This window comes from Mytilus californianus, unplaced genomic scaffold, assembly GCF_021869535.1.
Source record: "Mytilus californianus isolate M0D057914Y unplaced genomic scaffold, xbMytCali1.0.p SCAF_11, whole genome shotgun sequence".
In the NCBI taxonomy this organism is placed as follows: domain Eukaryota; kingdom Metazoa; phylum Mollusca; class Bivalvia; order Mytilida; family Mytilidae; genus Mytilus; species Mytilus californianus.
The window spans coordinates 58,150,784-58,222,872 of NW_026262593.1; the positions used below are offsets into that span (position 1 = coordinate 58,150,784).

The 72,089-nt window shown below is 32.5% G+C and overlaps 2 protein-coding genes across 3 annotated transcripts; both read right to left on the reverse strand.

The window, feature by feature from the left end:
* Window positions 1–4,566: 4,566 nt before the first annotated feature.
* On the reverse strand, window positions 4,567–8,314 carry LOC127720409 (uncharacterized). Its single transcript, XM_052226983.1, has 2 exons — window positions 8,271–8,314; window positions 4,567–6,410 (listed from the first exon to the last, which is right to left on the reverse strand). Exon 2 carries the CDS (start codon window positions 6,339–6,341, stop codon window positions 4,650–4,652), a length of 1,692 nt encoding a protein of 563 aa, XP_052082943.1. The 5' UTR covers window positions 6,342–6,410; window positions 8,271–8,314; the 3' UTR covers window positions 4,567–4,649.
* Window positions 8,315–26,490: 18,176 nt separating this feature from the next.
* Window positions 26,491–29,664, reverse strand: LOC127720410 (uncharacterized). Of its 2 annotated transcripts, none has more exons than XM_052226984.1 (2): window positions 29,572–29,664; window positions 26,491–28,341 (listed from the first exon to the last, which is right to left on the reverse strand). In XM_052226984.1, exon 2 carries the CDS (start codon window positions 27,699–27,701, stop codon window positions 26,568–26,570), a length of 1,134 nt encoding a protein of 377 aa, XP_052082944.1. In that variant the 5' UTR covers window positions 27,702–28,341; window positions 29,572–29,664; the 3' UTR covers window positions 26,491–26,567. The 2 variants fall into 2 exon arrangements, with proteins under 2 accessions (XP_052082944.1, XP_052082946.1); XM_052226986.1 differs by having other exon boundaries at window positions 28,579–29,658.
* Between the last annotated feature and the right edge of the window lie 42,425 nt (window positions 29,665–72,089).

The window sequence follows — 72,089 nt, forward strand, 5'->3', positions numbered from 1 at the left end:
GCTCCGGAAGGGTAAGCAGGTCCTGTTTCTTGCAAGACATCCGTAGTGTTTCTCACGAAGGTCATTTTCAAATCAAATCAGAGGTTTCTACGACAACGGCAGAAGGTAATTTGGTACACAGATACCCCAGGTGAATTAATAGTCTTTTGAACGAACGGACAATGGGAATACGAAATCGAACGGCCACTTTTAAGTCTTGACTTATAAGTAGAGGATATAAATCTAAGATGTTTTCAAGGTGATTGTATTAACCTATATTATCAAATGTTAATACTGCATGTAAGACTTAAAGTCAGGATAGTTTATATCCAAAGTCCACATATCTATTTTTTTCCAAAGCAAATGATCGCAGAACTCTCTCGGTGAGTCTGTCCTGTACCATGGTTGAACGGAGATAAGTTTTCAGTCGCCGTAATGCACTAAATAACCGTTCAGTAGTTGATATAGTTACTGGCATTGTAACTAGGAATTGAGAAGATTGCGAATATTGAAGGATATAGTTCCTTATATTATTCACTGCTAAAGACGACATCCGATATTTGTTACAAGTACAAACACCGCCCGACACGATAATCCGTAAAGACTAAAGACTTTTTAAAATTTATTTTTGTTGAATTTCTACACAATAACGCAGTCATCATCAACATATCGATAAAAAATATCGATGCTGTAGATCATCTCTATAACCCTGTACACCACAACGTACACTATTCCGTGACTTGTAGCTAACTAGCGAACAAATTAAAGATTGTTACATGGTATCAACGCTTGTACAGGACCACATCTTTCTAGAAGTAAAATTACATTGGTTGACTGCTGTCTTATTGTCGTTTATTTTTTCTTTAAATTTGTAGTAATAAAATTTGAAAATAGTTTTAAACTTATGAATGTATTTCTTCATTCAGTTGATAGTACTAAAGAATTATTACATATATGGAAATTGTACCTTGGAAGTACAATACAATTGTAGTACAAAACCGGTACTTTAAAATATAAGAACAAATCCAGTATTATAAAATTATGGTACTTAATTCATGTGGACAACATTATGGAAGAACTACATTATGCAACATTAGCTAGGTACATTTAAGTACCTTCAAGTTATTATACCGAAAAACCACACAATCAACTGTGTTTACAGGTAAACTCATGTAAACTCGTGTAATACTTGTGTATTTAACTATCATTTTCGAGCAGGATAAGTCTGTTTTATTTTGCACAATTACTTAGTATTGGAAATGTATACAGATGAAAATATAAAAATATAGCAAATCTAAAGATTAAAAGTAGTATGTAGTACGCCTGGATTCTGTTGACGGTAATGATGCTCAAAGAGAAAATAGGGAATCTGGTGAAAAACCTTTGCAATTATACTGAAGCGTATTAGGGACAAGAAAAAAAAATATCATTGAACTTTTTTTCAAAGTCAAGTCATAAAAGACCGAACCTTAAAATCCGTTACGAAACAGCGGTTCATTTTAAGGACATATTTCACGTTAATTTACCACGTCGTACGTCAGTCTTTTTTTACTGCTATTTTAGTGAATTCTATTCGAAAAGTAAACATACATTATTGAAGTTGAATGCTTTTTAAAATCAATTGATATGTCATTGGTTTAAGTATACATTAATAAATGTCATTATGTTAAAGATGGTCACGCGTGGACATAAAATGTACCACGGATCTATTCATCTTTACGTTGTTGACACGTGGCATGTTTTTACATGATATCATCTTTTCAATATATAGTTTTACCTATTTACGTTCAAAAATTCATTGACAAAGTCTTTTTCTTATACGAAAGAAATCATTTATCCATACAAGACTGAAACGAACATTTTAATTGGTCGTAGTTTTTTAATGCTTCAAAAATGATAATATCTGATACTTTGGTTTTGTTATGATATTTTGTTTGCTCTATGGATAGTTTTGTGTCGGGCGAAAAAAAGAAAAAAATGAACCCTACGAAATGTTGGTTTTTATCCTTTTTAGTATATGCTTGATAATATATTTGTTTTAGGAGATCAAGTAAAACCCCTAGCCGTTGGGGTTTGATTCTGTCCTACTTATAAGGATTTGTTTTGTTTTGTTTTTGTATTTTTATTTTTGTAATTTTTTGTTGTTGTTGTTGTTGTTTGTATTATAATCGTATTTGGCATTGGTATATGTGTTCTATCTTTATGGAAAATGTTTACAACTAAACTTTAGAAAATTCAACAAAAACTTGCGCAGAAGATATTTTTGATACAACGGTGTATTACTATTGCGTGCATTACCATTACATTTGCGCGCATTACCATTACATTTGCGCGCATTACCATTACATTTGCGCGGAAAAATCATTACGTTTGCGCACAACTTTTGATTAAATATGCGCGCATTTGTTTACAGGTAAACTCATGTAAACTCGTGTAATACTTGTTTAGTTAACTATCATTTTCGAGCAGGATAAGTCTGTTTTATTTTGCACAGTTACTTAGTATTTGAAATGTATACAGATGAAAATATAAAATATAGCAAATCTAAAGATTAAAAGTAGTCTGTAGTACGCCTGGCTTCTGTTGACGGTAATGATGCTCAAAGAGAAAATAGGGAATCTGGTAAAAAAACCTTTGCAATTATTTACGGTGCATCGCCAACTTAGGTGTTCTGTCGATACGGAAAGTAAATCCATCGTACGCTAATGTTTGTTCTCCCTATTTGTTTCTGACAAATGAAACTCCATGTTTGTGTCTTGATGCAACATTACAAACTGACTTACATTATTTTTTAAAGCGATCACTTTTCGATAAAATTAAGATAGAGAAAAAGAGAATAATATTTACTCTGAAATATTCAAAATTAAGTTACATATTAAAGAAAAGATGTGGTATGATTGCCCATGAGACAACTCACCACAAGAGACAAAATGACACAGAAATTAACCACTATAGGTCACCGTACGGCCTTCATCAATGAGCAAACCCCATACCGCATAGTCAGCTTTAAAAGACATGTATGTCTTAAGCTATTACGGGATTTCTCATGATCATTTTACTTTTTTAGGAATTCAAATTGAAAATATATAATTTAAATTTACAAATATTTTCAAAATTCATAATAACTATAGTCATGTTTATTATGCGTTTTTCATTATTTTTACCTGCATTACCTGTGATGGAATGTGCGCAAAAGTCACCAAAAGCTGCGCGCCAATGTAAAATAATTTAATCACAAAATCCCAAAATGCGCGCAAATGTAATGCCCATTGAAATTGAAGTTGGATTTTTTAAGACATATAATTCATCATGGTATAGTGATAGGAACGTGACGAGATTTCTTTTTATCAATATATGTATATATACTGAATATATGTATATATATATTGTATTCAGTTTATATATACAGAAAGATATATGATAAGAATATCTCGTCTCTTACCTGTGATAACAGTGTGGGATATTTCGTATACGAATTACTATGAAAGATACTTAGTAACTCTAAGCATGATCTTTCGGAAAAATGCCATTACTATTTATACGAACTGCTCAACATAAAGCCTTTAGATTAAAAGGAATAAATAAACAATTCTTAAGGTCACTATATATATATATATATATATAATAATTTAATAAAGTAAGAGTATCCAACTGAACTGCTTCACCCTTCCGGAGCACCTGAGATCAGTACACTGTTTGGAGGAGTACGTGTTGCTCAGTATTTGGTTTTCTATGTTGTATTTTGAATACTGTTGTTTGTCTTATGGTCATTTTTTTTTTTGCCACGGCATTGTCAGTTCCATTAACTAATAAGCTTGAATGTCCTCTTTGTATCTTTCGCATCTTTCTTTCATATATACACTCGATGCCGCAAAATCGGATTGGATTACTTCGATGTATAATATTCAATATAATGATTGCTAACTTTTTAATTACCAGAGGAGTCCTAATAGAATGGCTATCACGAATTAAGCACTTTTGTGAGTTGTAACGTATAATACTTAAATGTGGAAAGTCGTGGGTTCGGTATACGGATTTTTTTAGTGTTAGGGCTTACAAGGAAACTATTAGACCAAAGTTTCTCACTCACAAAGTTAAAGTCCTCCCTTAGAATGTTTTACGAACAGTATCATTATTTGGTGATTAATGCAGGCTATATAGGATATATATGGTGGTTGACTGTTATGGAATATCAGGATCACAGATCACCATGATTTTTTTTTGTTTTTGTAGCCACAATCTTGTTCTTTTCTGGTTTACGGCATTACCAAATTTGATTTTTCACAGGATTTTGATAGTTAAGAGCAGCAGAGCAGGACACGCGAAACATCGGAACAGTAGTCATTAGTTTTCTTTCTTGTGTTTTCTGGACTAAATTGCAGTCATTATGTTTTGGCTAAAGTTTTGTCTGTAGGTATATCTTAATCTTTTCATTATGGTTGCCAACAGGGATTACCATTGACATGATGGTTTCTAGAAATTGAGACAAATTATCTTCATGAGAACCCTTCCATGAATTATCGCTTTGTACACATTACTTATTAGTGTATCTTCTATATCATATTTATTATTTACTTGAATCAAATCAATAGTTCATGATAATTTATTTTCATTGTAAGATGTTTGAATCCTTTAATAAGTGTTACAATCCAATTGAAAGATAGTCTTGTTTAGTGTGAAATGTCAAATAAGAAAGCTTTTGCTTCTTCGTTTGCCACCAGAAGACGATTTTTTCTTTTGTTGCATTGTATGGCCCTTGGTCTTTTTAAGCCATTTGATTCAGAGAGGAGCTGCCTACTGTTAAGTCCATCTGGAGAAATAACTATAACATTATTGAGGTCTTTGTTTGTAACATACACGTTTCCCATGCCATCGACTGCTATGCCACTAGGCTTCTTTATGACAGTATCATCTTTAAAAGACCAGATTGTACTGCCTTCCATATCACAGCAGCTGATAGTATTTGTTGAGGGGTCACAAAAATAAAGTTTAGATTCAAATGACGTAAGTGATGTGTATTTTGATAAATTGATTTTGATTGTTGACAATATTTTGCCACTTTTGGTATCGATAGTTTGTATGTTCCGGTTCAAAGAATTAGATAACAATTTGCCATCACTAAATGTAATACTATAATAATAACATTCCGTTTTGATTTGTGTAACTTCCTTACTGTGTATATTTATGGACATGATGCTACATTCGCCACACTTTGGAGAAGTTACGACAACAGTTTCTTCATCCAAAGTTACTACATCAAATGCATAATTCGGTTTAAGTGATATGTTGTCAAAAGGTATGCCATTCGAAGTAAATACTGCTATAAAATCAGCAGTCCCACTGGGCGAGTAGTTACTAAAAACCATATTGCCATCTGGTAAAAAATCGCATCCAGATATTGAATTTGCTTTTGTATTTATGGTATTTAAAAGTTGGACAACAAGGTTATTAATTGATTTTGTATTTCCTGTGGTCTGTGCCTGTTTACCCTTTTGACTTTCAAGACAGAAATTTCCCGGAATCTTTTGCAGCTGAACCGATCCAAATTTACTGATAACATTAGAAAAACTAGTAATATTCTCATCCAACTCAAATGCAATTTCAACTTCATCCAAACTTCCATTTTCAACTAAAGACCGGAGGAAAGATTCATCTGCGATAATGTCAGAGGATAAATGCCTCAATCCTAGAAATGTTTGTAGATCAGATGCGTACTTTGTTATGTCTTCCATCTGTTTCTGTTTTCTGCCATTCTGTAACTTCTTCTCTTCTAAATATTTGAGTGTCAGCTGCACATCATTTTTAGTTTTATTTTCAAGTTTAGAAAGTTCCCCTTTCAGTTGTATCTCCAAAGTATCCAGGTGTTTGTTGACCTTTTCTCGAATCTCGCAAATGCGTTGTATAATGACACTACAGCAGTCTTCTGTACTGTTCTGATTAGATTTAATTTCTGCTATCATTTTATTAATGTTGGTGTCTAGATCTTCCAAAGACATGCGTACTTCATTGAATGATTCGGAAGTTTTAATGTTTTTCGCGATCTTATTTATTGATTTGATATCTTTACATTCGGAATGATCTTCAATGCAGATCAGACAAAGAGGTTTGTTATGATGTTGACAATACAGTTCGTACTTCTCTCTATGGTCCTCACATATGTTACCAATAGATAGAATCGTTGTCCGGAGTTCATCTAAGCTAGCAATCGGTATGGTCATATGATCCTCAGTTGTAGTCATTAAACTATGGCATTCCTTGCATTCTGTACAGAAGGCTTGGTTACATTCAGAACACCATTCTATACTCGGTTTTGAAATGTGCCGTTTGCTACAAACGGAACATAACTTGTGGTTGGAATCCATTATAACAAGCGCTACCAATTGCAGGAATGTCGTTGTTCATGGGTAGATCAACAATATACCATTTGAGATCTGGAAAATAAACCAAAGAAGTTACTTCGTATAATAATACAAGAATAAATTAGATATGAAAAATATGTTATCAACTTTTTTTCTAAGCGTTTCTGATGAAGGTAAATCTAGTATAGCACTTCGGAAGCGACACATTTTTAAAGTTTATGTTTATTTCTGGTATAGACCTATAAATCACTCATGAAAATTTTACAGAATATAATTGTCACCTACAATCGTCTGTACTATTTTAAATAAACAACTTGTTATCATTTAACTAATCAATCAGTTAAGATATATAAAGACCGGAGTAACACGTAAAGTTTTATTATGTTTAATTCTGAAATAATTTTTTTTAGAGCAATCTACAGAGTCCCGATAGGGACCTATACAGAGAAGTGCGACACTTGGTCAAGAAATTATGTACCAATCTAGTAAAATATATATCATCATAGATATTTCAACTGCCAGCATAAATCATCAATCGAAACTTCTAGTCTTGTCCACACTGTTACTTTACAAAGAATGGAAGGTTCCAAGGATGGCAAAAAAAATGATTTTTCACTACAGAAACAACATATGGATCATAGCTGGCTAGTTTAATGTAGTTAATTCTGTAGTTTTGACCAACACTTAGTCTTGTTAAGAAGGGATTTTTATGCATGGATTGTTTTCATTTTACTTTATCTGTTCTTGAAATGTAATTAAAAATGTAGTAGCTTTTAACTTTGACTTCCACTGGCGGTTCTTTTCAATTTCCCATCAGCATCAAAGGAACAAAACTTCCAGACCTAGGGGACATTCAAAATTCATAAGGTTAAAAGAAACTGACAACAATGCAAAAAACGAAAAAGGACGAAAAGACAAACACGTCCAGAAAACATTACATAGAAAACTGAAGACAGAGCAACAAAAACCCCAACAAAACCCGAGAGTGATCTCAGGTGCCCCTGAAGGGTAAACAGATCCTGCTAGACTTAGAAAAGGTTATGATATAGACAGTTTATGATCCATGTTTAAAAAGATATCATCAGATAAAATTCCACCCATACATTTATGGCTGTTCAAGTTATTCCCTTTTAGTTTTCGTGCACCAAAAGATATTTATAGTTTGAGAATTTTAAAATGTTTGGTCAGGAACAAACCTCAGGAATAAAACACATTAGCTACGCAAGGAATTTATATCATTTGGTTTTCATATGGGATATAAAGTTGATCAAACGTTTTTTTGATTTTATGAAAATCAGTATGCATTATTTAAAATGGCATATTTTGTTTGTTAGTTTCCTCAACATGCACAAGTTATTCATATTATATATTACAGTATATAATCTTTAAAACGTGAAAGCCCACATTTCTCTTTTGTGTACATGTTATATCTGTATATATATATGTATTCTACTTTCGATTTCTATAAATAAATACGTGATTGATATTTGTTCGGACTGACACAGTTTGAGAAGGTTTAAATAAGTAAATCGTCGATATAAAAATAAGAAGATGCAGTATGATTTCCAAAGAAACAACTAGGGACCAAAATGACGAAGAAGTTCAAAACTATAGTTCACCGTATGGCATTCAACAATGAGCAAAACCCATGCCTTATAGTAAGTCATAAAAGGCCCCGAAATGCAAATCTTCAGTTTAATAGCGGTTTTTGTGTTCGTGTTGCTCAATCTGTATTTTAAAAATATTGGATAGCATTGCAGTGTGGTTTTTTGTTTGTTTTTTTGTCTTTTTGGAAACGGTGCATGTTGTCCTTCTTTTCCTTATTCATCTCATAGTTTGTATCGTTTCCTATTAATATTTCTGTTTTTCATATATAAAAAGCAAATTTGCAGTGTTTGTCACATACTTACAATGCACTAGGTAATTAATTACCTTATTCAAAATAACTATCCAAAACAACCGGAAATAAAATCCTCACATGACAGCATATCTTAAAAACAGGGTTTAGCTTTCTAAAAAGCTTGTCTGACTTTAGCATCTCTTTTTAATTGCGAAGAGCAGTGCGTTGTTAGTTGTAAGTTCTTTTTTTTTTAAATGGAGCGTGCAGCAGAGAAGCAGCAAAACAATTACAAGTCTGATTTGATCGGGCCAGGAATCAAACTCAAAGGGCACGACCTCGAACTCTCGCAACCTATAGACAGATAGGAAAATCAGAAAACCTACTTATTAGTTCCAAATTTATACAAAAAGTAAAATGTAGGTTATTCGGAATTTTTTGGCCTTGCAAAAGTTTCTTTAACTCATTGCCCCAAAATGGATAATATTAGGTCTCAAAATTTGTAGTTTCCTTTTCTGTAATGCATGTCAAAAACAGTTTTGTATGTAATCAGCTTTGACACGACAAGCTGTTAAAGAAGTTGCTAACCTTACAATTACCACGATACAAATTGAATATACCGTAATGCAACGCAATGGAATCAACGAATCTAACGGTCTGACGCCTTGACATAACCTTTTGAAAAGTTTTTCTCATTTTAATCATACTTACAAATATGGTTTAAAAGGTATGGCTTGAATTAAAGAATTCACAACTTATTAAGTTATTTAATTGTGCAAAGAAGGTAAAACATTGAATATTCAAGGATTTCACAAAAAGGTGTTGTTGGGAGATAAAAAAATTACTTCTATTTTTTTGAAAGAACATTAGTATATATTCCAATTTGTCCCACCTAAATGTTTTCCCTTTGTGAAAATTCCAAAATTGGGAACAAAGACATTCATTGGAAAATGGAATGTTATGATCAGGAAAGAATTGAAATCGGAAATATTTCTTGATAGAGTATTGTAGGTATCAATTAAACGTTTTCTTTGATTTTTAAAATATCAAAAATTCAATTCTTACTATATCATTTTCAACAGAATCTTCAGGTGAGACTTCATCTAGGTATCAATCCCTTGTATTATACGTCTATGGTACAGACAACACTGTAACGAAAAGAAAAATTCGAAAAGACACAAGTTAACAGTCTTGTCTTGTCTATTTCATTTAGCGTCGGTATTCACCATATCAACACTATGTGTAATAATCTTTTTTTAAAAATGTAATTTTATTTTGGAAGGCATTTTATTAAACATAGAGTTGCAAGTGACCCACAAGTATAAACCGACATTTTATATCCACATAACAGCGCTGTCAAATAGCGGTATACACAACTACTAATTTCTTTTCTTTTTTTCCTTTTAGCGTCTACATTAAGTCCATCCTTTTAATGATAATTCAATACTTGTTTACAATATAAATATAAGAAGATGTGGTATGATTGCCAACTCTCCACCAGAGACTAAATGACGTATAAGTCATTCGGTTATGGTCATCTTATCTTTTAATGACATTTAATATAAATTCTGCTCTACATAATCTTTAAAAAGTTAAGTAAAATACCTTCTTTTGTTTTGTTTCCGTTCATACAAATCTCAACAAAACTTTGGATGAACTCAGTTGTTCCAGAAGGCGGCTGGTTAAGATAACAGTTCGTGTTCCACTTACGACACCCGTCGCGATACTCATAAATCTGGTACGTGTAAGAAGTCGTTGTTGATAAGATTTCATACTATAGCAAGTTGGAATATTTCTCTCGTCTGACCCTTAGCATTATCAACGTTTTCACTCGTTTGCTTCGTAATAAAGGACGATAGAACGTTAGGTTTGCTTTACAGTCCCGCATATGCATGAACTGGCTTGTTTGTTTTCCATTACTATAACGTTGGAATGTGAATGCTCTTTACCGGTTTTTATCCTTAAGTTCTGATTCCAGTATATTTGATGTCCCTTGTGTTGACATACAAAGAGGTAAGAAGATACCAAAGGGGGATAACATATATATATATATTGAGAAAAAATACCTGATCCGACAATATCTATAATTAAAAGGAGGTAAAGACAAACAACAATATACATAATACTACACAGAAAAATTAAGAAGGAGCAAATTAATCCCCCCCCCCCCCCCCCCCGCCAAAAAAAAATAAAAATAAAAACAAACAAAAAACAAAACAAACAAACAACACAACACAACACAACAACATAGAGACCATCATAGTTCTAACCGACTTCTTTGTCTTATCATGAAACCCATTTCACTCGTGCACGATACAAAAATATAAATTGTTTGCATGACGAAGATACATCTTTTATATTATTAAGATAATTCAGGACCAAATAAATTGCACTGAAAAACTTATCTAAAGACAAAGTAGAAGTATATGTCAACACATCTTTTGACAAGAGGACCTTTTTGGTTGCTACAGTAAGTTGTATACATACGTTAAAATTGTCCAAAAAGTTTGACTGTCACTTTGTAAAGTATAATATTTTGGTCAGAGGTAAATATTAGGTTTGCAACAGGTCACCAATTGTCTTGTGTTGCAAACTCTTCAAACTCGAGGCATCGGACAGAACTGATCTCTACTTTGTCATGTCTGAATAAACTCACAATAGATACCAGACTTTTTGTACGCTAGACGAGCGTTTCGTCTACAAAAGACTCCTTATTGACGCTCGAAACAAAAAAGTTTAAAAAAAAAGGCCAAATAAAGTACGAAAGGACATTTTTACCTATTTGAATAACTGTCACTGTCAAATGAACATCCCTTCAGTAAGGATTTACTCACCGAAAAATAGGAGTGGAGGTAACTATGTTCTACATACTATATATTTTTTTACTTACAACCTCTTGTAATGAGAAAAAAAATATGTCTTTTTGAGACTTGTAGTTTTGTGGAATAACCTTCAAATTCCAAAAATTACTTAGAATTAGTTCGTACTGAATTTCAGATAAGTACATAATTAGAATTCCTTTAAGCAATGTTCATGACAACTCTTCATCGATTGAGCGTTTTAAAACCCGATTGAAATACATGTATAAAATCATTAAACGAAAACATGAAGTCCCTGATAAATATATACATGTTTGATGCATCAAATATTCAAAAAAATGAGGCTTCAAGTTGTTAAAACAAACAAATCATTGCATAATCTGTATGTAGCCATACCCCTCATGTAATGTTTACCTGTGTATGTAAATTGTTAAGCAGCTTAGCACATTTATACAATTTGTCAAGTATTTTTGGCAACATACACTCTCAATAAGTGTTAGTTGCTGGCTAAAAATGTGAATATTGCCACTTCAACACTGAAAGTGATATATTTAGATGAATTATTATGTAAAAAGCCTTTAGCAAAATACAGATAAATACTTCAATTATTGATATGTTTGTAATTTCGTTGTATCTGTATGACAATTTATCACGTGATTATATAGACTTTTTCATTTAATATAATTCCGCAGGAAGAGAAGTCATCCTACATTTGACGCATTCTTCTGTGCCCGAGACAACCAGTTTTTGTTACTTCTACTTGACATGTGCTTAGCGGAGAAGCAGCAAAATCAATTTTCAGGCCTTAAACATTATACCTGCCTACGGATCGAACCAACGACCTCCCCACACTTGAGGTAATCACTTATCACGCGACCACTAGGGCGGTTTAATTATGGATTTAATTTAATTTTCAAACAACAATGCCAGTTATATATAAAAGGCATTGACAAAATTTCTAAAATTTACTTTGAAAAAATAAGAATTCGGTTATGCAATACCGAAACAAAATTCAAAAATGTTTTCAAGTTTAAGTATTGAACCTGAACATCTTGTGATAGTCAAACGTGTTTAGGTTTTAGTAGTACTCAACTTTTGAACTAAAGTTTAGATTTTCCAGCAGAACGGAATTTAAAAGATATAAGTAATTCATTAAATTCTGTTATTATCTCCTCTTACTTCTTTAAAATAATGTTCCCAAATCTTGTTTTTGTCCAAACATTTCACATGGCAGTCATTCAAATCTTAATATGTCTCTGTCGTCCATGATGTCATCTTTGTGTGACTGGTCCTGTTATGGAATATTGACAGAAATTGGCTCTAAAGTGTTGATGTATTTCAGTTGATACGCTATGCTAGAGTAGTATTTTACGAATGAAGGTGAATTACCATTTAGGTAATGAGGGACAATTGAGGTAAATGTGTTATTCGATTAATGTCATTACCAAAGATGAATAATAAGGACATACCATATATACTATAAAAATACAAAAACAGCTCAATGTCCGAACGTAGGAAGAGATAATCAAAAACAATTAATAAACAACAAACAACAAACATTAAACAAACACACAATTTTGTTTAAAATTATTATTTAATTGAAGTCCTCTTATTAACATCAATTTTATGAAACAAAAACCTGATTTCCATGACACGTGTTTGTGTTTACATCTAACGAAACTGTCAATTTGTATTTACAATGATTAACATGATTGGCATTAAAGCAAGTATCAACAGAAATTAAGAAATTTTAAGTAAATATTTTCAAATAGATGATGGCCAAACTGTTTAATTAGCTTAAGAGTCCTATGATGAACAATGCCAATCGTGATCTAGCTGTCTTGGTGAGTGGTAGTGTACATTACTCGAATGTGAAAAGTCATTGGTTCGATCCCTGCATTTGTTTATTAGTATTGCTAAGAAGGAAGTTATTAAACCAATGCTTCTTATTCAAGTTGAAGTCTTCCTTTCAAAGGCTCCAATAAGGCCATCATTATTTGGTCTGTAACGCAGGAGATATGTTATGGAATAACAGGATCACACATCACCATGGATTCGTGCTGGAAATTAAAGCAATATTTCTGCTCTCTCCTCGTTTCTGTTATCACCAAATTCAACTTTTCAGATTGTTGCAAGAACAGCACGATATGTGTCTCAATGGAGCAGAAAATACTGACCCTTCTCCGGTGTTCATCGCCTGTTTTCGGTAGGGTTTGTGTTTGTTTAGTTACAAGTTTTAAGATGTCTGTTGTATTTTTTGACTTGTGTCTTTTTTTTTTATTTTCCGGCTTAGGTTTTCTCTGTTTTTCTTCGATGTATGGTTTTGATTACCCCGTTGGTATCTATCTCAACATTTTTAATAAGGACTATACTTGACATGGTGGTTGGTAGGAAATGTAGACAAGTTATCTTCGTTGTGTTATAGAATATTTGTTTCACAGATGACGACAGATATGTTCCAATTGTCGTTATCACAATCCAGTCCTCTTTTCCTCGAATGTGATCTACCGACTTTTGACTTATCATCGGATTTCTACGTACACGAGCAACACAACGGGTGCCTCATATGAAGGAGGATCGGCTTACATTCCGGAAAACCTGACATCACCTGGTTTGTGTTGTTTAGTTTTTAGATATCTGATATGTTGTGTTTTGTGTTCTAATATTTGTCTTTTCGTCGTTTAACATTTTTGCAATGGCATTGTCAGTTTGGTTTCGACTTTACCCATGTTTATTATTATTTTCATGAAATCAATGATTTATTCCGAATAACTTGATTTTATTTCAAAGTTTCTAAATGTATTACAATTCAAAGCTCGTTTTGTTTTAGTGTGAAATGTCAAATAAGAAAGCTTTCTCTAATTTGTTTGCCACCAGCAGACGATTTCTTTTTCTGTCGTATTGTATTGCCCTTGGCTCATTCAGCCCGTCTGATTTAGAGAGGAGTTGCTTGCTTTGATTTCCATCAGGAGAAATAACTATGACATTATTGAGGTCTTGGTTTGTTATGTACACGTTTCCCATACCATCGACGGCTATGCCACTAGGTTTCGTTATGACAGTATCATCTTTAAAAGTCCATATTGAATTACCGTCCATTTCACAGCAGCTGATAGTATTTTTATCTGGGTCACATAAATAAAACTTTGATTCAAATGATGTGAGCAATGTGTAATGTGGTAACTCTTTTTCAATTGTTGACAAAATGTTTCCATTTTTTGCGTCGATGGATAGTAGGCCCAGCTCAGGTGAAATAGATAGAAGTTTACCATCACTAACTGTAATAGTACGACACTCAAATTTCGTTTTAATTCTGGTCACTTCTTTACTGTATATATCTATAAACATAATGCAGAAGTCGTTGCTTTTTGGAGATGTAACAGCAACTTTGTTTTGATCCAAAGCTACTACATCAAATGCATAATTCGGGATTACTGATATTTTGGACAAATGTGAGCAATTCGAGTCAAATATAAATATGCAATTAGAGTCTTGAAATGTCAATGAGTAGTTAGTAAAAACCATTTTGCCGTCTGGTAAGAAATCACATCCAAAGATTGAATCACCTGTTGTATTTATAGTATTAACAAATTTGACAACGATGTTATCAATATTTCGCTCTTCTGTAGTCTGTGCCTGTTTGTGCTTTTGACTTTCAAAACAGAAATGTCCAGGAATTTTCTGCAATTGAACTGAACCAAATTTGTTGATACTATTACAAAAACTAGTAATATTTTCATTCAACTCAAACGCAATTTCAGCTTTATCCAAACTTCCATTTTCTAGTAAAGACCGAAGGAAAGATTCATCTGTGATAACGTCAGAAGATAAATGCCTCAATCCTAGAAACGTTTGTAGATCTGACGCGTACTTTGTAAAGTCTACCATCTGTTTCTGTTTTCTTGTATTCAGTAACTTCTTTTCTTCTAGATGTTTAAGTGTCAGCTGCATATCATTTTCAGCTTTTTTTTCAAGTTTAGAAAGTTCTTCTTTTAGTCGTATCTCTAAAGTATCTAAGTGCTTGTTTAGTTTTTCTCGAATCTCGTATATATGTTATAAAATGACCCTAGGGCAATCTTTTGTACTGGTATGATTTGATTGAACTTCTAATATCATGTTCTTAATGTTTGTGTCCATATCTTCTAAAGACATGCGTACTTCATTGAATGATTCGGAAGTCTTTATGTTTTTCGCGATCTTATTTATTGATTTGATATCTTTACACTCGGAATGATCTTCAATGCACGTGTGACAAAGGAGTTTGTCATGAGTTTGACAATAAAGGTGGTACTTCTCTCTGTGGTCCTCACACATGTTACTAATAGATAGAATCGATGTCCGGAGTTCATCATAGCTTGTAATCGGTATCGTCATATGATTCTCAGTTGTACTCATTAAACTATGGCATTCCTTGCATTCTGCACAGAAGGCTTGATTCACATTTTCTGAAACAGAAACAATTACAAGGGTATAAATTGAATTGCCGAAAAATTCCATATAAAAATAAGGAGATGCTGTATGATTGCTAATGAGACAACTATCCACCAAAGTTCAAATGAATTGGATGTAGACATTGCTGTTTACATGAAGGAAGAACAAACCATATTTAAGAATACTTTTTAACTTCTATAGTATTTCAGAGAGCTAAAAGGTAGATGAACACCAAAAACAAATAAGCTTGAGGTGTTGACGTGATTATTTATCACACCAGTAAATCATTATAGATATTTCAGCTGCCATGGTTTTGTCCACACTATTACCATGTAAAGATCGAATTGAAGGCCCTAAGAATGGCAAAAAAATGGCTTTTCACCAAAGAAACAACATATAGATCATATCCGGCGAGTGATATGATATGAGTATGTATTGTTTTGTTTTGTTTGTTTTACTTGATCATCTTCTCATGAAAAGAAAAGAAATATGTAGTAGCCTTCAGAGTTTTAATGTAAACTTTAACCGCCGTTGGCAGCCGTTTTGAATATCCAATCAGCATGAAAAGAACAACAATTTTAGACCTAAGTGACATTCAAAATGCACAAATTGAATAGAAACTAACAATAGCAAAAAACAAAAACCGACAAAAATACAATCCCGTTCACGCAACATATTATATGGAAAATTGAAGATTGAGAAACGCAAACTCCATCGAGAACAAAGAGCGATCTCATGTGCTCAGGAAGGGTCAGCAGATTTTAACAAAATGCGATAAAGTTTGATATAGACAGTTTTTATGATCAATCTGAACATTTTATTTTTAAAACTTGTCCTACAGAATCTAAGGAATATTTTCGACTTTTGCTAACGTACGCCGAGATATAAGGTTGCCAACACAGTAATTTTATCAAAATCAGTATTCATTTTTTAAGACACATTTTTGTTTGTTAGTTTCCTCATCATACTCATGATATATAAAATGTGAAAGCCCACTTTTCTCTTTCGTGTGCATGTTAAATATATATATTTTCTACTTTCGATTTCTTTAAATAAATATATACGTTATTGTTATTTGTTCGCACTTAGACAACAATATGTTAAGTTAACGGTTGTAACTATGTCTGGGTTCATTGTCTGTGTTCTTGTTGCTCAATCAGTGATTATTGATTGCATAATGTCTGTGGTTTTATATTTGTTTGTTTTTCTTCTTTTTTGAAACGGTTCTTCTTCTTTCCTTATTTGACACGTGATTGTTATTATGCATATTCTAGTTTTTATATATAAAAAGCAAATTGGCAATGTTTTCTTTTTACTTACTATGCACTAGCTATTCAAAGAATTCAGCTTTTTTTCAAGATAACTGTCCAAAACAACCGGAAATATAATCCTCACATGACTGCATATCTTAACAACAATTCAAGGGAGATAATTGAAATATTAAATTTCGTTTGATAACCTTATAAACCTGCTACAAATATAATTGTAAATCACAGCAGTCGATTCATAACTTATTAACTACGCTTTTAGAAACCTTTGATTATACTCTTTAACAATGAACATTACATGTCTGAAGTAGCAATTAATAGAGAAATACATGATATCATCGAATGCATCAAAACTCATCCTAGAGGCCTAAATTGACACGATTATATCTAGTAGAATAGGACGGTACGATGCGCATAAAACAACTAGCATACACAATATTAGACACCAAGCACCGATATAAGAGTACTCGCAGTTACTAAAAGCTAGTTCAAGTCATTTACAATCAATAAATGAATATTGGTCTTCCATACTAAAGTATCAATCAGTACACAGTCAACGGATATAGTGATAGTGTAAAGACGTAACTAGTCTGAGAAACACCTGACTCTGTACATGTGCGATGCATGTCAATACTAGTCTGTCAGATGTATCTTTATTGAATCTTTTTTTCTAAAAAATTATCTTGAATTAAAAAAAAATGATCTGTATCTTTTTATTGATTTCTTTTAACCTAAATATTTAACTTGAAGTGACAAGAAAATTTCCAAACTGACCATACATATGCTATGGTACAAATGTACATGTAGGTGTTTCTTTACCTGTATACCACTTCTATATATTAGAGGTGTATTGATGGTAACGTTAACGAACGTGACACTCTTCAAACACGATTAAAATACACCTGTGACGTAAATCTTTTGTTCAAACTCTCCATTATTTTTCAGGAATGGAGAGTTATTTTCTTTTGTTCATCTTCATTCATCCGGACGTTTGCCCATTTGGTTATTTCCATGGGCACTTTCTCAAAAAGTGTTCAACCATGGAAATAATTCTAAAGGACGTAATGCGATATTGAAAGAAGATGAAAACTTACTAAAACGGCTGATACTGGAGTTTTTTTTTTAAATTGGGATTTTAATAATACAATGAACACTAAATATCTCATTATTAATAAACAGCTTTTATCTGCGAGTCGTAATTCCATCGTATAGCACATATTATCGTTTTCACTAAATTTCCACAACATTGTCCACAATGTGTTTTACGATGCAAATCTTGGCTGAATTTCTGTCACGGATAGTATCCAAGCGGGTACAAACGAATATTTCCATTGAGTTCCATTCCTTTTCTGAGCATCTATAAAATATTAAATGTGTTAACTCAGTTGAATTCGTTTGTAATATTGAACACGTTAACATTATTCAATAAGGAAAATTAGAGAAAAATATATTTCACTTACAGATTTTATTTTATTTTTCCCGTTTAAGACATGTAAGATATCATTTGCTTGATATTTAAAGTGTTGTATTTTGATTTTGTACAGCAAAAACCGTTTGTTCCATTTTAAAATGTACATTGTAAAAAGAAATATTACTCGGACAGTTTCTGCAATATTATTGTGGTGAAACAGAATAAATAGTTAACATTATTCAATAAGGAAAATTAGAGAAATAAAGGCAACAGAAGTATACCGCTGTTCGAAACTCATAAATCGATAGAGATAAAAACAAATCCGGGTTACAAACTAAAACTGAGGGAAACGCATCAAATATAAGAGGAGAACAACGACACAACAAAAACACTACATTAAAATGTAACACACACAGAAACGAACTATAATATAACAATGGCCATTTTCCTGACTTGGTACAGGACATTTTAAGAAAAAAATGGTGGGTTGAACCTGGTTTTGTGGCATGCCAAACCTCCCGCTTTTATGGCAACGTCAAACACAAGACCAAAACGACAACATCACATGACAGGACCACAATAAAAATAAAAGGGAGAACATATAGGACAAAGAAACACACGAATAATAGCTAACAAAAGGTACTAGGCTTAAAATTCAATACGCCAGACGTGCGTCTCGTCCACACAAGACCATCCAGTGACGCTCAGATGAAAAAAGCTTGAAAGCCAAAACAAGTACAAAGCCGAAGAGCACCGATGACCAAAACTTCCAAAAAGTTGCGCCTAACACGGCCAGGGTTTTCTGCCTGGGACAAGAACATCTTTATTATTTAGAATGATTTATAATTTTTCAAACAGTAAATTTTATAAAATGACTATATAATAGATATACATGATAAAACCGAAGTGGGGACTAACTACAGAAAACAAACGGATACATTACATAAAACAACCTAATCCAACATATAAAAATACACAGCCGAGTTAGCCAAAGCATCAACACACAAAGTGACGTCACATTTGAAATTCTAAAAAAACACACAAAGTGACGTCACATTTGAATTTGTAAAAATATTTCCCAAAAATAAGATAGGATTAGGATTGATTCAAGATTAGATTTGTAATACTGACATTACATTTATTAATAACAATGAAAATTACAATACTTATTAATATCAAATTGTAATAGTAATTAGATAATTAATTATATTATCTAGCTATGTCGGTGTTTCTTCTGAATCAAACTGTAAACCAAATATATCGTATAAATTTCGTTGAACCAAACTAAAATCTAATAAATGAAGGGGGTGATTAATTATCTTTACCATAACACACGAATATAACAGTAAAGACGTAAAGACATTTGACAAAATCCGACGAGAATAACAAATATAACATCAAAATTAAATACATGAATTTGGGATAGAAAGGTACTGTGACACGTCTTATAGCAATGCGGTTTCACACTCAGCAAAACAGTCACAATCGGGAATAAGTCACGTTCGGTAATTAAAAGATCAGACGACGTAATGTTAGTTAGTTTGGACAAAGACACATCGTATGGACTAACCAATTCGTGATGGTGTCCGTAAACTTTACGGAGTGTCATTTTTAATCTGTCCTCCTCATAACTTTGTTGGAGCAGTTTCTGTGTAAGGAGCACACTCCTGTATATGAAGTCCGTATAGTGTGAACAAGCACGAGAATAACGTATCAATTGAGATATGTAAACACCATACCAAGGGGCAGAGGGTATGTTACTGCTGAGAAATGGGAAAGTGATAATTGGGAAGTTGAAATCGTCCCGTTTATCATAGATTTTCGTGTGAAGTCGTCCATCTGTGTCAATATTGGGGAAAAGATCAAGGTATGAAGCAGTCCTTCTAGTATCAGTAGTATCCTTAATTTCAAGTTCACTGGGATATATGAGATGTAAGTATTGGCTGAAATATGGGTTATTCAATGATAGAACATCATCAATATATCGGAAAGTAAAATTAAAGAATTTCGCAAGGTGCTTTTTCTTTTTGTCTTTTAGAAGGTTCTGAATGAATTCTGCTTCATACGAGTACAACAAAATATATTTCACTTACAGATTTGATTTTATTTTTCCCGTTTAAGATATCATTTGCTTGAAATTTTAAGTGTTGTATTTTGATTTTGTACAGCAAAAATCGTTTGTTCCATTTTAATATGTACATTAAAAAATGAAATATTACTCGGAAAGTTTCTACAATAATATTGTGGTTAAATAGAATAAATAGTTCAAGAAACGGAAATAGTCAAAATGGCGTATTCGGTATATCATTTGATTTTTCGTTGTTATACTTTGAATATAGTATTAATAAATAGAATTTGAGGGGTATGTATAACATTTGAATAAGGCTTAAGTTAAATATTGGGTGGGATTTTTATTCAATTTTCAACAAAAATGCGTAACATAACTGTTGTTGTATGTCCAGTGACAAATATAACAGTTATATCGGCAGTGCAAATGACGGCGTTAATCTTGAAATGTTTAGATGAAATCAAAAAGTAGTTTTCCACTTAAGGTAAAGACATACAAAATGCAATCTAGAAATGTTTTTAGTCACGCGGGTTTTTTTTCTAAAACTTTTTGCCTCCTTTCTGGTAATAAGGAAGAATGAAAAATATGTTCAGTTTGTTTGCAATGCTATTTAAGACTCATCTAAAACATGCATTACCTTTTTTTTCGTTGTTATGAGCAAAGGGAAAGAAAAAATGTTTGGTTATGCATGAAACATGAAACACTGTTTTCTTGTTGAATTTTATTTGATCTAATAGAATGGTTTGAAATATAGAATCATATTTTGTTTCAGATATGACTTATAATCCAGCACAACTTTATTAGTTAAATAACCTATACTAGAGTGTTACATACCTGGAAATTTATTCTAGTTGTTCCATGTCATTTTTATCAGACGATTCTACATCCAAGATTTATGAAACGAAAAACACACATAGTCCATTAACATATATGCATAAATACTAGTTTTTGCTCTCTCCCGAAATACCACTTAAAGAAACAAATAAATATCCTTTCAATCCCACTACAAGAAAGCCGTGCGTATCCAACGAATTGAAACATAAATCTGGATGAACTTTATTCAAGATCTTTTAATAGTAATAATTCTACTGTTCATAAATACTTAAATTTTGCATGTGGATTATTGGGTACAACACGGGGGAAATGAAAAGAAACCCATTACAAAATGAAATAAAATTCTTTAAAAGGTTATAATCTGAAGATTCGTTCTTAATTTTTAAGGTGTATTTTAAGTTAGCGAAAGTCCAAATAACTGTCCATTCCTTGGAAATGATGGGCGTCGGCCCTACGGGCCTCCGCTCCATTATTTCCCAGGAATGGACAGTTATTTGGACTTTCTCTATAACGTCATCGGATAGAAAGGATCTCTATTTTGCCATTTCTAAAGGGGATTGTTACCTATTCATTTAACTGTCACAGCTTACTAGACACCCTTTCAGCAAACATTTAACAACCGAAAAGAGGATGCTTTGTAACCATGTTTATTTTTTCTTGATATAAACCTTTTTCTGGTTCAATCATAATCCGAAAGATCTTTTACTGGTACCAGTATATACTAGTATTGGGTACCTTGTGTTGAAATAGAACAGATGAAAAGACATTAAAAGAGAAATAAAAAAAAAAAACTGAAATCAAAAAAAATTTGACAAATTCATGACCAAAAGATTGACGAGGAACAATTATACAGCAGTTTGTTGGAACAGTTCGTTTTGATTATTTTCTATTGCATCATATCGCCAAAAAATATGTTTTCCGTTTAGATCAAGATCTTGAATCTATAATTACATATATAAAAATTCTTATTTTTTTCTTTTGTATTGTATTTTTATTACCTTTACTTTGTAGATAACTAACAAAAAATTATTTTCTCTCAATTAACATTTTTATAGAATTTTAAATGTAATTTCATTAGAAACCGTTTTATATGATAAAAAAATTGATAAGTTTATTGAAAAGATTTAGAATAATATGATCCATATGTCATCTTTTGCACAATTGGCACGTGGCATGTCGCCACAGGTTACTCGTGTGTATATTTATTTCTTTATCTAAACTCACAAAACCTTTACTGATTTCTGTATTTTGTTATAATATATATTAAATCAAAGTTTATTTATGTTTGATTTAAATTGTAAACTGATTTCAAATACGTCTGGTTGAATAGGTCATTCAAGGATCTCAAACTACTTTTGAAAGTAGGTGTTAGTGAAAAACACTATTCATAGAAATAGAAGAGATAAGGAAAAGAAAGTACTTTGATTTGTGAAAAGTGCAAATTTTTTGTTAACGAATTACGAATAACCTCTCTCTCTCTATCAACAGAAAAACAATGCAAATGGTTATAGTATCAAAGATAATAAGTTGGCTGCAATTTAATTGACGGAAGACCAAAAGATTAAGAATGATGTCGCCTTAAGAAATATCCAAAGAGGAAGAAAACAGTTATACAAAAAATTGCATGGGGTCCGAATAACATGTATTGTCACTAACTGCAAATGTAAAAAAAAATCGGAATAATTTATAAAACTTTACTTTCATCTAATATTTTTTTTTAACCTTCTACCCGTAAAATTTCAAAACAGAAATTTTACACCATTTGTGACGGACGGACGTTAATATTCAGAGGACACATTCTTTTATAACAGATAATGAACATTCTTATGACAAAACTTAATAAAAATAAATTCAAACGTATTACATATTTATACACAACATTTTAAACAATATGTCTTATTTTCGACATGGATGCGATCAAGCTTTCAGAAGAGCATTTTAAAATGAATATATGAAACAAATAGTTAAATTACTCATTTGTTACCATAGAATAAATAGATATCAAACATTGGAATTGTAGCTATTCATGCGACCTAACATAATTCGATAAAACTTTATTGACTGCTATGTGATAAAGCTAAAATATTTAATCATAACAGTATATAATTTCAAACTCATAACTGAAGTTGAAAACAATTTTAAGCAACTATTCAAATGTATTATAATAAGTCGATAAAACCAGTTTTACATAAAGTACGTTTGAAATAACATGCATTTGCACAATTATCAAAAACGTGAAAACATTGAGAAAATACAAATTAAATCCATACGTCAAAAGCAGATAACTCCATGGCCATAAGAAACGAACCGAACAAACAAGAGCCACCATAACACACCAAAGACAACCAAAGTTTAGATAACACGTGACAAACCAAATGCCGGGGATGGCATTGAATTTGTGTGATGCGATAACCTTGAAATTACTTAAAGTACTAAAAATTAGCTCGCACTAAATTTCAGAAAATTACATATTTAAAATTATTTTAATCTCTACATTAGGAAAACGTTTTAGTCAGGAATATGACAGTTGTTATCCATTCGTTTGATGTGTTTGAGCTTTTGATTTTGCCATTTGTTTATGGACATTCCGTTTTGAATTTTCCTCGGAGTTCACTATTTATGTTATTTTACTTTGTAAAGGCCAAATGAAATACATGTATTAAATCATTCAACGAAAACGTGAAGTATCCGATAAATATAGACATGTTTGATGCATCAAATATTCAGAAAATTGAGCTTCAAGTTGTTAAAACTAACAAACCATTACATAATCTATATATTTACCAAAGTATGTATCCATACCCCTCATGTAATGTTTCTTGTGTATTAAATTGTTAAGCAGCCTAGCACAGCTGTACAATTTGTCAAGTATTTCTGGCAATATATATTCTCAATAAGCGTTTGTTGGCCGAAAATGTGAATATTGCCTCTTAAACACTGAAAGTGATATATTTAGATGAATTGTTATGTAAAACATCTTTAGAAAAATACAGATAAATACGTATTATATACGTAATTTAGTAGTATCATTGTGGGAATTGATTACGTGATTCAATGACCTTTTCGTTTTATATAATGTGATTACACCCTAACAAAACTTATATTTATTTGAGTTAAGCATTGTAACAAGTCATCGTTATCAATCAGTAACCACGCCGTTGGTTGTGCACGCTCTGTAGGATTTTTAAACTTGCTAGTTCTCAAGAAGATAGTCCACAGGAAGAGACAGCACCCTACCCTAGACGTATTATTCTGTAATCCGAGTCTACCAGTCTTTGCTCTAATGTCTTATTGAGATGTGCTTTGCGAAGCAGAAAAATCAGTTTTCATGTGTCAAACATTTTACCCGCATGAGGATTTAACCAACGGCCTCCCCACACTTAAGGCAATCAGTTATCACGCGACCACTAGGGTGGTTACATTTTAAATTTAAGTTAATTTTCAAACGACAATGCATGTTATATCCAATAGGCGTTGACAACATTTCTAAAATTTACTTTTGAAAATTTAGCATTCGGCTATGCAATACCGAAGCAAAAATAAAAAAAAAAATGTGTTCAATGTTTGGAATTGAATCTAAACATGTTATGAGATTCAAACATGTTTAATCAGCTTTTTAATTAAAGTTAAAGTCATATGAATCGAGTTTCTTGAAATTTTAATGTTATCGAAATTATTGAACCAATGCATGCATATATACTAAACTAAGTCTTGTATGCACGTTTTTTTTTTAATATTTATTACGAATCTATAACGTATTATCGGCAAATAATATTTCAATCAGTGATTGTTGATTAACTTTCGAGTTAGTTGCCGTAGTTTACCGTATCGTGATATTAATCAACAATAAACACAGAGCACGTAGAAAACGTAACAAATAAGTGAATTGAAAGAGACATGACATTTTTTTATATTAACCATGCGTTCCCATTTGCTAGTTAAACTGTTCCTTAACAGTTGTTCAATGATTTGTTGTATTAAATTTGTTCTGTAAGAATCTGTTATTACTATTTACCCTCCAGAGCACGTGTGTTTACATTCTTTAATCACGGGTTTCTCCTCGCATTTGCGCTCTGCGGTGGCCGAAGTTATAACGAGAGGTCTCGTAGATAAGGTCACTACATACGGGAAAATATCGACGAATTAGTGTCTGGGAGGAGAATAATTCAATATCGGTACATTAATGAATATTATGATAATTTAAAAGATTTTTAAAAGAAAGTTCACGTTCTCTTGTTTTATAGTAAAACTTAGCTATTCAAGTATATAAAACATATTTCACTTTTTTTTTAATTTGAGGTTTCATATGACTTTAAGACTTTCCTGCAGAACGGATTTTAAAAAGATATAAGTAATCCATTTAATTTTGTTTCTATCTCCTCCTTTTTCTTTTCTATAATTTTCCTGATTTTTGCTTTTTCCAGACATGTCACCTTGGTAGTCAATTTAAATTTTAATCTGTCTCTTTTGTCCATTATGATATCTTTGTTTGACCTGGTATCCTTATGGAATATTGATAACCAAATGGCTCACGTACATGTACTTCAGATGTTACGCTATGCTAGAGTAGTATTTAACGGAAGAAGGGGAATTGTCATTTAGACAATGAGGTTTATTTGTTATTCGACTAATGTCCTTACCGCAGATGATTACTAAGGACATACCATATAGACTTTAACAATACAAGAAAGTTTAATGTCCAAACGTGGAAAGAGAAATCAAAAACAAGGTACTGACAACAAATATTAAACCATTTTTTTTTCTTTGCTATCATTTAATTGAAGCCCTCTTATAAACAGCCTTTTTTTTTAAACAAAAAAAAACCGGATTTCCATGAATGTATGTGACAAGTAGTTGGTTCGATCTCCGCATTTGTTTGATAATAATGATTCAAAGAAGTTATTGATTCAACGCTTTCTATCCGTGAAGTTGAAGTCCTCCTTTCAAAGGCTTCAAAAAGCGTATCATTATTTGGTAAATAATAAAGGAGATATTTCATTAAATATCAGGATTACAGATCACCATGGATTTGCGCTGGCAATTGAAGTCAGAACTCTCCTGTCCCCTTGTGTATGTTATCACAAAATGCAACTTTCCAGATTGCTACTAGTCAAGGGCAGCACGATATGTGCCTCAATGGGGTATACTATACCGACCCTTCTCCGGTGTTCATTCCCGGATTTCGGCCAGGTTTGTGTTTGTTCAGTTTTTAGTATTATGATGTCTGTAGTATCTTTTTTGAACTGGTGTTTAGTCTTTTTTTTTCGGTTAAGGTTTTGTTTGTCTTTCTTTAACATATTGTTTTGATTGCTCCGTAATACCTATCTCAACCGTTGCAATAGTGTTGACAACAAGTACTACGATTGATATGGTGGTTGTTAGGAAATGTAGACAAATTATCTTCTTCTAGAAAACCCTTATATGAATAAACATCATATAAAGATAGATATGTTTTTTTTTTGTTTACTTTAATCAAATCAATAATTCGTTCAGAATAATGTTTTTTTTATTGTAAGATGTTTGAATCGTAATATGTATTTCAATACCAAGCTGGCCATCTTTTAGTGTGAAATGTCAAATAAGAAAGCTTCCTTTTTTTTGTTTGCCACCAGAAGAAGATTTCGCTTTCTGTCGTATTGTATTGCCTTTGGATTTTTCAGCCCGTCTGATTGAGATAGGAGTTGTTTGCTTTGAAATCCATCTGACGACACAATTATGACATTATTGAGGTCTTGGTTTGTAACATACACATTTCCCATGCCATCGACTGCTATGCCACTTGGATTTTTTATGACTCTATCATCTTTAAAAGTCCAGATTGAATTACCTTCCATATCAGAGCAGGATATAGTATTTTTTTCTGGGTCACAGAAATAAAGTTTTGATTTAAATAATGCAAGTGATGCTGCAGTAGGTAAATCTCGTTTGATTGTGGACAAAATATTTCCATTTGTAGCATCGATTGATATTATGCCCCTGCCACAAGCATTAGTTAGAAGTTTTCCATCACTAAATGTAATACTATAACATGAAAAATTCGTTTTAGTTTTTGTCAGCCTCTTTCTATATATATCTACAGACATAAAACACAATCCACCCGGTGTTGGAGATGTAACGGCAACAGTTTTATCATCCAAACTTACTACATCAAACGCATAATTCTGATCCAGTGATACGTTGTCCAAATGTGTGCCATTTGGAGTAAATACCACTATAATATCCTTATCCCTAATGTTGAGTGAGTATATACTAAAAACCATTTTTCCGTCTGGTAAGAAATCGCATCCAGAGATTGTGTCTCCTCTTGTATTGACTTGTAAAGTATCAATGAATTTGACAACAATGTTTTCAATAGAACTTCTTTTTTCTATGGTTTGAGCCTGTTTACCTTTTTGATTTTCAAGACGGATACTACACGGAATTTTCCGCAGTTGAACCGATCCAAATGTGTTGATACTATTACAAATACTAGTAATATTCTTATCCAGCTCAAATGCAATTTCAACTTTATCCAAACTTTCATTTTCTAGTAACAACTGAAGAGAAGCTACATCTTCGAGTACTTCAGAGGATAAATGTCTCAATCCTAGAAACGTTTGTAGATCAGATGCGTACTTTTTAATGTCTTCCATCTGTTTCTGTTTTCTGGCATTCTGTAACTTCTTCTCTTCTAGATTTTTAATTGTCAGCTGCATATCATTTTCAGCTTTATTTTCAAGTTTAGAAAGTTCCTTTTTTAGTCGTGTCTCAAGAGTATCCAGGTGCTTGTTGACCTTTCTCGAATCTCGCAAATTCGTTGTATAATAATACCATGGCAGTCTTTTGCGCTGTTCTGATTTGATTGAATTTCGAATATCATTTTATCAATGTTTGTGTCCGTATCTTCTAAAGACACGCGTACTTCATTGAAAGATTCGGAAGTCTTTATGTTTTTCGCGATCTTATTTATTGATTTGATATCTTTACATTCGGAATGATTTTCAATGCAAGTGAGACAAAGAAGTTTGTCATGAGTTTTACAATAAAGGTGGTACGTCTCTCTATGGTCCTCACATATGTTACTAATAGATAAAATCGATGTCCTGAGTTCATCGAAGCAAGCAATAGGTATGGTCATATGATTCTCAGTTGTAGTCATTAGGCTATGACATTTCTTGCATTCTGTACAGAAGGCTTGATTACATTCACAACACCATTCTATACTCGGTTTTGAAATGTGACCTTTGCTACAAATGCTACAGAACTGGTGATTTGAATCCATTACAACAAGAGCTGTCAATTGCAGTATTGTTGCTGTTATTAGCCAGATCTAGATACATGTATACCATTTCCAGACTAGAAAATATATTCAAATAATTTACAATTATTGAAGAAAGATTAAATAATGTACACAGAATGATACTATAAACTTTCTTGTATAATTCTTTTTATCAATCAGCCGATAAAATTATTGTTCGAGTATCAATGTCATGAACTAAGAATGGTGCTATTTTGAATTATCATTGAACTTATTATCAGTAAAGATAAATGGGGTTTCTAAATAATAAACGATATAATGTTGAATACCTTCACCTTCGATGTAGGCAATTTGAAATTGCCGATCGGGACTGTATTGACTACATTTGTTTGCGTTCTTTACAGGGACGTCTTTGGCAAGTTTGGTATCAATAACGTCAGTGATTTTGCCGAAGATCTTTGCTAAACAACTTGTTAGGAACATCTTTGCCAAGGTTGGTTTCATTCTGTCTAGTGCTCTTCTAGATGATCTTAATGTGGAAAGGTATCGCACTGCCGACAGATGTGGAACACCATCGATGGATACCAAGTGAAAACAAAGGCCCATGTGGTTTCGGATGGGTGAGTTGATACGATAATTTGAAATGAACAAAGTATAAAACTGATTTTTTTTCTACTCCCAACTTCATATATGAAATAAATGCAGTTATATAATCTAGTGAAAGAAGTATTACCAAATAAACCGAGAGTTTCCGTCCAATTCCTTCGTCAAGGTGAGACGAAAAGTCAACATAATCAGATGAATTCTACCTTAAAACGTGTCGATTGTTCGATGAATTGTCTTCTGATTTGTATGCTCAAATGTTTATATATGTAGAATAAAGATAGCCCTAATAGAAATGTTACTGTTATCACTACATACCTATAACCATGGAAGTTAATTTACATGCAATGAATATAGTGCAATTTCTGATATAATGATTTAAGTTCCCATTCTTTTTAATTTATACACCTTCTACTTTCGATTTCTATTTGGTAATGTATAATCAATCTATTTTTAAATTTGTGCTTATTTAAACTCTAGAACAGAACCTTATTAAACATGTTAAAGTGTATGCTTTCACCGATGTTTTTTTCGTGTTGCTCAATCCGTGTTTATTTTGTTTTGTAATGTTTTGTAGCCTTCTGTTTGTCTTTTGTTTTCTTTTGTTCACAGTGTTGTCTTTCTTTTCCTTATCCGATATTTCTATTATTCATGATTTTATTTGCCTCTTTGTGTCCTGTTACTTGCAAATAAAAAGCAAATTTTAATTAAATAAGCGTACTTACAATGGTATTCAAAATATCAACAAAAAAAAACAATTATAAACTGAATATATCAACACACGGAAATATAATCATCCCATGACAACATATCTTAACAAGAATTCAGGGGAGATAATAAAGATAATACTATAGTTGGGGGTAAAACTGGGATATTTTTAAATTGTAAAGAACACGTAGATCAATCATATATATTGTATTGTCCGCTTGTTATTTGCTTATACTTGTGTTGTTATTGTCAGTCAAACCAGTACTGCAAACTTGGGTCGATTTACATCTTGATATATTCAGCATGTTCCTTGTCTATGTAGTTCGTCAAGAACATATGGAGTTTTGGCAACATATCGCTACTTTTCCATTATAGTGTATGAACATATGTCGTCTGATAAAGAATTCCTGTTGATAGATTCTATGTGCCTTTTTGTTTTCTATATCCGCGATATTCTGTCTCATTGACGTATAATCCACATTTTATATTTTAATATTTTAGATAAAAAACGAGTTTTCATGCCAAACTTAATACATGAAATAAAACACTTATATACTCATTAAAATAATACCCTATTGAATATTTTCTTTCTTCCAAAGCATGTATTTCTTATTTTACGAATTACCTGTTATAGGGTTGGGGCTTACTAGCAAACTTCTTACTCCCACGTTTCTTAATGGTTAAATTGAATATATCTCTACATAATCGTTACATCGTTACGGACGTTCTGAAATGACCGTGACAGGCATTTTAACGAAGTTATCGACGTAGTCATGAATCCGTCTATAATACCTCGTTCTTCTGTTGTCAACTTCTGCGGCTACTTACCGAACTCGACTTATAATCGAATGGGGCTTATCATTTATGTCACAAGCAATACGACGGGGAAAGGTGTGACGCAGAAGCGGTTCACCCTTCCTCAGCACGAGTTCATACGAATTAGAAATTAATTTGACAATAAATCTTAGTTTAAAACCAAAAATTGAAACATGACATGAAGACATGTAGGCACTAGATATTTTCTTATAACAAAAGGGCTCAATTAAATAATTATCATCTCGTCACATAACATGATTTGCTTTCCTTTATTTCAATGTCAGTTTGAAAGAGAATCAAGTGCCTTGTTGTCATGAAAATTAAACAATATTTGAACGAACAGGACACTCAAGTCCATCTCGAAGAGTGCACGAGCTGGTTTGAACATTTGGTTTTAACACTGTAAACTAAAACTATTGCATAGCATAAATATCTACAAAATATGCAGTAGAGGGTTTTATTTACACTTTACTTGAATTCTTGAGTGTTCATTATTCCAAGAAAACTCTGTTGATTTTACAATAATGATCCATTAATTATCGTTCTACATCGCGTTCAGAAATACCGTTGACAATTAAATAAACAATTAATGACGAACATTACATTAACTTAGTATTTCATGTTCATGTGTCCTCACGATATTGATAATTAAGTTCGTTAGTAATCAATAGACAATTATTTTTTGAGCCAAGAAAAATTATAATCTCTATAAATATATGTGAATAATTGGCGGCCCCTAAGTTTCTTCTTCCCTTTTTTACTGACACAGAGATGACAACATTTTTTTTATTTTTCTTTTAACTGAGGTTGGCAAACAGTTTGGCATAATCAAGATCTTGAACTTCGTACTCTACGTTACTGCAACATTACTGTTGCCATATATTTCATCAAAGTGTCGCTCTATTAAATTGTTGCACTGTAGTGAATTATCGTTATCGAGTAGGATATAAAGATTGCTTTAGGATTGATGGTATTATGGCAGGATGTATTTGAAACACGTTGATCTAATTATGATTTCGACAGTGTAAATACTGTGTTTGGATTTTGTCCGAATGAACATTTATTATTAACTGTTTCTAAATTGGTTGTAGTTTTTTAAAAAACTACTTCAAAAGTTAAAAAGGAATCTTTGGTATTAACATGATGTTTTGGTTGCTCATATCGATTGTTTTATGATGGTCGAAAAACGCCAAGATAAATGATTGATCGTTGGTTTTTAATGCCACTTTCAGCATGCTTGGGTATTTGTAGCAGACAGTTTTTATTGGCGGAGGAAAGCGGAGTACCAGGAGAGAAACACCAACCTTTTGCAGGAAAACTACTAGTCAATATGATAGGAGTCGAACGCACCTGCCACGAGCGTGGTTCGAACTTAAAACCTCAGTGTTGACAGGCACGTGATCGCTGAAAATAAACTACTTAGACCACTCGGCCATTGCAGAACCTGGATGACAAAAACAGATTTTAATCCTTTTACGAGTTATCTTGATACTATATTAGTTTTGGTGTAGACAGTAAACCCAGAATTCGATCGCGATATGGAGATTATTTGCCGCTCTTTTTGTAGGTTTGTTTTGTTGCTGTATTTTTTTTATGAAAAACAGTGTATGGTTAATTCAAGAAACCCCAATAAAACAACACTCGATAGACATTGTCAATAATACAACAATAGAAGTTATCTACTTCAACTGACTCTTACTTACTTACTTCCTTACTAAAACTTCTACAATTATTACAACGAATAAAAAATATTACCCAGACCATGTATTGTGATCATTGTTGTTTGTCGTCGTTTGTATGTCTATTGTGTCGGCTCAGACGGGTGTTGGTAGTTAGTGTTATCTGTTCTTTTGTCCATTATTTTTATTGCCTAAGTTAGTTATGATGTGTTATTCCTGCAATTTCAATGAACAATAAAATGAATGCCAGTTTACGGGGAGACATTCGTGATAATTTCATATGGAATGTATTTAACACAGTGTTTTTACAAGTAAGTGTTTGTATGGTCAAATTTAGTGTTTATTGACATATCATTTTTTTTTTATATATATATAGCTAGTTCAATTCGCCATTTCTTAGGATGTCATTAGGAGTCTTTTAACGGATACAACTGCAAAAGTGATAATGGAAAAAAATGGATAAAGGAAAATTGAAAACGGAAAGTCCCTTATCAAATGGCAAAATCAAAAGCTCAAACGAATGGAAAACAACTGTCATGTTCCACTGCAAAAACTATAGACCACATTCAAGGTCACGGGAAACTTTTAAAGATCCAGTAATTGGCAACCTTCCGTGACCAAACTTGATATTAAAAGGTAACAAATAAATTAAACAAAAACCATACATCTATTAATAAGCTCAAATAAAAATATTGTTATCATGTCTATGTAGTTGTAGTTTGAAATTTACAACATTTTTGTCAAAAGTGTATGTGTGTTATGCATCCTTATAGATGTTCGAACACACAGGTTAAATGCTATTTTAACCCAATTTCAAATTAAAAAGAAATAAATATTTGAAAGAGAAAAATTCATTAAAGAATAAATTTTTTTTTTAAATGACCACTTTTTGCCGTCAAGCAATTTTTTTTCTCGAAAAAAATGTCGTTCCTAAATTTTCTAACTATTAAAAAGCTCTTTATGAAATTAAAGGAATATAGATATTTCTCTATGTCACTATTTAAGTTACAGTATTTGGTTTGTCTAGAACTAAACAGTTTCACCTATGCCAAATAGGATACACTAGTATTCATTAACGCGATGTAGAACGATAATTAATGGCCATAATAGTTGAGTTTGACTTCTTCAATGTATTCTTTGAATTAGAATGATCGCTGACTTTTTAATGAGGTAAAGAATCCTATGACAAAAATTTCCAATCACGATCCAAACGCCTTGGTGGATGGTAGTGTGAATTACGTGAATGTGAAAAGTGATTGGTTTGATCTCCTGACTTTTAAAAATAAGTGCTTACAATGAAAGTCCTCCTTCCGAAGGCTTTAAAAAGGCCATCCTTTTTTAGTAATTTATGAAGGAGATGTGTTATGAAAAATTAGGATCACGGATCACCATGGATTTGTGCGCTTATGACAACATCACATGCAGATTTACGATGGTTTACATTGTAGCAAGTCATGAGCAGCACGGCGTGTGTCATAGTGGAGCATAAACTACTTATCTTCCAATGTTTATCATCTCTTTTCGGTGAGTTTTGCTTAGTTTATTTTGTTGTGTTTTTTTTGACAGTTGTTTAGTCTTTTTATCGTTTGACTTGGGTATTGTCTGTTTGTGTTTGTTTATCTTCACCTTACCAATTTTGTTGTCAACAGAGGCTATATCTGACATGGTGGTACGCAGGAAATGTAGACAAATTGTCTTCTTGAAAAATAGTTCCACGAATTAACATTATATAAAGATTACTGTAGTGCTTATTTACCTACTTCATTTTCATTATTTACTTTAATCAAATGAATATCTCAGAATAGAATAATAATATTGTAAGATGTTTGCATCCTAATAAGTAAAGCAATCAAATGATTGCCATGTTTTAGCATGATATGTCAAATAAGAAAGCTTTCTCTATAGTGTTTGCCACTAAAAGACTATTTCTTTTTCTGTCGTATTGTATTGCCATAAGATTTTTCAGCCGATCTGTTTGCTAAAGGAGTTGTTTGCTTTGATTTCCGTCTGGCTGGAGAAATAACCAGATTATAGTACCGTCCATATTACAGCAGCTGATAGTATTTGTGCCTGGGTCACCAATATAAAGTTTAGATTTAAATGATGTAAGTGATGTGTATCTTGGTAACCTATTTTCAATTTTTGACAAAATATTACCATTGTTTGCCTCGATGGATAGTATACCCAGCTGAGGAGAAATAGAAAGAAGTTTACCATCATTTACTGTAATAGTACGACACGCAAATTTCGTTTTAATTTTGGTTACTTCTTTACTGAATATGTCTATACACATAATGCACAAGTCGTCGCTTTTTGGAGATGTAACAGCAATATTTTTTTCATCCAAGGCTACTACATCAAATGCATAATTCGGATCAACCGTAATGTTGTCAAAAGGACTGCCATTCGAATCAAACACAGCTATAAAATCAGTTTTCGGTTGTAAAGAGTAGTTACTAAAAACCATTTTACCGTCTGGTAAGAATTCACAGCCTATGATTGAATCTCCGTTTGTATTTATAGTTTTTACTAGTTTTACAACGGTGTTATTGATATTTCGCTCATCTGTAGTCTGTGCCTGTTTATGCTTTCGATTTTAAAGACGAAAAAGGCCAGGATTTTTCCGCAATTGAACAGATCCAAATGTGTTGATACTATTACAAAAACTAGTAATATTTTCATTCAACTCAAACGCAATTTCAACTTTATTCAAACTTCTATTTTCAAGTAATGACCAAAGGAAAGATTCGTCTATAATAGCACCACAGGATAACTGTCTCAATCCTAGAAACGTTTGTAGATCTGACGCGTACTTTGTAAAGTCTTCCATCTGTTTCTGTTGTCTTTTATTCAATAACCTCTTCTCATCTAGATGTTTAAGTGTCAGCTGCATATCATGTTCAGTTTTATTTTCAAGTTTAGAAAGTTCCCCTTTCAGTTGTTTTTCCAGAGTATCCAGGTGTATGCTGACCTTTTCTCGAATTTTGCAAATGCGTTGTATAATGATACTACAGCAGTCTTTTGTAATGTTCTGATGAGATTTAATTTCTGATATATTTTTATTAATGTTGGTGTCTAAATCTTCCAAAGACATGCGTACTTCATTGAATGATTCGGAAGTCTTTATGTTATTTGCAATCTTATTTATTGATTTGATATCTTTAATTTCGGAATGATCTTCAATGCACGTGAGACAAAGATCTTTGTCATGAGTTCGACAAAACAGGTGATACTTCCCTCTATGGTCCTCACATATGGTATCAATAGATAGAATCGTTGTCCGGAGTTCATCGAAGCCAGCAATCGGTATCATCATGTGATTCTCAGTTGTACTCATTAAGCTATGACATTCCTTGCATTCTGTACAGAAGGCTTGATTACATTCGGAACACCATTCTGTACTCGGCTTTGAAATGTGTCGTTTGTTACAAATGATACAGGATTTGTGATCCATAATACGCTCGATCAATTGCAGAATCGTTGAAGTGTTAGTTGTCAAATATTTACCAATTAAAGGACTGAAAAAATAAAATATAATTGTTTAATAGAGAATAGTACGCATGAGGATTTCTCACAGTCGGATTCTTTACTATCTTTCAATCGGACAAAGAATCGCAAATGGTATAAAAAGAATTGTCGACAACAGTTACACCTGTTAAAAAAAACCCCCATTTTTTCCGTTTTAGCCTGTGTACAGGCACTAAGAGATTAAACAAGTAGAGGGTCACATATATATAGGCAGCTTGAATTTGTGCATGTGACTAATATCCTACTAGTCAAATATGTATTACTATCGTCATATTACCTCCTCCACGTCATCAAAGAAGGAGACATAAAAGCCATTTTTAGCCCCTGAAATTGAATCGCTCACCTGGTAAAGATGTGCCCTTTTGATATATGCTATTTTCGGAGATCTTGTATAGCTGATCGTATTTGCATTGCAGTTTGGAAAAATAAATTTTAGCTTTTTGGATAATTTAAAAACACACAAAATATTCAAAATTAGCTAAACTATGGTAACAGTACATGGGTGTTGTCGATGATCTGTTCTCTGATTCAACGAAAATGCCATTATCAATGTCAGAACATACGTCTGTTTAATAATCAAGAATAAATATATGAGTATTAACGGATACAAAATATAATACTTAAAATATAGAGTGTTAAAATATATATAACAAATTCAATTACCCTTCAAAAGATGTGTTATTATAGATCATCTCGCTTCAGCGTCCGTCCGTTATACGCGGCTAAAAGGTTAGCGTCTTTAATTGTTAAATTTTGTGGTATATTGGATATGTTTTATTTCGTCTAAATTTCACAGGCACCTGTCTCTGCAAAAATATCAAAAAATACTTTTACCAGGTTTAATCCACCATTTTCTACATAAAGAAATGTCTGTACATAGTCAAAAATATAACAGTTGTTTTCCATTCGTTTGATGTGTTTAAGCTTTTGATTTTGCCATTTGATAGATGACTTTCCGTTTTGAATTTTTCTTTGAGTTCGGTATTTTTGTTATTTACTTTTTACATGTAAATTTACGGTATAGATATCTATGTATATGTGTTAGAAACAAGTGTGTATGTGCGCACTTTTCAGATATGTCGGTTTTTGACATCAACTTTAGGGCATTTAAATATGATTAAAAAGACACAAAAAAATAAGTTTAAAAGAAATATTCCCATCTGAAGGCTGTTTGTATAGCCTGTAATGCTGATGATTTACAGTTTTTATCTATATTTAATAGTTCATGGGGTAAGAGGCCAAAACACAAAAAAATCGTCATTTCAGGGCATACCTTCTCAAGGAGTCATCCTATGGTTTTGGTCACTTGACCTTTTGGTAGATTCTATATTGCTGATCATTTTTGCTGTCTATATTTCTTATCTTTATGAAATAGTTCCTGAGATGATTAGCAAAAATATGTAAATTTGTCTAACCATTTAAGGACCATACCCCTGAACAAACAATCCAATGGTTACGGTCATATAAGCATTTGTATAGATCTTCTATGGCTTTTACTTGTTTCTTCCTATTTTATGAAATGTTTAAGTTAATAGGATAAACACATGAAAATTAGTCAGAAATCATCATTTAAGGGTAATAACTCCTTAAGGAGTCACTTGGAAAATTTAGTGCAAACAAGAAGTAGGAAGATCTTAGCATTTTGAGCATTTTCGGCCATCTTATTCCTGTATCATTATTTTCAAGATACAAGACAGTCAATGCATTTTACCGTTATGTTCTATTTTTAGCCATGGCGGCTACGTTTGTTCTCTGATCGAAAAAAACCCGCATATGTTATTAAAGATACCGTTAGGATCATTCACACCAAGTTTGAATGAAATTGGCTGAGTTGTTTCAGAGAAAATCGTTTAAAAAAGAATACTTGGACACGAAAATAGTCAAAACTCGTCGTTTAAGGCTATAACACAATTGTTTAGGTTGAATTGGTGTTTTTTGCAGATCCTGTATTCATTATCATTTTTGCCTTGTTATTTTCCAAAGTGATGACCCAAAGTGTGTTCTTTGCAGTAAGCCAGCAAACTTGGCGCATATACTATCTTCATGCTCGAGTGCTTTGAAAGACGGGAGGTACACATGGCGACACGACAAGGTATTAGGGACACTAGCAGACACCGTAGAGAGAAACATCAGGAAGCCAAGAAAGAACAAGGAAGGCCTTACCTTTGTCAATTTTGTTAAGGAAGGAGGGAAAGGACAGAAGAAGAGTGTGGAAGGAAGTGGTTTACTGAGAACAGCAACTGATTGGCAGATGTTGGTGGATCTGAAGCAGAAGTTACAATTCCCGCCACAGATTGCAGTAACAAACCAGAGACCTGACATCCTCATTTGGTCAGCCTCAACAAAACAGGCAATCCTGCTGGAACTAACCGTGCCATGAGAAGAACGAATAGAAGATGCCAACGAAAGAAAGAGATTGAAGTATTAAGACCTACTTGCAGAATGTAGAGACAATGGATGGAGGGTTTGGTTATTTCCAGTGGAAGTGGGAAGCAGAGGGCTTGTTGGACAGTCTATGTGAAGGGCATTAAGAGCACTTGGCATTGTTGGAGGGAAAAGAGGTAAGCTGATTGGTAACTTGTGCAAAGAGGCAGAGACATCATCAATGTGGAGGAAAAGGTCTGAGCAGTGGAAGCAGTAAAGTGTAGAGGCAGGGATGAATAGCCATGTGGTTTGGGGCTGTTATAGTTTTTGAGATAATAGGCGGAAACACTATAAATAGTCAACAATAGTCATTTAGGGGCAATAAGTCCTTAAGAGGTAATCCAATGGGATCGTTTTCTTAAGAATTTTTGTAGATCTTGTATCGATGATTTTATTTACCTGTAACAGATTCTACCTATGTATTCATGTATTTTAGCTTTTGAGTTAACAGGCAAAAACATGAAAATTAGCTATAAATCGTTGTTTAAGACCAATAATTCCTTAAGTCATCTGATAATTTTTGTCAATGGTGCAAACTGAAAGTAGGAAGGTGTTACCATTCTGAACCTGTTTGCCCCAACAGATTTTCTCTGTATAATAGTTTTCAAGATATGCGACAAGTAATGTATTTTACCCCTATGTTCTTATTTTAGCTATGGTTGCCATGTTTGTTGTCTGACTAAAAAAATACACAAACCTTATGCTGGATACTATAAGGACCATTCACCCAAATTTGGTTGATAACGGTGAAAACTGATGACGGAGGCCAAGTGATGTCAATTGCTATAAATGGCCAAATGACATAAAAAAGTACATTTATACAAGCCTTTCAAATTAGGATAAATTAACACGTGAATATAATTTGGCCACTTTAGTGCGGAAAGGTCAGTTGTGATGCCACTATATATGAAGCCATAAACATGTAAATATTGACTTTTTTCCTCCTAAAATGGCTGCTTTACGACGAGTTTTTGACAAAATAGGTGTGAGCCAAGTCCTTACTTAAACGATATTTTACCCACATTTTGCAACTGTGCAATGAATTCAAGAAGTTAGAGCCCTGATTCAAATATACAAGAAAGAAAAAAAGAAAAAATATGAATATAAATAATGTTTTAGGACAGATTGATGTTTAAAGAACACCTGAAAAATGTTTTTTTGATATATTTATTATACTTTTCAATTTTCAACCGTAAGGTCCTAAAACATGGCTACACGTTTTATTATATCAAAAATAAATATTTAAAATCCAGTAATGCGTATATGCGCTGCTACTTTAAGAGATACGACAAAAAATAACTTAAACAGAATAGCCAAATTCATCTTCTAAGGTCAACTTTGCCGAAGAGCTCACATTTTTCTTTGTTTTCCATGTATTAAAATGTATTTATTCTTTAATTTTATGACCATTTATTTATCTTTATTTCTTTGGACCGTTATTCTCTATTCTTTATATGTCAGCACCCCATTATACTCTATTATGTTTTTTGCCTATTTGCCTTTATTCTTTATATTTTTGGCCCTATATTCTGCACCTTTTTATTTATCCTATATTCACGATTCTGTAATCCCCATCCAGACCCTCATTTATAGATCTTCTACTTTCAATATCTCTAAATAAATACATTGTTGATATTTGTTTTTGAAAAAAAAAACAATAAAAAGTTTATTAAACGATTATCACAATATGTGAGTTCACTAACAGTTTGAGTTTGGGTTTGTGCATGTTGCTTGACCAAATCTGGACTTAATTGGAATAACAATGGTGCATTAGTTTTCTTTTATTTGTTACTTTCTTCTTTGGGCCTTTCTTTTCCTCTTTTATGGCGTACGGAAAGGGTCAAAAGTAAATTGTTTTGCGTATGCTACATTAAATACAGCATATGCTATATAAATAACAACTTAAGCTATAATTTATGTACCCTATGCTGTAATTAATGGCGCTTATGCTATAATATATAGCATAGTCAATGTTTGAAATATAGCATATGCGATAAAAAATACAGCATAGCCACACAATTATATATTGACCCTTATGGGACGTCAAATATAGCTTATGCTCCTCTTTTTACTTTTGACCCTTTCAGTACGCCATACTCTTTCGACTAAGTACTGATTTGTAGTATCCCTTAGCTATTATCTTTGTTTTATATACACAATGAATTATTATTGCTACATACTTACCTCGCACTGGGTATTCAAAGTTCTACCGAAGTATCCCAAAATCGGAAATAATATCGTCACATGATATCATATCTTAACAACAATATTCAGGGTAGATAATATAAATATTAAATTTTGTTTGAAAAAGTTGGAGTATTTTGGTAATCATAACTTCTATACTCCGCTCTTTAGCATTAAACATTATATCTCGAAAGTAATAAAAAACCTGAAAAAATAGAGAAATACAGCACATCAGAGAATGCATCAAATCTCGAGGCATAAATTGAAATACGATATCTGCTTGCAAGTGAAGAAAAAATCTAATAGTAAAATTTTAAGTACAGACAGCGTCAGTTAATATTGATTGATTGATTGTTGTTTGCTTAACGTGCAGTAGCAAATATTTCATGCATGTTCGGGACGAGAATCAAATAACAATAGATACAATAGGTAGTTCCTTTTTAGGGGTCGTCCGGGACGTCTACGGACGTTGCTCCGTATATATATACGTCCAGCACAGCTAAACGAACACCCCACTTTGCAAAGGCTTAACTGTCGGTTTGAAGAAGGCCACAACAGAAGAAGAAAAAGGCATGTTGTGGCTCCGAAGACGTCCCAGACAATCCCAAATAACAGTTGGAATAGAAAAGGTGAAAAGTAACTAAAAAGTTTTTAACTTTTTACAAAAAGTAAGTCGGAAAAAAACTGATAACATTACGGCTAAAAAATCAAAAGGTAAAATTTCGACAGCTGTTTGTTTGAACAGTTCGTTTTGATACATGTTTCCATAAGGGTCATAGTCCTGAGTCTATAATCTCATTTAAATCTCTTATAAATTTAATTTTACTACCTTTACTTTGTAATTAAATTAACATGAAAATAAATAACTCTCAAGCAGAATTTTTATAGAATATTAACTAGAATTGCTTTATATGAAAAATAGAATTAATGACTTTTATTTTGAATAAATCTAGAATAAAACTATCCATATATCATCTTTTGCACAATTGGCACATGGCATGTCGCCACAGGTTACGCGTGTGTATATTTATTTGTTTATCTAAACTAACAAAACCTTTAATGATTTCTGTATTTGTAATAATATATATTAAATCAACAGTAATATACCGGTGTTCAAAAGTCATAAACCCATTTAGAGAAAACAAATCCGGGTTACAATCCAAAATAGAGGGAAACACATCAACTATAAGAGGAAAACAAATGAACAACAGGAACACCGAAGTGCAACAAAAACAAACGCCAATACACATAGAAACGAACTATTTGATAACAACTGCCATATTCCTGACTTGGTACAGAACATTTTAAGAAACAAGAGGCTCTCAAGAGCCTGAATCGCTCACCTGTTATTTTTTTTGCTTAAATCTTTCATCAATGATTATTTTTGCTTTTTACCCTTATGTTCTATTTTAGCCATAGTGTCTATGTTTCTTGACGTTCAAGGAAATGAAATACAAAATTTATACTAGATTCATTTGAGAAGATTTTTAAAGTTAAAAAACATGAAACAACTTGTGTAAAATTGTTCATAACGGGAAATAACTCCTTAAGGGGTCAATTGACAATTTTGGTCATATATAACTTTTTTGTAGATCTTACTTTGCTGAACATTTTTGCTGTTTACAGTTTATCTTTATCTTCAATAATATTCAAGATAATAACCAAAAACTGCAAAATTTCCGTAAAACAACCAATTTAGTGGCAGCAACCCAACAATAGGTTGTTCGGTGTGTCTGAAAATTTCAGGGCTGAACATTTTCACCCCATGTCAGATTTGCTCTAAATGCTTAAGTTTCTGAGATATAAGCCAAAAAAACTGCATTTCACCCCTATGTTCTATTTTTAGCCATGGCGGCCATGTTTGTTGATGGATCAAAATTTCGGATACAATTCATAAACTAGATTCCTAAAGGAACATTCATTCAAAGTTAAGAAGTATTAGGCACAATAGTTTCAGAAGAGAAGATTTTTAAATGTTAGCAAACTTGATGAACACATTGCGTAAAATGGTCTTTAAAGGGCAATAACTCCTTAAGGGGTCAATTGACAAATTTGGTCATTTAACTTTTCTGTAGATCTTAGTTTGCTGAACATTATTGCTGTTTACAGTTTATATTTATCTAGAATAATATTCAAGACAATAACAAAAAACTGCAAAATTTCCTCAAAACTGCCAATTCAGTGGCAGCAACCCAACAATGGGTTGTTCGATTTGTCTGAAAATTTCAGGGCTGATAGATCTTGACCAATTGAACAATTTTATCCATGTCTGATTTGCTCTAAAAGCTTTAGTTTTGGAGATATAAGCCAAAAACTGCATTTGACCCCTATGTTCTATTTTTAGCCATGGCGGCCATGTTTGTCGATGGATTAAAACTTTGGATACAATTTATAAATTAGATCTCCTAAGGAACATTTAGATGAAGTTTGAAGATATTTGGCCCAGTAGGTTCAGAGGAGAAGATTTTTAAATGTTAGCAAACTTGATGAACAAATTGTGTAAAATTGTCTTTAAAGGGCAATAACTCCTTAAGGGGTCAATTGACAATTTTGGTCATAAAACTTTTTTGTAGATCTTACTTTGCAGAACATTATTGCTGTTTACAGTTTATATCTATCTATAATAATATTCAAGATAATAACATAAAACTGCAAAATTTCCTTAAAACAACCAATTTAGTGGCAGCAACCCAACAATGAGTTGTTCGATTCGTCTGAAAATTTCAGGGCTGATAGATCTTGACCAATTAAACAATTTTATCCCATGTCAGATTTGCTCTAAAAGCTTTAGTTTTTGAGATATAAGCAAAAAACTGCATTTGACCCCTATGTTCTATTTTTAGCCATGGCGGCCATGTTTGTTGATGGATCAAAACTTCGGATACATTTATAAACTAGATACCCTAAGGAACATTTAGTTAAAGTTTGAAAGTATTTGGCCCAGTAGTTTCAGAGGAGAAGATTTTTGAAATAGTTTACGACGACAGACGACGACGACGGACGCCAAGTGATGGCATAGCTGACATGGGCCCTTCGGGCCCCGGTGAGCTAAAAATGGTGGGTTGAACCTGGTTTCATGGCATGCCAAACCTCCCGCTTCATGACAATGTTAAAAAATATCGCTAAAACACTACGTGACAGAAATACAGCACAAACACACGCAAGAACATTCATAACAAAGAAAAGCACAAACAAATAATATAATAGTCGACACAACATACAAACCACAGAACAACAACGAACATATTCTCCATCAACGAAAAACACCACAGGTATCAAAAACAGCGACGCTCTTACGTAACTAACATGCAATCTGGAACTTTATACAATTAATTTCACAATATTGGTCCAAACAATTTTCATGACGGTAATGGTATTGAAATGCAATTTATAATTATTTTGACTACAAACGATAAGACATAACACATTATCCAACCTAAACCATAACAGAAACAACAAAATAAATCCATTAATGTTGGATGTACAAAACACCGAGACACGCCGCACAGCAATGTAAATTCACATTCAGTATAACAGTCATATTCGGGAATATGACAATGATGGTATTGTAGGGCAATTTTATAATTATTTGGACAACAAACGATACGACATAACGCATTATTCAACCGAAACCATAACAAAAACACCAAAAAATAAAAGCGTGAATGTTGGATGTACAAAATACCGAGACACGTCGTATAGCAATGTAAATTCACTCTCGGTATAACAGTCATATTCGGGATTAGGTCACGTTCGGTATTTAGCAGACAGACGACATAAATGTTAAACCACAATCTTAGACGTGGTAAAAATGGCATTAGTTAGTTTAGACACAGATACATCGTATAGATCAACCAATTTGCGATGGTGTCCATACAATTTACGGAGTGTCATTTTTAATCTTTCCTCCTCATAACTCTGTTGGAGCGGTTTCTGCGTAAGGAGCACACTCCTGTATATGAAGTCAGTATAGTGTGAACATGCACGAGCAAAACGTATCAATTGAGATATGTACACATCATACGACGGAGCAGAGGGTATGTTACTGCTGAGAAATGGGAAATGTGTAATTGGGAAGTTGAAATCATCCCGTTTGTCATAGATTTTAGTGTGAAGTCGTTCATCTGTGTCAATATTGAGGAAAAGATCAAGGTATGAAGCAGTCCTTCTTGTATCAGTAGTTCACTGGGATATATGAGATGTAAGTATTGGCTGAAATATGGGTTATTCAGTGATAGGACATCATCAATATATCTGAAAGTAAAATTATAGAACTTTGCAAGGTGATTTTTCTTTTTGTCTTTAAGAACGTTTTGAATGAATTCTGCTTCATACGAGTACAAAAACAAGTCGGCCAGAAGGAGTGCACAATTAGTACCCATTGGAATACCGACTGTCTGTTGAAATATCAATCCTCCAAACTCAACAAATATATTGTGGATTAAAAAGTCAAGCATTTTGATAATATCATCATCACTGTATTTTCTGAAAGAATCAGTGTGGTTCTTCACAAAATAAGAATTATGATAACCCAAAACAAGAAATTTATATCTACGATTCCCATTTTTTTTTAGAAAAATCTCTGTTTAATGAGATGGTGAAGTCTATCTGTCAATTGAGCATTGGGAATAGTAGCGGTAAGCGTAGAAAAATCAAAGGTCTTAATGTTGCTGCAAAATTGCAGTGATTGTGATTTGAGATTTAGCAGTAGATCTTGCTTATTTTTGGAGAAATTACATGTCAATATAAATTTCGAAATTCAAAATGTCGGCTTCCTTAGTTACAAACAGGGAGATTGAGAATTTTACGCTTATTGTCGTCCAATCAGAACCATTGATACATAATAATTGCATTAGAATTTAGAGATATCTGTATTGTATTTGAAGCTTTGCGGACGTCCATCGGTAGTTTTACTGTCGCAAATATACGTTAACCTGTCTCAGTAGATCAAAGTGTATTTATGTTTGATTTAAATTGTAAACTGATTTTTAATATATCTGGTTGAATAGGTCAGTGAAGGATCTCAAACTAGTATTGAAAGTAGGTGTTAGTGAAAAATACTATACGTAGAAATAGAAGAGATGGGGGAAAAGAAAGTACTTTGATTCGTGAAAAGTTCAAATTTTTCGTTAACACAATGATGTACAACCCCTTTCAAATATATTTAAATACAATGCCAAAAGTTATAGTATCAAATAAATGTTCAAAGATAAAGAAAACAGTTATAAAGAAAAATTACATGGGATCCAAATAACATGCATCGACGCCAACAGCAAATGTAATTAGTGTATTGTTAACAATACATTCCTTCCATTATTCTAATGCTATGAAAAAAAAAGAAATTAGTTCTATATGATAATTAGTACAGCAAACGCAATATTTGGCAACGTGAATCCTCATAGATGATTACAAAATTTCACAAATCTTTTGGCAGGGCTAATAAATCAGTATTGCTTTAAGTTACTGAACCAATGCTTCTTATTCATGAAGTAGAAGTCCTCCTTTCAAATGCTTCAAAAAGGCTATAATATTTGGTAATTATTGTCGGAAATATGTTAAGGAATATCAGGATACAAGATCAGCATGGATTTATGTCGGTTTATTGCAGCCACTATTCATTTCTTTTCTTGTTTATGACATCACTAAATGCGACTTTTCAAAATATTTAACTTGTCATGACCTGCACGGCGTGTGCCTAAATGGAACAGAAACTACGGACCCTTCTCCGGTGTTCATTCCTTGTTTTGCTACTAGTGTTTACTCTTTTTTATCTTTTGGCTAAGGTTTTTTCTGTCTTTCATCGACTCACGCTTTTGAGTGCGCTGTTGGTATATCTTAACCTTTTAGATATCGTTGCCAACAAAGACAATGGTGGTTTGTCATGTGTTTGTGGAAAATGTGGACAAATTATCTTCTTCAAGCGTCACTGATGAGTCTTTTGAAGACGAAACACGCGTCTGTCGTACAAAATGTTAAATATGGAATTTGTTATGAGTTCAACTACATATGTGTTTATCAACTTGTTCTTGTTTATTGTTTATTTTAATTAAATAAATAAATCATGATAATATAATGTTATTGTAAGATAATTAGTAGGGTGCCTAGTCAACAAATTTAATCGATGTGGGTTAACGGAATAACACACGGCTATATCTTATATCATTGGAAAGAGGAGAACAAGCCTGGTCGAAATAGTGATGTCGTCGTTGTCTACAGTGGTCACGATTTTCTTAAATTTTGGTCAAAGGTCAAATTTACAATTTCAAGGAAAACGTAGAGTCACGTTTAGACAGCTGGCCACCCATACATATTTGCGTTTATAGCAAAATAAATTAAAATAAATCAACGGATTATAACTATAGTTTCAATATTTAGGACTAATTTGATAATTTTATTGCCAAATATGGTTCGAGATTGACATTTGTACTTATAAAGTGCATATTTACAATTTTCATTCAGCTGTTAAATAACAGTGATCTTGACCTTTAAAAATTCATATATCGAAATTTTTTACATAAGATTCGATACAAGTGATCTTTAAAGATGTTTTTAGATAATAAAATTTATAAGTTGCCTTCCCAAAATATTATTTTTTCCGTCTTTTGTAAGAAGATGTTCGTCATGATTTTCTGGGTAAATATCCAATTTTCTTTTGGTGAACGTGGAAACACGTCAAATAGTACTTAGTTCCAAAACTGATGAATATTAACGCAGAATTGATTAAATTAGCAAGTCTAAGTATACATTTGCTTGTCAGAAATAAAAAAAAAAAAAAACTGCAAACGGTAAAAAAGGGGGAGGGTTTCTGTTACAAGTTAAAAAACAAAATGAGAATTAGAAACATCAGGCTAATCACTCCATCTTACACACTTATATCAAGTGTAATGTACATGACTTATCGAACATAAATTGGCCTACAATTGACATGAAGTTAAAGATTATCTACAAAAAGAAAGTTTTGTACAGCGTCGATGTATTTTACAAACACTTGTAAACAACATCAATCTAATTAAAATATAGATCTCTGATTTCGTTATCCTCATTTGAGCTTATATATAAGAGCACGCGAGTTAATAAAGATCAGAATTTTAATAAGAGCGAAACAACATAGAAAAAATTGCCGAAGCTAGTAGTAGCTATAACGTTGTAATTTCATTGTCTACTGTTAAGTTGAAAGCCGCCCCACCGACTAGGTTTAGGTAAGAGAGCTAATTTCAGTTGTTCTTTTTTAAATCGCATTCGACGCAAGTAGCAGAATGCGAGGCATACAGAATACAATCTGATGGTGGTGGCGGCAACACCGTAAACTATTTGTATAACTTTATATTTCAGACGGTAGAGAAACTGGATGATTCATTCTTTGTATATAATTCCATTGTGTTACGAAGTTTCTGTCATATAATCATTATCCTTGAACTCATATTCATGGTTAATTGACTGCTAAAAAACTGTATAGCTTTTTTCGTCATGTGAATGTCTCAATTATTATAAGTTCTAGGATAACTATATTTGGTAACTAATATATGGTATCCTTGCAAGGTCTACATGACAGTCAGACATGATTCACCTAACCTCGACCTAATTTCACGGATCAGTGAACAATGTTAAGTTTCAGTGGTAAAGTACGTACAGTCTCAGATAGTAGTAAGTTAAATATATTTGGTGTATGGAATGGTAACAAGGTGTACATGATTTTGTGGCAGAGTTCATCTGACCTTACCTCATTTACATGGAACATTGATAGTGTTAATTATATGTAATACTTGTTGTATAATATAAAAATTAGGAGATGTGGAAGCAAGCAATTATAGGCAACCGTACGGCCTTCGACAATGTGAAAAACTCATACCGTATGGTCGACTATCAGAAGACCAGTTATGAAAAAAAATGAAAGAATTCATTTGAAAAAAAAAACTAACGGCCTGATTTTTAACAAAAGCTAGTTTTTACGGTAATGATGTTTATGATCATATTTTTCTCAGACTATTGATGACGACCTTTCATTAGTTTTCAGTAATGGAACACCCATTTGATCTCGAAAACAGGGAGGGAATGAGGATTTTGAAAATGAATTACTTAATTAAATGAATAATTGACTTCGCACAAGACAGGATGAGAATGAACACTCTTCAACATGAAATGCAGGATAATTGAGGATATCAATGTGTAAAAAAGTGAAAATAAATTTTCGCGCCGCCAGCCCCATCCCTTTCTTCAGAATATAAAATGTTCTACCCTAACGGCGAGTACTATTAAATCGGTACTTTGTGTTTTTTGTCTTCATGTTAGTTGTTTTTGTGCTTCATGCCGATTTGATAAGTCAAGCCATTTCAAACTGTTTTACGGCAGATTTTTCTTATGCTGTGTTGTTATACCATTGTCCAGGTCAGGGGAGGGTTGAAGGATCACCCCTCCAATTTCTGTATATGTCTGTCCAAAATCAGGAGCCTGCAATTAAGTGGTTGTCGTTGGTTGCTGTCTGTTGTATCTGTTTTTTTGTTGTTGCACGAACGGTGGTATATTTTTGTTGTCGTTCCCACCGAGAGGAATTTAGGTGGAAAACATATTACAAGACTTTTGATGTGCCATATTACTGGTGTGAAACAAAACCGACCGATTTGATTCTTATACTACAATTATAACAAACTATTTATTCAATAAAAAGTTTTGAAAAACAGACACAAAACAGATTTCTCCGAACAAAGTGACAATCTACAAAGTTAGCTGGCTATTCACAACAAATTAATCAACCACACAACAAGCAAAAAAAGAGAAATGTTTTGAGTGACCTCTGTCCTTGTTAATGACCTAATAGTGTAAGCAACAAAATGATTAATGGCACTAGATAATCCGTGTTTAATCAATACCAAAATGTTGACTTAATTTGTGTTTTTAATTGCTAATTTTTTCAAGACGATTTTTAATAAGACACAGTGCAATTTGCCACACACATGCACTGTGTCTTATTGCTTAAATTAGAGTAAAAAATAGTGTGATGATACACGTAATAATTTTGCTTTTGATGAAAATATGGTAAATTTCGGGTAAAATTTTACTCTTACTAAAATGCTGAAATACTTATATCAAAATCACTTAAATACTTTCCGATTTCGTTATATGATATATCTTATATAAACTATATTATAGGTACTGTTTTAACTACCAACAAAGAACGCAATAATTTTATTTTTCATGTTAAAGATTCCCCGTACAATACGGTATCTGGTGGTAACCTGTAAAAACAAGAAATTTAGAAAATCGTGACCACGGGAACTTACGACAACAATCATGATTGTCAAATATAATGATTTTCCTATAATGTGCAAATACATCAGCCGTGTGTTATCCGTTAACTTAAACTCGTTAATTAGGGGCACCCTACTAAATGACTCCAAAAATATATTTCACCTAAATGCAAAGCTCGCCTTGTTTTTAGCGTGAAATGTCAAAGATGAAAGCCTTTTCCCTCGTGTTTGTTACTAAAAGACGATTTCGTTTTCTGTCGTATTGTATTGCTCTTGGATTTTTTAGCCCACCTGCTTGAGAGAGAAGTGGCTTGCATTGATTTCCATCAGAAGAAATGACTATAACATTATTGAAGTCTTGGTTTGTTACATACACATTTCCAATGCCATCGACTGCTATGCCACTAGGTTTCTTTATGACAGAACCATCTTTAAAAGACCAGATTGTATTGCCGTCCATGTCACAGCAGCTGATAATATTTTTGCTTGGGTCACACACATAAATTTTAGATTCAAAGGATGTAAGTGATGAGTCGCTTGTTAAATCGTTGCGTATTTTTGACAATATTTTCCCATTTTTGGCATCGATAGTTATTATGCCCTGTTCGGAAGAAATAGATAAGAATTTGCCATCAGTAAATGTAATACTATAACAATCATATTCCGTTTTGGTTTGTGTCACTTCCTTATTGCGTATATTTATGGACATGATGCTACTTCTTCTAAGCGTTGGAGATATTACGGCAACAGTTTCTTCATCCAAACTTACTACATCAAATGCATAATTCGATTTTACTGGTATGGTGTTCAAGGGTCTTCCATTCGAATCAAATACAGCTATGAAATCAACCCCTAATTGTGAGTAGTTACACATTACTATATTGCCGTCTGGTAAAAAATCACATCCAGTGATTAAATGACCTGTTGTATTTATAGTATTTACAAGTTGGACAACAAGGTTATCAATTGATTTTGTGTTTCCTATGGTTTGTGCCTGTTTACCCTTTTGACTTTCAAGACGGAGACTACTTGGAATTTTCCGCAGCCGAAACGATCCAAATTTGTTAATACTATTATCCAAATTTCCATCTTCTAGTAAAGACCGGAGGAAATCTTCCTCTACCTTAACGTCAGAAGATAAATGTCTTAGTCCTATAAACGTGTGTAGATCTGTTGCGTAGTTTGTCATGTCTTCCATCTGTTTCCGATTTCTGACATTCTGTATCTTCTCTTCTAGATTTTTAAGTGTCAGCTGTATATCATTTTCAGCTTTATTTTCAAGTTTGGAAAGTTCCTCTTTAAGTCGTATCTCTAGAGTATCTAAGTGTTTGTTTAGTTTTTCTCGAATCTCAAAGATCTGTTGTAAATGATCCCGGGGCAGTCTTTTATACGGGTATGCTTTAATTGAATTTCTGATATCATTTGATCAATGTTTGTTTCCATATCTTCTAAAGACATGCGTACTTCATTGAATGATTTGGAGGTCTTGATATTTTTCGCGATCTTATTTATTGATTTAATATCTTTACATTCGGAATGATCTTCAATGCAAGTGAGACAAATAAGTTTGTCATGAGTTTGACAATACAGTTCGTACTTCTCTGTATGGTTCTCACATATGTTACCAATAAATAAAATCGATGTTCGAAGTTCATCATAGCTTGCAATCGGTATGGTCATATGATTCTCAGAAATACTCAGTAAACTATGGTATTCCTTGCATTCTGTACAGAGGGCTTGATTACATTCGGAACACCATTCTGTACTCGGTTTTGAAGTGTGGCGCTTGTTACAAATGCTGTAGGACTTGTGATTTGAATCCATTATACGCGCTATGAATTGCAGAATCAGTGCAGTTAGTAGTCAAATATATACCATTTCAGGACTGGAAAAATAAAATATAATAGTTACTTATTATCAATGCAAGAATAAATCGTTTGCTAAGAATAGTACGTCTATCACGGTCTAATTCTTTACTATCTTTAAAGTGGACAAAGAATTTTTAATGTGACTAATATCACACTAGTCAAATATGTACTACTATTGTCTTATTAGCTCCTCCACGTCAGCAAAGAAGGAGGTATTAAAACCATTTTTACCCCTGAAATTGCAAACAAGGGGCTCATAAGAGCCTGAATCGCTCACCTGATAAAGATTGGCCGTTTTGATATATATATATATATTAAATCAGTTATGTAATAGTCGTATAGCTGATCGTATTTGCACTGCAGTTTTGTATAAATCTATTTTAGTTTTCGAGAGCATTTAAAAACACAAAAAATAGTTAAAGGTAGCTTAATTATGGCAACTGCGCATAGGTGTTGTCTAGTATCTGTTCTCTGATTCACGAAAATGACATTATGATATTCGAACATACGTTTGTTTAATAATTAAGAATCGATATATGAATATTTACGGATACAAAATATAATACTAGAAATGAAGAGTGTCAAGATATATATAGCAAATACAATAACCTGTCATAAGATGTGTTAATATAGATCATTTCACTTCAGCGTCCGTCCGTTATACGGTCGTCTATATGTATTAAATATGTGCTTGTATTGTTATCATTGAGTTGTTATGTATTACATTGTATATATATTATTTTACCTCAATTTCACATACATTGACTTTGATAAAATACTCTTTTAGAAAAATGCTCCAGCCTGAAGGCGTCAAATATCTTTTTTAAAGATAGTACTTGTTTGTATAGCCTGCATTGCTGATCATATGCTGTTTACCGTTTATATCTATATTTTTATAGTTCAGGAGATAAGTGGCAAAAACACCAAAAAAAATCATCATTTAAGAACCATAACTCCTTAAGGAGTCAGTCTACTGTCCCATTTTTTTTTAGATCCTAAATTTTTGATAATTTTTGCTGCCTACACTTTTTATCTATCTTTAATAGTTCTTGAGATAATTGGCAAAACAAATTCAACTCAAATCAGTTAAGGACCATACCTCCTTAAGAAATCATTAATTTGGATATGGTCAAATTAGCATTAGAGTAGGTTTTGTGTTGCTGATAATTGTTGCCTTCAACAGTTTCTATATATGTAATAAAGTTTTTGAGTTCATAGGCAAAAAAAATGAAAATAAGTCACAATTAGTCTTTTAAAGGTTATTACTCCTAAAGGAGTCAGCTGAAAAATTTAGTGGAAACAGGAAGTATATTTAACTTGTCATTCTGAGCAGTTTTGCCCTATCGTATTTCCTGATTTTTACCCTTGTATTTTATTTTTCATTATTAGCCATGGCGGCCAGGTTTGTTTACGGACCGAAAAAAACAACACAAATTTTATGAACGGTACCTTAGGGATCAGAACACCTTCTTCAGAGAAAAAATATACGTAGACAAAAATCGTCGTTTAAGGCTATAAGTCATTAAAAGGTGACTCTGATAATTTTGGTCAACGGTGCAAACAGGAAATAGGTAGATGTAATCATTCTGAGCAATTTTTGTGTCAGTCAAATTTTCTCTATCTATCACAGTTTTCAAGATATAAGACGAGTATGTATTTTACCCATATGTTTTTATTTTACCCACGGTGGCCATTCTGTTGACTTACTGGAACAAATAACACAAACTTTATACTAGATACCCTAGGACAGATTGATGTTTTAAGAACATCTGAAGAATGTTAGTTGATAGATTTATTATACTTTTTAATTTTCTAATTTAGACAAAAAAGGACCAAAATAGAATAGCCAAATTCATCTCCTAAGGTCAATTTTGCCTGAGGGCTCACATTTGTCTTTGTTGTCCATGTATACATGAGGGTATGGATGAGGGGTACTCCATTTTCTAATTCTTTAACTTTTTTGACCATTTTTCTTTATTCTTTTTTTTTATTTGGACCGTTATTTTCTATTCTTTATATTTCAGCGCCCATTATTCTCTATTCTGTTTTTGTTGGCCTCTTTTTCTTTATTCTTTGTATTTTTTACCCTTTATTCTGCACTTTTTGCCCATTATTCTCGATTCTGCAAACCCCATCCAGACCCTCATACATATATCTTCTACTTTCAATATCTATAAATAAATACATTGTTGATATTTGTTTTGACAATATCAATAAAATGTTTATTTTACGATTATCACGGTGTGTAAGTGAACTTACGTTTTTAGTTTGGGTTCGTGCATGTTGCTTGACTAAATCTGGACTCTTTTGGTTTACAATGGTTTGTGTTCTTTTATTTGTTATTTTCTTCTTTGGGAAAAGGTGTTGTCTTTCTTTTCCTTATTCGACTTAGTACCGATCTTTATTATTCCTAAGCTATTATCTTTGTTTTTATATACACAATGAATTATTATTTCTTATTTCTACATACTTACATCGCACTGAGCATTCAAAGTATTAAGAATCTCAATTCTACAGAAGTATCCCAAAAGCGGAAATAAAATTGTCACATGATATCATATCTTTTCAACAATATTCAGAGTAGATAATATAAATATTAAATTTTGTTTTATAAAGTCGGAGTATTTTGGTAATTATAACTTCTATACTCCGCTCTTTAGCATTAAAATCAAATCTCGAGAGTAATAAAAACATGAGAACAAATAGAGAAATACAGCAATTCAGAGAATGCATCCAATCTCGAGGCATAAATTGACATACAAGATCTGCTTGCAAGCGTCAGTTAATATTTATTGATTGATTGATTGTTGTTTGCTTAACATCCAGTGGCAAATATTTCATGCATATTCAGGACGACAACAAATTAACAATAGATACAATAGGTAGGTCCTTTATTAGGGGTCTTCCGGGCGTTGCTGCGTATTTACACTTTCCGAACAGCTAAACGGACACCCACTTTTCAAAGACTTTACTGCCGGTTGGAAGGAGACCACAACAGAAAAAGGAAGAAGTTGTGGCTCCAACAATGCAGTCAAGTCCGTAGACGTCTGAGACGGTTCCTAATAATAGTTGGAATAGGAAAGGTGAAAAGAAAAAAAAAAGGTTATTAAGATTTTTTAAAAAGAAAGTCGGAAAAAACTGAGAACATTATGGTCAAAAATTCAAAGATGAAAATTTCTACAGCTGTTTGTTTGAACAATTCATTTTGATACATTGAGAAAACATGTTTTTCATATAGGTCATATTCTTGAGTCTATAATCTGAAGAATCTCTTATAAATTTTATTTTTATTACCTTTACTTTGTAAATAATTAACATGGAAATTAAAAACTCTCAAGCAAAATGTTTATAGAATTTCAAATAGAATTTCATTATACACCTTTAAATATGAAAAAGAAAATAAATGACTTTATTGAATAAATGTAGAATAATATGATCCATATATTCTCTTTTGCATAATTGGCACGTGTCATGTCGCCACAGGTTACGCGTGTGTATAAATATTTCTTAATTTAAATTCACAAAACTTTTATGATTTCTGCATTGTTATAATATATATTGATTTATGTTTAAATTGAATTGTAAACATATTTTAAATGATTCTGTTTGAATAGTTCACTCAAGGATCTGAAACTACCATTGAAAGTTGATGTTAGTGAAAAAACACTATTCATACAAGAGATATGGAAAACATAACTTTGATACGTAAATCTCTCCCTCTCTCTCTCAAACATTGAAAAACAATTATGCCTGCTCCTTGAAATAACAGTGGAAAGAAATACAATGCCAAATAGAAATAGTATAATAAAGTTGGTTGCAATGTAATTTAGAAATGTCCAGAGAGACAGAAAACAGGTATAAAGAAACAGTACATGGGGTCCAAATAACATGTATCGTCGCTAACTGCCAGATGTAATTTGTGTATTATTAACAATGCATTCCATCCATTATTGTAATCCAATAAAAAGAAATCAAGTCTAAATGATAGTAAGTACAGCAAACGCAATATTTGGCAACATGAATCTTCATAGATGACTACGACATTTCACAAATCTTTTGGAGGGCTAGTCAATAATCAGAATAAATATTTTGTATAAAAAAGATTGTTTGCTTGTTCATGTTAAACGCAGATATTCCATATAGTTTATGCATTTGTTAAGAGCTCGAAATCGTTCCAATCTATAGTGAAAACTCGCATCCCATTTGTATATATTTTTCAACATTTATAAACCTAGCCCAGCCAAAAGATTTGTGAAATTTAAAACAAAAAACTACATTGACATGCAGAGATTGTTAAATAATATTTCATGGTGTCTAGAATCTAAAATCTTTAAAAGTCTAAGGGTTTCAAGTGTTTACTTTTGAATCTCACCACCTGTTTAATTTGTTATCATAAATTACCAATACATATTGACGAGTTTGTATTTCACTCAGTTAATGTAAATCATAGTCAAAAATCTTTTAAAAAATCAGAAGAATTTATAATTATTTTCTTTCATCTAATATTTTTTTACCTTTTACCCGTAAAATTTCAAAATGGAAATTTTACACCATTTTACGCATTTGTTATCATAGAACAAATACATATTAAACATTGAAACTGTAGCTTTTTATGAGTCGATAAAACTTCATTGACTGATAAGGTTACAACTATTTCATTATAACATTATATAATTCAAAATCATAATTGAAGTTGAAAACAATTTTCAGCAGCTATTCCAATGTATAACAAAGTTTTTCATAAAGTACGTTTGAAATAAAATGCATTTGCACAATTATCAAAAACGTGAAAACATTGAGAAAATATAAAGAGGGCATTTAAAAACCATACGTATAAAGCAGACAACTCCATGGCCATAAGAAAAGAACCCAACAAACAAGAGCCTACATAACACATCAAAGTTAACCAAAGATAAGATAACACCTGACAAACCAAACACCGGGGATAGCATTAAACTTAGGTGCTGCAGTAACCTTCAAATTCCTAAAAGTACTAAGAATAAGCTCGCACTAAATTTCAGATAAGTACATATTTAGAATTCTTTTGATCTCTACGTCAGGAAAACGTTTTAAAGGCCAAATGAAATATATGTTTTAAAGTCCCCGATAAATAAAGACATGTTTGATGCATCAAATATTCAGAAAATTTAGCTTTAAGTTGTTAAAACAAACAAACCATTACATAATCTATGTATTTACCAAAGTATGTAGCCATACCCCTCATGTAGTGTTTACTTGTGTATTAAAATTGTTAAGCAGCCTAGCACAGCTGTACAATTTGTCAAGTATTTCTGGCAGCATATACTCTCAATAAGTGTTTGTTGGCCGAAAATGTGAATATTGCCACTTAAACACTGAAAGTGATATATTTAGATGAATTGTCAAGTAAAACGCCTTTAGAAAAATACAGATAAATACTTATTGATATATATCTAATTTAGTAGTATCATTTTGGGAATTGATTTCGTGATTAAATGACCTTTTCATTTAATATAATCTGATATCACCCACAAAATACCTTATGTTTCTTTGAGTACAGCATTGCAACATTTTCTTTTTTCTTTTTTTCACATTTCTTTTTATCCAGATTAACCATAGTCATCGTTATCAATCAGTTAACACGAGGTTGGTTGTTCACGATTTTCAGACGCGCGTTTCGTCTACAAAAGACTCATCAGTGACGCTCGAATAAAAAAGTTCAAAAGGCCAAATAAAGTACGAAGTTGAAGAGCATTGAGGACCAAAATTCCTACAAGTTTTGCCAAATACAGATAAGGTTATCTATTCCTGAGGTAGAAAAGATTAGTTTTTCAAAAATTCAAAGTTTTGTAAACAGTTTACATATAATTATAGCGGAGAAGCAACAAAATCAGTTTTCGTGTCTAAAGTTTAATTTTGAAAAAAAAGCATTTGGCTGAAAAATACCGAAACAAGACTAAAAAAAGTTTTGAAGGTTTGGTTTTGAACCTAATCATCTTGTGAGAGATAAACGCGTTAAGATTTAGAAGTACTCAGCTTTTGAAATAAATTTTAGACTTCCCAGTCTTTTTTTCACCTGGTGTTAAACACACATTTTAATCTGTTTCTGTTGTCCATGCATTGTGTTATCTTTGTGTGACAGGCACTATTATGGAACATTGAATAGCAAATGGCTCTAAAATGTTCACGAATTTCAGTTGATAGGTTTTGCTAGAGTAGTATTTTATTAAAGAAAGGGAACTGTCATTAAGGCAATGAGGAGGAATTGAGTTGAATGAGTTATCCGCTTGTCATTTTCACGGACCAATGACAAGGACCTTCCCTTTAGACTATAACAATTTACTGACAATAAACATTTAACAAACAAATAAAAATTTACATTTTGCAAACAGCAAACAATCCAACACACTGAAAATAAGCAATGAAATTAAGAACACCGAAAGAGTAAGTAGTTAATGCGCCACTTATGTCCCTAGCATATTAAACATGGAGATTTATGACTTTAATTATGGTAGTTAATAAACAATATTGCTTAAATTTAAATATTTTTTGAATACAAACTATCTCTTGATGTTACAACGAAACTAGATTCACAGAAGTCACAGTCAAGCATTTCCTACATTATGATTTGATTCTATAACATTGCTGTTAAATAAAGGCAACAGTAGTATACCGCTGTTCAAAAGTCACAAATCGATTAAGAGAAAATAAATCCGGGTTACAAACTAAAACCAAGGGAAACGCATCAACTATAAGAGGAAAACATCGGAACAACACAACAAAAACAAACGCCAATAATGAAATGTTAGAAGAGACGTAAGGTAAAAACAAATCATACGCATTTCTAAGTTCTCTATTATCTAATTGAAGCCTTCTTTTTTTCAAAGAAGAAACCATTTAACGAAAAAAAAACTGATTTTAATGACAGGTATTTGTTTTTACATCTAATGATACTGTCAATTTGTATTTACAATAATTAATATGATTGGCATTAAAGCAAATATCAAAAGAACTTTGATAAAAGAGATTTTACGTAAATATTTTTTTGTTTGTTCTGCTGCTCTTTTATCTAGGGATATAAAGATAACTTACATAACTTTTAAGTGCATAAAATTATCGTAATTACCACTTGTTGTCTCGTAAATTTAATTAGATAATGTGCTGTCAGTGTTTCGTGTGTTTTGAAAATCTATAATGCAACAAACATTATTGACTTTTGATCCAACGATGCGCGTTTATTTGTTGTCCTCGTGTTGATGTACGCGTATTGCTAGAAATACACTGAAAGCAGAATTAACGCGATATACATAACAGGTAACAAATATCCAATTTGGAAACTGCTCTGCAAAGAGAAGAGTGAATCACAACTTTGGCAATAGTGCGTATTACCAAACTTAAGTATTCAATATTGTCTTTAGTTACATGTACACATTAATTTGAAAACGAAAATGATATGAATAAAAGGATATTTAGGGTATTTGTCAATGAGACAGCAGCCTAACGACAAAAATGATTAAAAGACAGGCAAACACTAAATCGTCCCGAGTCTTTGTGAATAGATCAAACAGAAACTGTCAATGATATGCTATGAACACCAAATTCTCAACATGACAAAATAATTTCAAGATAAGACACAAACAATAACTAACGAGGTTACCGTATTTGGTTAGGCTCATGATTAATTGGCTAGAAAAAAATCATTTTTGGATATTTCAAATCTCCAGCTTTTTGTCTCAATCAGTAGACTTCAATAAAAAGTTACATACAAACATAAATAGTACAATACAATCAGTACAGGAAAAAACAAGTATACATGTATTTATGTTTACGCTAAAAAAAAAAAGTCACTGCAGTACGTCGACGTCTTTACTGATTGATTGTTATAATTGATTAACGTTTGTTTTTCATGCAAAGTATGGTTTTACAGAATGTTGTTTTGATGTATGAGATCCTCTACACATTGTTGATATGCACATAGAATTTTTTATTTAAAAAAAAACAAGTTACAAGCAATACCATCCTTTATGGAAACTAGGAATGTACCAAAGAGACAACAACCCAACCAAAGATCAGCAAACAGCCCAAGGCCACCAATGGGTCTTTAACAAAGCCAGAAAATTCCGCAGCCAGAGGCTAGCATCAGGTGGGCCCCTAATCATTATGTATAAAAGGTGTCATTTGTTGTTCATAGCTGTACATATCAAAACAAATATGGAATGCTAATATGGTTAAAAAAAGAGAATTAGTGTAAAAGTTATTACATCCTAAGTTTACATCTACAGGTCATAACACGGTTCCCAGCAATTGACATACGCCAAAATCATATGACAATAACTAGATCACATTTTTCACAAGTTATAAATGAAACACCAGCAAAAACAATCTGAATACCTAAATGTATCGTAAGGACTTCCCTCTTTCGTTGTGATGTAATTGTCGTGAAGATCTTCTTAAGACATTCGATAAAAAAAGATGTTATACGATAAAAAAACAACTGAAAACAATTGAAAAATATAAATACTAGAAATGAATTATATGTTTATTTTGTTAAATAGTCCCCACTCATAACCAAACAATATGTTTGCAGTTAACATTTTAGTACTACATAATCCATGAATTTCTTGGTTATTTGTCATTTTTATTCCCTATCGGATTCTGCGATAAATTGGCTTGACTAAATTCTGTCTCTCTTTTAATCGAAAATGTCCGCACAACACGTATGACTGTCACGTTCGATCAAGTAAATAGCAGGAAAAGGCATAAAAAATCAAATTCCGACAAAATTAATTAAAGGAATTTGTTGATTGGACGAGGTCTGATTTCCTTGTGGAATACATCCGTTAATTGGCTGGCGCTTATTTCATAAAAGAGCGGTTCCGTGTAATCATTTAAGATTTACCCATTTAGCTTATTTGAAGCATACAAATAAAAAGCAATAAATATAAATGCTTTTTAATTGAATAGGAATATAGATGTTTGTGTGTACGTGCACTGTATGTTTACTATAGCAAATGATATTTGTTTTACCAATTTTAGAAACATGATCAGCAATACAAGATTCTAGAAGCCATGAACAACACAACGGATACCACATGTGAAACAAGATCTGCTTACCGTTCCGGAGAACCTGAGTATATTTGTCCCTTTCCAGTTAATCTAACAGTTTAAGTTACAAGTTATTTTTCCCATATTTATATTCCAATTGTATGCATTGCTCTTTCCGACATGTGAGCAGTTGGCAGTTGTTACTCTCAACGAAGCACCAATTGGAGTTTTCATGCACGTATAATTGTGAATAATGTTGTTTCTTGTTTATGCCTGCGTCTGTTTCTATATGAATTTCATGAAATATTTTCAAAACATAATGATAATGTGACGTCTGCTGCTCCAACACATATTCATTTTTGTTGTTTTTATTTGATTTAGAATTTGTGTACGCAATTTTTCTTAGGTCCTATTTACATGTACAATTGAATAAATAGACCTTGCAGCGCTCTGTCGGCAGTTATAACCGAAAGACCAACTAAGCCGCCTTTACTTTTATAGGCCTCATTAAAAAAAAATTAAAACATATGGCCACTTCAATATTTGACACTCAACAAAAAACAAACAAAGACGAAACCTAGTGAAACGTTTTATCAAATATGGATTTTTTTTTAGAATAAAAAAAATGTTCAATGTTTTTACATTTGAATAGCTTAAAGTTCGATGGCACAACATCAAATTATGTTTCAAATTCGTTTTTAAAAGTGAAATAACAAAAATACCGAACTCCAAGGAAAATTCAAAAAGGAAATTCCCTAATCAAATGGCAAAATTAAAGCTCAAACACATCAAACGAATAGAAAACAACTGTCATATTCCTGACTTGGATCAGGCATTTCCTTATGTAGAAACATGGTAGTTCTAAAAATTTGGAAAATCCTTGCAAAAGTATACTTTTAAGACGCATTGTTGCTTCAGCTTAAAAAAAAACCAAATATTAAGGAAGATACAAAAGACACATTAGGGTTACTAACAAACAACCAAACATCGAAGAAAAACCGAAAACATTATGGCAAAAAACGAAAAAAGAACATAATGTAAACAGTATAAAACTACAAAGAAAACCAAAATGAGCAACACGAACCCATCCTGGTGGTGATACCAGGTGCTCCGGAAGGGTAAGCATATCCTTTTTCACGTTTTTCACCCGTCGTGTTGCTCATGACATGTACACATTTAGTGAAAAGTTTCATTCGTAGATGTCAGTATCGAGGAACAAAGGACGGGATTGTTGCTTCAACAATTGGAACATATCCATGTTCATCTGTAAAACAGACATTCCATACCGGACAACCAGACTATGATGGCGTGAGTAAAACCTACGAAGGTTGACATCAACTTCATCACTATTTACCCTTGGTTCAATAGCTTCTTTGTTAGCAGCAACCCTCTTTCAAAAAGAAATCATGATAGGAAACGAAAGCTCCTGAACATCGTTGTTACCTAGACATATTCACTTCATATGAAGGCACTGTTGTAATTTTGCTACACACACATGGAAAATTCACAATAGAAAAGCTAGAATCATCTCTCATGTTGTAAAGTTTAGATCTTAATCGATCCTCATTGTTGATTTCAAGATGTGAGGAGTAAAGATATAACTATATATGTGGAATTCTTTATTTCAAGTTCGATATTATAGATGCGATTCAATATATAAAACTGTGATATTTTTGTCACATTAAAGATGTTTGCCTATCGGCTGTCAATTATATTAATGGGTTGAGGCTCAATATATGCAAATTTTCAGAGAATTGACATAGTGGCTTCATAAAAATGTCAGATGGAAAGGAATGAACTTTTGTCAACATTAGAAGAAAACTGATAAGAACGATGTTCACGTTTACGATTATTATCAATACTACTTTTTGATTACGCTCTCATAGCAAATAGCACAGCTTTAAACGATGGGATCCAAATACACATCCTCAACTATATTTAATTTTCGTGCATAATTAAAACGAAATTAAAGCCAATGATTTGTGTAAACACCAACGGTGCAAACATCTGTATATTTTGTAATAAAATGCCTTAACATCTGTATAATGAGGTTATGTGATAACTTGTATATTGTATCAATTAATAAATAAACAAACACTACATAATCTGACCTTTGAAAATTCCTGTCAATTAATAACCAGTTATGTGTCCTTTACATGCAACATTAGATAATGATAAATAACCTGCTAAGATCGTTGATATTTGATATTGAAAAAAAACCCACATTTAATGTTGATTTAATTGATTATTTGACTGATCTTTGCCTATTACAAGATATAAGCAACACTTGGGAGGTAACAAACAGCAGGATTTCCGCATTTCAACTATGTATTTCAGGTTTTTCAGGTTAAATGGTGAACAATTCGTTTGGTTAGAAAATTGACGGATAAGATGGGGCTTTGCTTCAATGAATTTCTTCGGCATGTTCATGATATTTTATAATGCAATCAGTAACTGTTGAAAAAATAGGAAATCAAAATATATACATCTCGCCAAAAGTTAAGCAACACCTGATATTTTTTCAGAATTGTTTTTTACTGAATTCATAACTAATCGAAATATCGATAAAATGAACAGAATTTGTGATTTTATTAGATAACATACAGAATGTTAATTGCCAAGTGAAAGTTTGGACTGTTTTCATGATTGAATTTTTGACTATTACATTTTGGGAAAATGGTTGTTAAATGGCCCCCCAAAAAAGACAAGATAAAGTTTCAACTTATACTGAAGTTTTTGACAAATTTGCAATGCACTATACACAGAATTCTTTTCTAAACTCGAGAGTGACAATTTGTAAATACATTCAAGTACAATTTAGGTCAATAGCGAGTGTAACCTTCACGCTTCCGGAAAAGTTCATCCACAATTCGTCTCATGCTTTGAACTAAGCTTCGTAATGTTCTAACAGGAATTCTTTGCCATTCCTCAATCAATGCTGATGATGTTATCGCGATATTTTTTGCCCGTCATAGTCCAGAACATAAAGGTCCATTTTGCAGTCAAATAAACAGCATCCCAAACTGTCAAAACCCTACCAACAAACGCTGTAGTTCCAAGGATGTGCTGTTCCCTGTATGCTGTATTCCGATGACGCCATATACGCATGCGCACATCAATAGGATGTAGGAAGAATCTGTTCTTGTCAGACCAATGGACTCCCCACCACCGTCTCAAAGTCTAATTGCGGTGATCACGAGACCACTGATGGCGAGCTTGACGATGCCTACGAGTCAGCAATAGTCTTTAGACTGACCTACGGACACGTAAATGGGCACAACTTAGTCTGCGGTTAACAGTTCGTAGACTCACGTGACCATGTATTCCCCAGTTGTCGCGTAAGCGGCGAGCAGTAGTGAATGGATGTCGACGAGCTGACTGTGAAAGAGCCCTGTCATCTCTTGTAGATGTTTTACGTTGCCTACCAGAACGTTCGCGCTCATAAACGGTCCCACTATCTCTATGGCGCTTTTATAGAATCGAAATGACACTGTGTGCAACCCCAAATTGAACAGCTATTCTGCGCAGACTCAAACCAGTAGTGCGCATACCAATGACTTGCCATTTCTGTAAAATTGTTAACGTACGTCTGGGCATCTTCCAAAACAGAATATTTATCGTATGCACTGACAAAACAGCACGTGAAACACCTAACATTTTATTGCACGAAACTTGCAAGGAAAAATCTTGTATGTAGCTTTAGAAAACCTGTTTTGTTAAGATACCTAGGAACAAAATCAAACCTGAATTCTTACCTGTTGATTAACAATAGATTAACAAAATATATGGAAACAAAGCAGTATCAAATTTCATTTAAAAACAAAAAATAGAAGCAAAAACATTTAGGTGTTGCTTAACTTTTGGCGAGGTGTATATATTGCAAGAGCATTTCATTTAAATACGTTCAATTGACTATGCTAAAGAAAGACGTTACGGTTCTTATACATCCTTGGTTTTCAAATATTTTCGGCTTTGGACGTTCCTGATGAAGATAAATCCAGAAAAGCACTTCAGATGCATGCAATTTTTTTTAAAACTAAATGTACGGTACCTTTTATGAAAAATAAAGCTTTGAAAAATTAACTTATAACAACTACCACGTTCATGTGAAATGAAGCAAAAACATTCCATAATGAGAGACACAGTACAATGTAAAAATCACAAATTCATTTAGAATAAAATCTAGATAAAAAAAAGCTCAGAAAATCGCATGAACTGAAAACGAATCAGAGCCGGTGCATCGACAGAGTAAGAGTCTCCTGCCCTGCATGCATCACCCAACATCGGAATCCACACTCAGTCCAAATGTCACCACAAGGAATACGTAACAATCGTAAATTTACAGATCAGATGACTTTTCTGCTCTAAAATATCTTGTGCATTACAACGAACATTTCTGCACTAAAATGTCCAGATTATATCATCCTGTTCATTAATTTATAAAAACTAATAATTTTATTTTTAAATGATAGAGAAGGACACGGAACATACCAAACGGACAATCAAAATTCCTGTCAGAGAAAAACCATCAAAACAATGACAAAAAAAAATAGACAAAGACAAACAAATGTCTACAAAATACTGCATAAAAACTAACGACTAAGCAACATAAAAAGCCCTAACCCTAACCCTAAATCATCCGGGGGTTTCAAAAACGAACCCCCTTCATTTGTTGCGCCCCATGTGCTACTTATGATAAGTGCATATTTCACTTTTTTAAGTTTTATTTGGTGATGTCCTGATTAAGTAGACAAAGACAATTTCAAAAAACCTGTGATATGCCATAACGGTCAACGACTAATGGTGTTGTTCCTTAAAATTCTGAAAGGATGAATGCTAATTTTCCACTTAGAACCATTGGTTCAGAAGCTTTCTTGTAAGCAGCAACCATCTTTAAAAAAATGCATTATAGGAAACGCGAAAAGAGGAATATCGTTTTTAACTTGGAGATATATACTCCATATGCAGACGCTGCTGGAATGTTTCAAATTTGAATTGAAAAGTTCAAAGTTGAAAAGCTCAGATCAGCTCTTTAGTCGTAAAATTTTAATATCAACTGACCCTTATTATCAGTTTCTAGATGTAAGTCAAGTTACGAGACAATTTTAGCTGTATCTTTGGTTTCCTTTATTTAAGTTGTTCGGAATAGATGCGTTCAAAATAGTGACCAGTGAGAGAACATCATTTTTATATAGCGGAAAGTGAGGTTAAAGGATAATTGACGCTAAATTTCATTCTTCCTAATATACTCTTGTATGAAGTCTGCCTAATATGAAACGAGCTGACAGTTGGTTCCCATGGAATGCCGGTTGATCGTTGAAAACATGTCCTCCAAACGTAACAAACATGTTTTCATTTAAAAAGTAAAGTAAAGACCAGGTATTAGCATTTATGTAGAAAAAGAAAATAAATTCAACCCAGTAAAATTCATACCTTTCATCATATTAGGCAAGCTAACTAATCTATTACATCTTATTTTGAAAATAGTGTCTTAAGTTTGTTATTTTTTGTCAATCTGTTAAAATCCCCTGCTGAGAGATCACCTGATTTATAATTACTTGGCATGTAAATATATTGTGTAGATGATTTTCCATATAAGAGTATTACATGTTCACTAAACTTAAAAATCTTATATCTTTCTAGCTTCAACATTTGAAAATAGCTTGACAATACATTGTAAATCTGTTGCCGTTGATAAAACGGTAACATGATTTTCATAAAAGAAATATGCGCTTAAATTTGCATAGCCATACGCGAAGAATACCACAGTGATTTATCCCTTAGGGTTTATATCTTGATAACGAATTTCACTTTATGTCCCAATATGTGAGTCAAATGTCAGTTTTGTTACGAGAAGTGAATTATGCAACTGTAGGTGCTTTAGTTTTATATAAATGATAAAACGTTTAATTGTTCTCAAAGTTGTTAAATGTCTAATCGAATAGGCTTGTAAGAATATGGTCAATCCGATTATCTTAAGATAATAAGTTATGTCATCTTTTGATTTTTTTTTTAGGACGGACCGTTTATATCAAAATCTTAACGTTTTATACGAATACATATTGTGAATCAGTTTTACAGAATATAACGTTAACATGATCAGTGTTTTTCGCTAATGGTTCAATGTATTAAAGTGACGAACATCTTTGATTCAGAAAGATGAGAAAATTATATTTTTTCCTACACCATACGTGTAACAGTATCATTCATTTATCATAGTTCTACAGTAGGGTATCTTTAGTTAAGAATAAGTGGCTGATTCCCTAACGTCCCAAAAGTAATTACTTGTTCAACTGTAGAACTGAGGCAACATCCAGCTTGAATTTAGGATCATAACCTTAACTTAACGAAGTATACAGTACACCAAGTCTTATTCCCATCTTGAATAAATACCAAATTCTATGATATATCAGCACATCATAATGAATAGATAAAGTTATTCCATTCCCATAGAAAAGGCATCTGACTAAAGCCCGTTATATTTCTCTAACCTATAGAACATTTATCTATCATTTACTTCCAATATTGTCTATTTAGTCGTTTTTTTCATTAATTCACCAAAATATAATTTTAGTAGTGTACAACATAAGAATTTTCAATAAAAGTAAAAAATTTCAGTGGACTCAGTGGATAATAATATATATTTGGGAAGTTTTAGAAAACCTTTTTTATTGGCCTTAGTGATAGTCTTAATTTCGGATCGTCACAAACATCACAAATTCTTGTAAGGACATCTTTAAGATATCTTGCTTAGCTTTGTCCCATTTGTTCCAATATTTCTTATAAGAAATTGTTAATTGCCCACGATGACACGACTATAGACGCAACACATATGTACTAAAAGGTAGCCGCATGATACAGCTGAATTTAAAATTAGAAATAAAATGCCGAATACCAAATCGATAAAAGGGAGGATTTACAGATTAGCATACTCTATAGAAACATGTCGACGTCTGAAGATTATATAGACGTCTAAAAGTCTTTTTCACTTTTTGTTTTGTACGATCGTGATTTGTACGATCGCAGTTCCTTTGAAGTATAACCCACATCTTTAATTCAAATTCAAGGATACTATTCAGAGAAGAGGGACAATTTTAACTACATAAGTACTGTAAGCATCTTAGGAGTGCTATCGACTACATTTTTGTTAATTATCTGCAAGCCAACGTTTCTTTTAAACAAGTGATGTACGACAGCGTTTACGTCATGTAAATTACAGAATCTGCAAATTATTTATTTATTGCTTCAATCATTATTTTTTCTTGTTCAATCTTTGAAAAAGTGTTTTAATTTGTTAGTCGTGATATAAATTACTGAGTTTTTCAATAAGTCAATGAACGTGTTACAACACAATTATTAGTATCACTTTTATATTAGAATGTTTTAGTTTTTAGCGTTCAAATGTCAGATGGAATTCCCTATCTATTTTTGTTTATATTTTGTCATACACTGGAAAACATTTTTGTTTTAAAATGCATTACGTTCTGAAAAATGGGCAAATCTAGAAATAAAGCACAACAATGGGGCCAATTGATGGAGCATTATCATGTTTGGTTGATGGCTTATGAGAAATGGAAATGTTTGCATCAAATGCATAAGCAAAACGACGGATGCCACATGTGGAGCAGGATCTTCTAACCCTTTCGGAGCACCTGAGATCACCCTCAGTTTTTGGTTGGGTTCGTGTTGCTTAGTCTTTAGTTTTCTATGTTGTGTCATCTGTACTATTATTTGTCTGTTTGTCTTTTTGTTTTTGACCATGGCGTTGTCAGTTTGTTTTCGATCTATGAGTTTGACTGTCCCTCTGGTATTTTTCGTCCCTCTTTTATGAATACTTTTTTAAATGGATGATTTTATGAAAACTATGAAAATATTTGTTTATAAAAAGAAAGTGTTGATATGTTTGGGGAGGATGATATGATATATTTCAACAAAGGTTTGATTGTCTAAATATTTTCATACTACAATGTTTTCTTCATAAGAACTGATATATTATTGATCTTGGTCAGAAAATATCCTAAAGACACAAACAGTTTAGTGGCTCTAACAAATTCAAAACCTACCTACGACCTCGAGGTGTTTTCCGTAACTTTGCGACCAGACGTCTCATTTAAAATGATATGTGGCTTTAAAAAATGTTTAAAACCATATAACAAACCAGTTTAGAACTGTATATTTTGGGACAGGTTGCCTGTGACCTGGTGATCTGAGGCAATGTTTCAACGTTATATTGTGAATTATGGGCTATCCTTCTGGAGCCACATTTTAAATCCGGTTGAAAGTTTGAACACTCACAATCATATCATTATTTGTAAAAACTATAAATACAATTTGTAATGTACAATGTATCACTCAAAGAGTTCAATAGTAGATGATGCTGTACAGCGCCGACCGTATTTAACTCTTAACAATCAAACTTTTATTGCCATATAAACCAGCTTATACATGTTCAGTACAGTGCATCTCTCATAAAGTTCAATATTTAACTATGTTATACAAAGCCGAACACTCAAATATCAAAACTGTAGGGTTATAATAATATCATTCATTTACATTTACTTAATTCATGAGATAAGTAGTTGCTAACATGATGTGTCCATATATAGCATATTTAATTTACTTTTCATACATGTATGATTCATTTTGGATATTTGATCGTTGCCCTACTTTATGAAGTAAAAAGAATCTTCTGTTTTCAAAGTACACAAGGTAGTACAAATGTGGAGGTAATATTTTCATAATTTATTCTTTATTGCGTGCAATGCTAAACTGTGTGCAACTTTTATCTCAATCTAGGATAAAAGATGTTCTTAGTATTATATTCAAATATACAAAAGGCATGCAAGTAAAACCTTTATAAATGTATATTCTTCAAAAGTGCAGGTCCAAATGAAATTTAGAATAAGACATTAACACTGTAAATAACTTGTTTTATTGCTGTTCATTACTATTTTGAATTTATTTCCTGCATGCGACTATAACTTTTACGACAATAGTAAGACATTTTGTCGTTTCATAAATTTTGAGAGACCTAAACAATTTTATTTAATGTTCGGGTCATTACTTTGGTTTCTCCACAACATATAAAACAGTTGTTTTAATATGTTTGTCATGATGTACATTACTGATGTTATTAATAATTCAATGATTTTGCTACTCCATAAGCACTATTAGTATTATCTTTATTTAAGATCGGTTTGTTTAATGGTGTCTAAATGTCAAATATAATTTCCTTTCCTTTTTATAAGTTTGTTGTATAATTTCGACATGAATACCTTCAGAAATGGATTTAAATCCTCTTACACTTCTAGACAATGTCAAGTCTCTTAATAAGCCACAAAACATAGTCAAAAATTCAGGCAACAGCAGCCTATATAGCTACCGATGGTCGAATCCCACAAATCGACTATTGTGATATTAAAACACCATACTACAAGACAGAGGTTATACACAATAGATACGTTATGCGCGTTCATTTTTACATAATACGCATTTCATCAACACATTTACTAAAAAACTGCTTCAGCATTGTGATAAGGAATAACAACTGAAATCTGCAAACGGGACAAAACTTGATGAGCAGCAGGGAACAGGGTGATCGTCTCCTGTTATGTATGCATTTAAAGGGAAAATTAATGAACTATTCGAAAAAGCACTGAAAGAAAAAAACTATAAAGACTGTTTGAATGCTCTTATCTATCTGCGCTTTTTATTTTTATGATTACTTTTAAAGTTTGATAAATTTATTAATTCTAAAGCTAATTACAATAAAAATTTAGTACGAATGTGTATTTGGTTAGAATTATAACAACAATTTTGAAATTCTACTTTATTACTCAAACTATACCAATCATGAATTAAAGGCAACCGTGTTGCAAAAATTATATTATCACAGCGGGTTGTCAACTGGAGTTCTGCCAATATAATGACCATTGTGACCATTTAATGAAAGTATTTATCATATTGATGTTTATTAAGGACTTAAAACTGTGATTTTTTTTAACACAAAGTGCTAAAAATAAAACCTTTCAAACCTTTGGTTACGAATATTTTTTGTGTCTTGTTTTCTAGTATTTGTATAAAGAAAAGTCTGAAGAGTGAATAAAATCCGAAAACAACACTTAATAAATTTCATGCGTCCGAAGAGTTTTTAAGAATTTATCTTCAGCGTGAACGCGCAAAGCCGAATATTTGAAAGCCAATGACGTTTAAGAACCGAAAGATTTGAGGAGCTATATGACCAAAAATGGCCTAAAATAATAGTCAAATCCATCTTAGGTCAACTAGACCTGAGGGAGTTGAACCTTGGTTTAGTTTAGTCATCACAATTACTACGTATCATTCGGATTTTTCGCAGAATAAAGCAATTGAATTGATTTTCTTGTATGTTTTTTCCTGGACAGTAAATACCGTACCTTAAATGTGTATTTTAAAATCCCGTATCAACTTAAAAACATTTAACTTTTAAATACACTTTCTACTGGTACTAGTAACCTATTTACATCTGTGTATGTAATCCCTTTATTAGTATTCAACTGTCGTATATCCATATTTTTGTTGACAATTGTCTAGTAATGTAATAATAATAAGGTCATGTCTGCTACTATAGAAGTATATCGTTTCGTTATCCGAATTTAAAAATTTTGTACTTGTCAAAATCATAAAGAAAAAACTACTACACGTTGAATGTTAGATTTTCTAATGTATCAAAATATTCGAAATCTTAGCTAGATTTGAGGTTAACAACAATAGCAATTTTATAATACTGGAAGAAATTAATTTAATGTATATGCATAAAAATATATAAACAAATATTGGTTCGTTTACAACTAGTTTGAAGCATAAACTTATACATTTATTTATATTTCTTTCCCAAAAATTGCACAGGAGAACTATGTACATTGCATAGCACATGAATTTCTTTCACAACTCATACATGTAAGGAGGGACCTCGGTGGCCGAGTGGTCTTAGTAACCCAACTATTGTATCATTAGCCTAACAACACCGATCGATGTCGTGAGCTCGAATCCAAAATGTGCAGGTGCCTTCGATCCCAATCTGAATTGACCAGGATTTGGTTTTTTTGCCTGTCGAAGGTCGGTGCTTCTCTCCGGGCACTCCGGCTTCCTCCTTAAAACAAAATGACCGCCAAGAAATAGCACAATTGTGCTGAAAGTGGCGTTAAACACCAATCAATCAATCAATCAATAAATCAATCAATCAAACAGTGGGTGATATTAAATCGTATGCTCATAACAAATATGTAAAAAAAAAATGTTAGCTAAAATACCGGACTCCAAGGTAAGCTAAAAAAAGAAGGAGAAGTTCATAAAAACTGACAAATTCAAACGTTAGTCTATATCAACAAACAAAACCAATGGAAAACATTTGCCTATTCCTGACTTAGCACATTGATTTTCCGAAGAAGAGGGTGGGTTAAATCTGGTTTTATATCTAGTCCTCCCACTTTTATAACAGTTTTTTATAGTACCGTTATATTGACAAAATAAGGTGAGCAACCCTAACAGACATAATCGGATAAAGTGACAATAATTTGGATCAAGCAACCAAAATAGTGTAAATATATATCACAGATATACAACACAACTGTCAAGAAAATTCAAACAAACTTACAAATAAATCTGACAAAGACGCCAACAATAAGGTAATGGTAGTTGATGATAAATTCGACAAGGATTTGACAAAGATACACACTGCTTTAAACAACTGTATTCGTTTCTTCAATTGGAATCATCAAAGTTTGTT

What these genes read in the sequence shown, in the direction of transcription:
- LOC127720409 (XM_052226983.1), bottom strand. Translation starts at nt 6,341, where the DNA reads ATGGATTCCAACCACAAGTTATGTTCCGTTTGTAGCAAACGGCACATT.
- LOC127720410 (XM_052226984.1), bottom strand. Translation starts at nt 27,701, where the DNA reads ATGCAGCTGACAATTAAAAATCTAGAAGAGAAGAAGTTACAGAATGCC.